Below are 72,089 nucleotides of genomic sequence, written 5' to 3'. Positions count from 1 at the left end.
ATGCATGCATTTTTAGTTCTATCAAGTTCATATTTATATACAAAAACAGCGTTTTACTATGGCATTGATGTTGAGGAAATCGTTTCCTCCAATAACCGGCAGTCAAGTCAGCGTCACAAATTAAATAATTAAAATTAGAAAACATTGGTAAAATATTATATTGTCATTTAAAGAATTATAGATTTACATCTTTTGAACGCAATCAACTTGCCAGATTTAAAAATAACCTTACTGGGAAATCACACTTTGCAATAATCTGAGCACTGTGCCCAGAAAAATACGCGTTGCGATACAGACTAGACGTCATGTTGGGGAGATCTAAAATCGAAAATACTATGTAAATAATCCATTACCTTTGATTCTCTTCATCAGATGTCACTTCCAGGTATCACAGGTCCATAACGAATGTAGTTTTGTTCAAAAAAGCTCATCATTTATGTCCAAAAATCTCCGTCTCGTTAGCACATGATGTAAGCCAGCCGGACTTCTCGTCATGAACGAGGGGGAAAAATATATTTCCGTTCGTTCAAACATGTCAAACGTTGTATAGCATAAATCATTAGGGCCTTTTTAACCAGAACATGAATAATATTCAAGGTGGACGAATGCATAGCCTTTTATAACGTATTGGAACGAGGGTACCCAACATGAAGTAGCGCGCCAGGTGTCTAATGGGACATCACCGTTCCATGGCTCTTGTTCGGTCAGATCTCCCTCCAGAAGACTCAAAACACTTTGTAAAGGCTGGTGACATCTAGTGGAAGCAATAGGAAGTGCCAAAATATTCCTAAACCCCTGTGTTTTTCAATGGGAGAGGTTTAAAGTCAATACAACACATCAGGTATCCACTTCCTGTCAGAAAATGTCTCAGGGTTTTGCCTGCCAAATGAGTTCTGTTATACTCACAGACACCATTCAAACAGTTTTGGAAACTTTAGAGTGTTTTCTATCCATATATAATAAGTATATGCATATTCTAGTTACTGGGTAGGATTAGTAACCAGATTAAATCGGGTACATTTTTTTATCCAGACGTGCAAATGCTGCCCCCTAGACCCAACAGGTTAACTGGTTGTACAGTACCGTTTCCGTTGAATTAACCTCTCTTGGGTAGGGGGCAGTATTTTCACGTCCGGATGAAAAACGTACCCAATTTAATCTGGTTACTACTCCTGCCCAGAAACGAGAATATGCATATAATTAGTAGATTTGGATAGAAAACACTCTAAAGTTTCTAAAACTGTTTGAATGGTGTCTGTGTGTATAACAGAACTCATATGGCAGGCCAAAACCTGAGAAGATTCCATGCAGGAAGTGCCCTGTCTGACAATTTGTTTTCCTTCTAATTGCATCTCTATCGAAAATACAGCATCTGTGCTGTAACGTGACACTTTCTAAGGCTTCCATTGGCTCTCTAAAGCAGCCAGAATGTCTGCTGTCTCTGGGCAAGGTTCAGGAGCTCTGTTTGTGAGTGGTCAGCCTGGGGACAGTGAGACTGAGATGCGCATTCACGAGACTTCTCCATTTTTTCCTTTCAGCCTTTGAATGAATACAACGTTGCCCGGTTGGAATATTATCACTATTTTACAAGAAAAGTAGCATAAAAATTTATTTTAAACAGCGTTTGACATGCTTCTAAGTACGGTAATGGAATATTTTGAATTTTTTCTCACGAAATGCACTTGCGGGTCACCGTTTGGATAGTTACCTGAACGCACAAACAAAACGGCGGTATTTGGATATAACTATGGATTATTTGGAACCAAAACAACATTTGTTGTTGAAGTAGAAGTCCTGGGAGTGCATTCTGATGAAGAACAGCAAAGGTAATCCAATTTTTCTAATAGTAATTCTGAGTTTACTGAGCCCCGATGTTGGCGGGTGTCTGAATAGCTTGCCTGTGATGGACGAGCCATGTACTCAGAATATAACAAAATGTGCTTTTGCCGAAAAGCTATTTTAAAATCTGACACCGCGATTGCATAAAGGAGTTCTGTATCTATAATTCTTAAAATAATTGTTATGTATTTTGTGAACGTTTATGCTGAGTAATTTAGTAAAATCACTGGAAGTTTTTGGTGTGTATGCTAGTTGCGAGTTCATATAGTTCAGAACTGTCACGTCCTGACCAATATTTAGGTATTATTTCTATTATATTTGGTCAGGACGTGGCAGAGGTATATTTGTTTTGTATTATGGGGTTTTGTGTGTGGTGTAGTGGGGTGTGTTAGTTTGGTATAGGTTCTAGGTTTGTTTTTCTATGTGTAGTTTTGGGTGCTGGACTCTCAATTGGAGGCAGGTGTTTCTAGTTGCCTCTGATTGGGAGTCCCATAAGTAGGTGTTTGTTTGGTTTTCGTGGGTAGTTGTTTTTGCACTGCGTGTTGTGTGCCTGCAAAACTGTTCCTGTCGTGTATATTGTTTTCCAGTGGATGCGTTACTCCTTTTTTGAATTAAAACATGAGCATCCATATTCCCGCTGCAGTTTGGTCTATTCAACACGGCTCTTTTTGTGACAAGAACATATGAGAAATGGTCAGAGAGATAAGCCAATCACCTTTAAGCCACGTCTGACACATGCCAATCCCCCAACCCCTGCCACCCTGACAGCACCCCTCAAAGCATTCAGAGACAAATCCGATTCATCTTCCAAATGTGCAAATGCAAAGCAGGTGATATCAGACTTCTTCAGTTTTCACCTGTGAGTTTTATGTCAGTTTAATGCCAATCAATGTGTGAGTCACTCAAGTGTGGACTAATGACTAACTCTTACAGTGTGTGAAGCAGATTTTAAATGACCACAAAAGCTTAGTCCTGATGTAGAATGTTAATTTCAGACAGTTTGCTACAGCATGACAATAATCCAATGTGAATTATCATGTGGATTATAATTAATGGACATTTTTCTAGTGGTTGTAACATTTTTCTTAAGGGAAAATCAAGTCTGAAATTTCGAAGTGGAAATTACAAACTTCAGAAGCCATTTTAAACCTCAAATACAGTACAGGTTGTACATGTCCTGTATTGCAGGGACGTCCTCCTGCAACAGGGTGATTACATTAACATCCTACCTCTGTAGTTCCTTTAATACAAAGTTTGTTTATTGACGAATAGAAGATTCACTATCAAACCTGGATTTATTTCCTAGTTTTGGGCTGTGCAGCATGGTTGTGCAAAGACATTCCAGTCAACTTGAGCTACGAAGTCTTCGGGAAAGCTAGCCCTGCTCACTTCATTTCCAAGTGTTAAGGCCCAAGTGTTAAGGCCCAAGTGTTAAAGCCCAAGTGTTAAGGCCCAAGTCGACCCCATTGCAATAACGGGAAGACGGATCATTAGCCGAACATATCGATGCCACGCCACAACTTCAATAACAAATGCCTACTTAATAATGAACAAATGCCTCTTCAGTAATCAGCTAATGGTTCTGGTTATAAATGATACATAAACGTAGGGGTGTATAGCTTTCTCCTTTATCCCTTCATTTAACTAATTCAATCTCTTTATTTTATAACACTGGTTTCCTTGCTATATGAAATAAATCGAGTGTTTATGTCATGCAGTGAGTTTTATTTTTCATGCCAGCTCAGAATCTGGATGTTGGGACATTGTCTACGATATCCATTAATGTCAGGAACTCAATGGTGGGACATATGTCCACGATATCGGTTCGCTGCAAGAATCTCAACGTTGCGACATTTGTCCACAATATGAAATCACTGACTGCAAGCAACTCTTATAAAAAAGGGTTCTTCAGCTGTCCCCATAGTAGAACCATTTTTGGTTCCAGGTTGAACTATTTTGGGTTCCATGTAGGAAAGGGATCTACATGGAACTCAGAAGGGCTTTAACTGGAAGCAAAAAGGGTTATTCAAAGGCGTCTCCTATGGGGACAATCGTAGAACCCTTTTAGGTTCTAGATAGCACTTTCCTTTCTAAAAGTGTAGTACATCACTGGTGGAAACTTGGCCATAGGCATGTGCCTCCTTAACAGTTTAGACATTGAGTGAGATCTTCCATCAGAGCAACCCAAATGCAGGCTTTCTATACCTGGTGGGAGGTGCCAATTCCAGCATTCTGATTGGTGCTTGCACACAACCACACCTGATGCTTCTCCACAGTGAGCAGGCTCACACCTGATTCTGTTTTCCTTGAGTAGCAGGAGGTATTGTGCCCCCAAGTAGAACATCAAGGTTGTGTTTCCCTGCTCAGATGTTGCATGCGTCAACCAATGGTTACGTGCCACGTCACCATCTGTGCCGTTGGGCACCAGATTGCTATAACGTGATGTGGTTAGCCAATATGTAAAATACCTAAGGCGTTGTAAGATCTGGCGGAATACATGACAATGTAATGCTGCATTCGTAACCAAGTGGGAAGTGGGAATGTACCACATACAACTAATAAAAAATCTACATTAACGACCCTCCAACTGGTAATTACTAGTGGGAAACTCGTCTATCATCCTGAGCTCCCACTACTCCCACATGCTGACCTCTGACATCACCTACAAACCAAATTACCTCCATAACAACATTTTTGGCAGTTTAATACAACAACAAATCATTATTTATTAAAAGTGATCTATTAATATGGTTATGGAACACTATAATTTGTTTACAAGCATGATAGCTGTACTTTTAGTTGATGTTTTACGCAGCTTGTTGCCATTAGCTAATCGGCGTTTCTCAATGAGTTCAAAGCACGTGAATGCATACAACTGGTATTTACGACTTAACAACTGGTAAATTCCCACCTCCCACTTACGAATGCAACATAACACCAAGCATAAGCAGCTGACACAAACAATGTCAATAGGAAGACCACGATGCTGGACCCTAGTAGACTAAGTCTTATTCTGAAAGGGGTCAGACGGTAGGAAATATTAAAGTCACAGTTCCTACTTTGATGAGGACGGGGGAAAGAGATGGAAATGGAAGATTGAATGATGGCTGTTCTGTTTTCCCCTCCGTCACCCCACGTTTCAGGACAACATGATGGAAATGGAAGATTGAATAATGGCTGCTACGTCACCCCACGTTTCAGGACAACATGATGGAAATGGAAGATGGAATAATGGCTGTTCTGTTGTCCCCTCCGTCACCCCACGTTTCAGGACAACATAATGGAAATGGAAGATGGAATAATGGCTGCTATGTCACCCCACGTTTCCACATCTGTTCCTTTGTAAGCGCGGAGTCACTGCGCTAAAAGGGAAATGACCTGTTAGTGGTGAGCTCCCACTGCTACGTCTTACTGGCCGTCATAGTGACCACCTAGCTGTGTCTGTCGGACCAACCTGCTGCACCAGACCAGCCACGACAATGACGGTATTCAGAAAGTAGGGTTTTAGGGCACAGCTTGACACTAATACAAAACGAAGAATGGAAGTAGAAAATGTAATGCAAATGTTCTTGGTGGGAAAGTAGGCCAACCACTTCCTCTAACTACTCAGGTTTTCTTGGAATTTGATAAGTGTTAGCCCTGTGCCTCTGGCTTGGTTATTATTGAGAACATTTGCTATTATAAAGAGACTTTACTGTGACCGTGGGACAGGATTCCTGTTATATAAGGACAAGACAAGACCGTGGGACAGGATTCCTGTTATATAAGGACAAGACAAGACCGTGGGACAGGATTCCTGTTATATAAGGACAAGACAAGACCGTGGGACAGGATTCCTGTTATATAAGGACAAGACAAGACCGTGGGACAGGATTCCTGTTATATAAGGACAAGACAAGACCGTGGGACAGGATTCCTGTTATATAAGGACAAGACAAGACCGTGGGACAGGATTCCTGTTATATAAGGACAAGACAAGACCGTGGGACAGGATTCCTGTTATATAAGGACAAGACAAGACCGTGGGACAGGATTCCTGTCTACGTGATACAAAAAAACTTGAATAAAAAACAAAGTAAAAAAGGTAAGGTTATGTTAACCTTTTATGGATAGGGGGCAGTATTTTCACGGCCGGATAAAAAACATACCCGATTTAATCTGTTTATTACTCCTGCCCAGAAACTAGAATATGCATATAATTGTTTGATTTGGATAGAAAACAACCTAAAGTTTCTAAAACTGTTTGAATGGTGTCTGTGAGTATAACAGAACTCAAATGGCAGGCCAAAACCTGAGAAGATTCTGTACAGGAAGTACCCTGTCTGACCATTTCTTGGCCTTCTTTGTCATCTCTATCCAAAACAAAGGATCTCTACTCACGATAAACGTTCACAAAAAGCATAACAATTATTTTAAGAATTATAGATACAGACCTCCTCTATGCACTCGATATGTCCGATTTTAAAATAGCTTTTTGGTGAAAGCACATTTTGCAATATTCTAAGTACATAGCCCAGGCATCACGGGCTCGCTATTTAGACACCCGGCAAGTTTAGCACTCACCATAATCATATTTACTATTATAAAAGTTTGATTACCTTTTGTTGTCTTCGTCAGAATACACACCCAGGACTGCTACTTCAATAACAAATGTTGGTTTGGTCCAAAATAATCCATCGTTATATCCGAATAGCGGCGTTTTGTTCGATGCGTTCCAGACACTATCAGAAATAGTAAAGAAGTGTCGCGCGCATGGCGCAATTCGTGACAATAAAATTCTAAGTATTCCATTACCGTACTTCGAAGCATGTCAACCGCTGTTTAAAATCAATTTTTACGACATTTTTCTCGTAGAAAAGCGATAATATTCTGACAGGGAATCTCCTTTTCGGCAAACAGAGGAAAAAAATCCCAAAGGCGGGGCGGTCGGGGTCAGGCGCATAAGCCAGTGTCCCTTGATCGGCCACTTGAGAAAGGCGATAATGTGTTTCAGCCTGGGGCTGGAATGACAACATTCTGTTTTTTTCCCGGGCTCTGAGCGCCTATGGACGACGTGGGAAGTGTCACGTTAGAGCAGAGATCCTTAGTAAATGATAGAGATGGAAAACAAGTTCAAGAAATGGTCAGACAGGCCACTTCCTGTAAAGGAATCTCTCAGGTTTTGACCTGCCATTTGAGTTCTGTTATACTCACAGACACCATTCAAACAGTTTTAGAAAATGTAGGGTGTTTTCTATCCATATGTAATAAGTATATGCATATTCTAGTTACTGGGTAGGAGTGGTAACCAGATTAAATCGGGTATGTTTTTTATCCAGCCGTGTCAATACTGCCCCCCTAGCCCTAACAGGTTAATCTGGTTATGCGGCAAGATTGACACATGGGCAGAGCCATGTGTCAACAGGGGGATAGTAGAGCAGGTTCGGAAACACTTTGTGGCCTATTGGATAACGAACTACTTAAAAAAACATTTTTTTATAATAGATAAGTATATTAAATGGGAAGAAGCAGTCCCAACTTACTGGGTGGACACAATTAGGGTAGTTGGTTTACTAGGATCTATCTCTTTAAATAATGGATTACATTTTAGTTGATCAGGTAAACCATATAGAATGCCAGAGTTAGGGAGGCCAGAACAGGTAGACATAGAAGTTGAAGATATACTAACAGAACACATGGTTAACCAAACCCGTATGTCCGAGACTTTGTGTCCAACAGGTGAATTACAGGAGAAGATGATTCACTCAATCCAACCAGGAGACTGGGTGTGGATCCAGTCCCTGAGGAGAAAAGAACTGGAAGCAGCCACGGTGGGAGGGCCCATACCAAGTGTTCCTGGTAATAGCCTTCGCGGTGAGAATAGCTGAAAGAGCTACCTGGGTTCATATCACACATTGCGGGAGGGTAAGACATACTGACACTGTCGAAAAATCAAAGAGTTAGGAGAAGAACCGAATACCAATAAGGTTCGGGGGTTACCTCTCTAACGAAGATTCCCTAACCCGCCCGATCCTCACTGTGTGCGTTCATAGAAGTGAAAGTGTGGGTTGGCCTCTAGCCAGTGATACATTCTCCAGGAGGGGGTGGGGCTTTACAGGGGTACTGGTCAGTCTGAGCTGTCTGATTGTGGGAGCCATATTCCTAATACACCATGAACCACTCGAGAAGTCAGAAAGTGGTAACTTGACCCATAGTGTAGAAGATGAGGAGTTTTTATAGCCTAGGTACAAAAGGTCACTCGATCTGGATAAAAAGGAAGTGAGAGTAGAGTTAGGGAAGGATGTCTCAATAGAGTTCTATGCAGACCAAATGGGGTCCCTAACCTCCTGGCAGTCTAGGACTCGGACTTCATGGGGAAGATATCTGTGTAGATCCCGGTGTAACTCATGGAATCAGGTCATAGCTCACACAGAGAGAGAAGGCTATGTCAATCCACACACCCAATATAGAAACAGATGGAGTATAGTGAAGGCCAGGGTTTTTGACTGCAATCCAGAGCAAGGGAAGTATTGCTTGAAGATAGGAATGACCATTAAAAGCATAAAGAAAGAGGATTTAGGGTTATGGTATGTTGGCCTTGACCAGACCATTGTCGACACTGCGGTACCATTCCGAGTAGTAGAGGTTAGGACAGGAGATAGTTCTACCGCCAGCCAGAATACCAGTAGTACCCCTGATAAAACGGACATTACCCGTGTAGTCATCCAGAGCCAAGGACCGGTGAGGATAGTTCAGACGAAAGATCTTAACCTCTATGGGCTAGGTGGGACGCTAGCGTGCCACCCGTGGTGCACTCCATCAACAGCAGGTGCATTTCAAGAGCGGCAAATTTGAATCCAAATAAATGTCAAAATTCAAATTTTTCAAACATACAACTATTTTACACCCTTTGAAAGATAAACATCTCCTTAATCTAACCACGTTTTACGATTTCAAAAAGGTTTTACGGCGAAAGCATAAATTTAGAGTATGTTAGGACAGTACATTTACAAGAGTTGTGTGTAATGTTTTGTCAAGTCAAAGACAGGGTCACCAAAACCATAAAACCAGCTAAAATGATGCACTAACCTTTTACAATCTCCATCAGATGACACTCCTAGGACATTATGTTAGACAATGCATGCATTTTTAGTTCTATCAAGTTCATATTTATATCCAAAAACAGCGTTTTACTATGGCATTGATGTTGAGGAAATCGTTTCCTCCAATAACCGGCAGTCAAGTCAGCGTCACAAATTAAATAATTAAAATTAGAAAACATTGGTAAAATATTATATTGTCATTTAAAGAATTATAGATTTACATCTCTTGAACGCAATCAACTTGCCAGATTTAAAAATAACCTTACTGGGAAATCACACTTTGCAAGAATCTGAGCACTGCGCCCAGAAAAATACGCGTTGCGATACAGACTAGACGTCATGTTGGGGAGATCTAAAATCGAAAATACTATGTAAATAATCCATTACCTTTGATTCTCTTCATCAGATGTCACTTCCAGGTATCACAGGTCCATAACGAATGTAGTTTTGTTCAAAAAAGCTCATCATTTATGTCCAAAAATCTCCGTCTTGTTAGCACATGATCTAAGCCAGCCGGACTTCTCGTCATGAACGAGGGGAAAAAATATATTTCCGTTCGTTCAAACATGTCAAACGTTGTATAGCATAAATCATTAGGGCCTTTTTAACCAGAACATGAATAATATTCAAGGTGGACGAATGCATACTCTTTTATAACGTATTGGAACGAGGGTACCCAACATGAACTCGCGCGCCAGGTGTCTAATGGGACATCATCGTTCCATGGCTCTTGTTCGGTCAGATCTCCCTCCAGAAGACTCAAAACACTTTGTAAAGGCTGGTGACATCTAGTGGAAGCAATAGGAAGTGCCAAAATATTCCTCAGCCCCTGTGTTTTTCAATGGGATAGGTTTAAAGTCAATACAACACATCAGGTATCCACTTCCTGTCAGAAAATGTCTCAGGGTTTTGCCTGCCAAATGAGTTCTGTTATACTCACAGACACCATTCAAACAGTTTTAGAAACTTTAGAGTGTTTTCTATCCATATATAATAAGTATATGCATATTCTAGTTACTGGGTAGGATTAGTAACCAGATTAAATCGGGTACATTTTTTTTATCCAGACGTGCAAATGCTGCCCCCTAGCCCTAACAGGTTAAGGAAGTGATTGAGGTGGAGACTTGGTTTGGGGATTCCAACCTATGGCTGGAATGGATTCAGTATACAGCTAGATCAGTAGCTAAAGAAGAAGGTTATGCCTGCGCAACAGCCAAACTTCAGTTGACAACCATCCCCTTTCTACTCGATGGAATTAATTTACCAAGGGGAATGGCCTGTATGGTAAAGCTGTTCATGAAGGCAAGGAAGCCAGACAGTTGCACTGATCTGCATTATCTGTATCCTATGTGCCCATTAGATCCAGACTTCCCCCTTTCACAGTCGCAGGAGGAGACTATTATTGTGTGGCTCGACACAACACACACGGATGGAACGTAGGGGAAGTAAGAACATGCAATAGGACAGAGAATGTTACAACTGACACGACAATGAGGGACCTGACTGGGTGGTTGAGTTCCGAGGACTTTAGTAAGATAAAAAGGCCGAGAGCGGATGTCTGGTGGTTGTGTGGAGGTATGAAGCTGTGGCCAAACCTGCCTGCAAATTGGACTGGTATTTGTGCATTGGTACAGTTAGGCATGCCCTTCACCCTTATACAACACAAAGACCTAGTGCCAGGTGAAAGAGAGGGGAGGAGTGCTCCGTCAGGGTCCTTTGATGATAGAATTTACATTGATAGCATTGGGGTTCCAAGGGGGGTGCCTGATGAGTTTAAAGCTAGGAATCAGATATGGGCTGGATTGGAATCAAGTCTTTTTTGGTGGTCGACTCTCAATAAAAATGTGAATTGGATAAATTACATTTATTATAACCAACAGCGTTTCATCAACTATACCAGAGAGGCAATTCCAGGGTTAGCTGAACAGACAGCTGCGACCACTTTGATGGTATTGCAGAATAGAATAGCTTTGGATATGCTTCTGGCTGAAAAGGGTGGTGTGTGTGTGATGTTCGGATCTGAATGCCGGTCTAAACAATTTAGCTCAGGAGTTAGCAGAAAATTCCGGGGTGGACACGGCACTCACGGGATGGTTTGATAGTACGTTCGGAAAATGGAAAAAGGTTGTAATCACTGTGTTGTGGGCTGCTTTCACCTGTATGACTGTGTTGATATTATGTGGTTGTTGTTTGGTCCCTTGTGCGAGAGGTCTCATTTCCAGGGCTCTGGAGAGATCGATGACGGAGCAGATGGTGAGATACAGACCGATTCCAAGTTCAGACCAGTGGGATGACAAATACCTACCGCCGAGCCTGGTGGAGGATTCATTCAATTAGGAGGAGCCCATGTTTAGGAAGACTGTTTCTCTAAATGAAGGTCATAGCAAAAATCCTAATCCTGACTGGACATAGGCTTAGAACAGTCATTGATAAGTATGTAATGAAAATACATGTATTCGTTTTCTTTGATCTAGTTTGATTTTGTGTGACATTTCTGAATCCAATAAAAATAGATGTGTTATAGTGTATGTGAAATATTTAGCCAATAGGGTGGATTGTAATGGGAATAATATGATTAAACCTCTTGACGGGCTCGTCCCGTATGCGGACGGACATCCAGCGAAAAAATCCTATCGCCATTAGCACAACGATTTTTTATTTTTTATTTTTTCAAATATAGGACTATGTTATATCATTTTATTGATACACCTCTCCTGAATCGAACCACGTTGTCCGATTTCAAAAAGGCTTTACAGCAAAAGCAAAACATTAGATTATGTTAGAGGAGTATATCGTAAAAGTAGCCACATAGCCATTTTCCGACCAACCACATGCATCACAAATAACCAAAAAACAGCTAAATGCAGCACTAACCTTTGACAATCTTCATCAGATGACACTCCTAGGACATCATGTTACACAATACATGCATTCTTTTGTTCGATAAAGTTCATATTTATATATAAAAACAGCATTTTACATCGGCGCGTAACGTTGACTAACTATTTTCCCTCAAATGCATCCGGTGAAACAGCGCTACAATTTACTAAATTACTATTCGAAAACATTTTTAAAATGTAATATTGTCATTCTAAGATTTATAGATGAATATCTCTTGAAAGCACCTGTAATGCCAGATTTAAAAATAACTTTACTGGGTAATCACACTTTGCGATAAAAGGGGATGCGATACTCAGAAAATAGGCTACCGTTACAGGTCAGCGCCATCTTGGAACAATCGCATATCAAATCTAGTCTTGTATACTATTGTCAATAATCCCTTACCTTTGATTATCTTCATCAGAAAGCACTTCTAGGAATTCCAGGTCCACAACAAATGTATTTTAGTTCGGAAAAGTTTATCCTTTATGTTCCAATAGCTTGTTCTTGTTAGCGCGTTCTGAAGGCTGCACCAAAAGTACCGTCGAAAAAAATGCATTTTTTTTTATTTAGGTTTGTTCAAACATGTCAAACGTTGTATAACATAAATCTTTAGGGCCTTTTTCAACCTGAGCTCCAATATGATTCAAGGGGGATGATTGCATTGTCTTTCAAAACGTTTTGAAAGGGGAGGGTAGCCAGGGGAGCCGGCGTCATAATGGTGATGGCCCTCTCCGTGTGACCACGTTCCACAGCGTGTCATTCAGTCAGTTTTCACAGTAGAAGGCTCAAATCACTTTGTAAAGACTGGGGACATCTAGTGGAAGCAATAGGAAGTGCTCAATGAACAATTGCTCACTGTGTGAATTACAGGCAAAGTGGTGAAGTTGAGTCCGCAATTCAGAAATCCACATCCTGTTACGATCGGTCTCGGGGTTTTGACTGCCATATGAGTTCTGTTATACTCACAGAAACCATTCAAACAGTTTTAGAAACTTTAGGGTGTTTTCTATCCACAAGTATTAATTATATGCATGTCCTAGCTTCTGAGTTTGAGTAGGAGGCCGTTTAAAATGGGCACACATTTTTTTCAAAAATCGCTGTAGCGCCCCCTATCCTAGGCGACCGTCAAGAGGTTAAAGGTTTGACTAAATGATTTCACCCTGAAAAGGTATAACCAAGTGATTATAAGATGAATGTACTAATGTGTGTGTGTCGGAAAAGTTGAAGCTTAATGATTTAGCAATGTAAGCAACCAGACAGCAGACAACTTGTGACCACTGTGAAACTGATAACAGGAAGAAGGTCTCCCCAACCAGGGAGGGGAGAAACCTTTAGGCTTGCAGTAGATTATGTAACATGGGGCAGGATATGATAAGCAATGTATGAGATGGAGAAGACTTGTAAATAAGCATTGACAGTGTTAAAGAAGAGGATGGGCATTTGTAAGGGGTATGACATATGGTATGACCAAATGTCAGGTATAAAAGGCTGTGTACATTGTATGATATTCAGAGCTCTCGTAAATAAACATTCTGACCAATTGTAGGCTGGCTCTCCGTCTGCTTCATTCAACCAGAATCTTACACCCTCTGGGGGGCAGACTGAGTAGTTTAATTGAAGTTCGGTTTATGAACATTGGGAACAGAATTCCCATGACAGAAGGTAGAAACTAGGGCCTGTAGGACCTGCCTTGTTGATAGTGTTGTTAAGAAGGTAGAGCAGGGATTTATTATGGACAGACTTCTCCCCATCTTAGCTACTGTCGTATCAATATGTTTTGACCATGGCAGTTTACAATCCAGGGTTACTCCAAGCAGTTTAGTCTCCTCAACTTGCTCAATTTCCACATTATTCATTACGAGGTGAACAGGTGAGCAGTACGCATCTATGAAATGAGAGCATGAACAGTGTGAGGACCGTTAAAACGTCTTAGGGCTAGGGGGCAGTTTTCGGAAGTTCGGAGAGTCTGGCGAGCCCAAAGTAAAATGCCTGTTACTCAGGCCCAGAAGCTATGCATATAATTGGTAGATTTGGATAGAAAACACTCTGACGTTTCCAAAATTGTTAAAATAATGTCTGTGAGTATAACAGAACAGAAATGGCAGGTGAAAACCCGAAGAAAATCCGACAATTTTATATTTTTTTTTAAATCACAGGCTCATATTTTGAAAAACCAATGAAAACTCCTATGTCCGTCACCCAGATTGCAATTCATAATAGCTTCCACTAGATGTCAACGGTATTTATTCAAGGTTTTGAGGCTTCTATTTTGAAAAATAAATAAATATTTACACTTTCAGTGAGCTGACTGCTTGGGTCACAGTGTTTTTGCGCGCGATGGAGAGGGTGCACACTTGCAAATTTGGCATTCCTATTGAACACAGTACTTTCCGTATTAAATATTATAGTTTATTTACATTTTAGACAACCTGAAGATGATATAGACACGTTATTTGACTTGTTTGGACGAAATACACTGGTAGCTTTTAGAACTTCTTTGTCTGCATGTTGAAGGAGTGGATTTCTGAAGTCATGGCTCCTGCTAAACAGACTATTTTGGGATATAAAGAAGGACTTTATCGAACAAAACGACCATTCATTGTGTAGCTGGGACCCTTGGGATTGCAAATGGAGGAAGATCTTCAAAGGTAAGTGATTTATTTTATCACTATTTGGGATTCTGTGACGCCTGTGCAAGTTTGGAAAATATGTTATTGTGGGGTGCTGTCCTCAGATAATCGAAAGCTATGCTTTCACCGTAAAGCCTTTTTGAAATCTGACAACGCAGTTCGATTGCCAAGATTTTAAGATTTTAAATGATGTATGACACTTGTATTTTCATGAATGTTTAATATGTTTCTATTTTGAATTTGGCGCTCTGCAATTTCACCGGATGTTGTCGTAGGTGTTTTGCTAGCGGTCCACGAGCCCTAAGAGTTATTAAAACCATGTGCCCTGATTTAGATAAAACTGGTTCCATCAGAGCCATTACAAAACCTTTTACAACTGATTCATCACTGTCATACCTGATAGGGTCCAGAGTTTTCCTGGTTAGGTCAACAGATAAGGACAAACTGTTTCCATCATAGCCCTTACAAAACCTTTTAACAACTGATTCATCACTGTCATACCTAATAGGGTCCAGAGTTTTCCTGGTTAGGTCAACAGATAAGGACAAACTCTGGGCCCCAGGGCAAAAAAATTGCCCCCCCCCACTCTGAGACCTATGGTTGCCACCAGTCTGCTTGCCGTTCTCAGTTATCGTCAGGTTCTGTATGTGGATGATCAGGGCTTTATTCAGAAAAAGTTTCTTGGGCTACTTTGATTTGCCAAGTGGGCGAGATGTGAATTCCGTGTTTATCTTCATGGACAAACTTGTTGTTCTAACCTACGATGGCTCAGCTTCAAGGGAACGTATCTGCTATCTGTATTTCCAGCTGAGTCCCCTCCTGTTCCATGATTTAACAAGCGATGACCACTCCACTACCATTGTCAACTACCTCCTCACATGAACTGGAAGCCACGTCTCATGTGGCCCACTCATCCACTGGCACATTGAATGTTTCCTCTCCAAGCACTGTGAGGAAACCCCTGTCAATTTTCTCTCATTACTTTATGTAGAGTCAATCACAAACACAATCACATTATTACACGTCTATGATTTTACTCCTTGATTGGACTAACTCATTCTTAGCTCTTTTGTCTCACTGTGTAGTGTTTTTGTGTGTTTGTCTTCCCAGTCAAATCCTGTCCTGCGCTGGTCAAGCCTCTGAACACCTCAACTCATGCCTCATACCCTCATTCAATCACTGCTGTGATCCCTTCCCAAAATGGTGTAAGTAGCCCTCTCATTTCCATTCCCCATAATATTGTACTATAAGTGTCTTTATTAAATACTTTAGGTTAAAATAATTACACTTTGACGATTTTTGAAACACATTTTGACGTCTCTGTGGGTCTCCCATCCTCCTCAACAACAGAAATGTCTAATAACGTCTAATACAATTCATAATTAATAATTCTGCAAGTTTTCTGTGTTCAGAAGCCTGATTCTACTCACTGTGGTAGTGTGGAAGTGTTGAGCTGTATTATTTGACCTGTGGTCCTGTTGTCCCCAGTTCCAGTGGTGAAGATAATGTCTTAATTGAGCTTCTTGTCTGTGACTGAGATACGTAATCTGCACATTTACTAAAACGTCAGCTCTCATCTCTCCCAATGTTCTCAATGTCAAACCATGAAGGCCGGGTAGTTTTTTTTCATGATTGCAACCCAGGTCGTTTTAGTCGGCTGGCCCTCGCTACATATTCGTCGCCAGACCCACTGGCTCCAGGACATCTACAAGTCTATGCTAGGTAAAGCTCCGCCTTATCTCAGCTCACTGGTCACGATAACAACACCCAACCGTAGCACGCGCTCCAGCAGGTACATCTCACTGGTCATCCCCAAAGCCAACACCTCCATTGGCCGCCTTTCCTTCCAGTTTTCTGCTGCCAGTGACTGGAACGAATTGCAAAAATCGCTGAAGCCGGAGACTTATTGCTCCCTCACTAACTTTAAACATCAGCTATCTGAGCAGCTAACCGATCGCTGCAGCTGTACACAGCCCATCTGTAAATAGCCCAAACAATCTACCTACCTCATCCCCATATTGTTTTTATTTACTTTTCTGCTCTTCTGCACAGCAGTATCACTACTTACACATCATCATCTGCTCATCTGTCACTCCAGTGTTAATCTGCTAAATTGTGATTACTTTGCTACTACGGCCTATTTATTGCCATACCTCCTCAAGCCATTTGCACACACTGTATAAAGACTTTCTTTTTTCTATTGTGTTGACTGTACGCTTGTTTATTCCATGTAACTCTGTGTTGTTGTTTCTGTCGCACTGCTTTGCTCTATCTTGGCCAGGTCGCAGTTGTAAATGAGAACTTGTTCTCAACTGGCCTACCTGGTTAAATAAAGGTGAAATAATAAAAATAAAAAGATCCTATATCATAATGAATCAGATTACATGGAGAGGGGGACCTGATCCTAGATCATAATGAATCAGATTACATGGAGAGGGGGGACCTGATCCTAGATCATAATGAATCAGATTACATGGAGAGGGGGGGACCTGATCCTAGATCATAATGAATCAGATTACATGGAGAGGGGGGGACCTGATCCTAGATCATAATGAATCAGATTACATGGAGAGGGGGGGGACCTGATCCTAGATCATAATGAATCAGATTACATGGAGAGGGGGGGACCTGATCCTAGATCATAATGAATCAGATTACATGGAGAGGGGGGACCTGATCCTAGATCATAATGAATCAGATTACATGGAGAGGGGGGACCTGATCCTAGATCATAATGAATCAGATTACATGGAGAGGAGGGACCTGATCCTAGATCATAATGAATCAGATTACATGGAGAGGGGGGACCTGATCCTATATCATAATGAATTATATTACATGGAGAGGGAGGACCTGATCCTATATCATAATGAATCAGATTACATGGACAAAGGGGACCTGATCCTATATCATAATGAATCAGATTACATGGAGAGGGGGGACCTGATCCTAGATCGTAATGAATCAGATTACATGGAGAAGGGGGGACCTGATCCTAGATCATAATGAATCAGATTACATGGAGAGGAGGACCTGATCCTAGATAATAATGAATCAGATTACATGGAGAGGGGGGACCTCATCCTGATTCAGCACTCCTCCTTTGAGACACTGCCTTTATGAATAAGGAATGCTGTTGTAAAGTCTAGTTACAGCAGGTGTTTACTGCCATCTAGTGGAAGATACCAATAAAACACTTTATTATCAGGGTGGGGAGTTGGCTGAGTGCAGGATCCATGGTGAGATGACAAAAGAGGAAAACACACTATACGGAGAGAAGTACAAATAAAGTATTTCTGAACAATAAAGGACAGAGTAAGATAATGAATACCTGGAATTACATACTATTACTAGTTAGTAGATCTCTTCTGTCATCATTATTTAACCATACACCGGTGACGTCAGAAGGGACGTGATTTCCTCATATGAAAGTGAAAGTAACTGTGGTTACAAAATGTAGCGCACATTTCTCAGCAACATTAGAAGCAGGATAAATGTGTTGATTTGAAGGACAGACTGACAGACTCTGGTAAGTCTTGGCTACATATAACTATTATAAAGTTAGGTCGTAGTCAGACATTCAATAGACAGAGTAACCTTGAGATATGATTATTTATAATGCTGACCAACCTGGGCCCGGTTTCTGCGATAGAATTTAGACTTAACGCTGGAAACGCATATTAAGTGGTAAACGATAATTAACAAAATACAGTGTTGAGTAAACGCTATTTTACAAATAAAAAGGTGTGTAAGTGCGTTTACGTGGGTTTACCCTCCACTACATCCCCGTTGATGTGGTGTGCAGCGTAGAGTGTATAGTCCTTTAGTCTCTATGGACCAGGTGGCCAGTTGGTGAGAAACTGTTCAGATGGGGTGGTTTAGACCACTGCACCACCCAGGAGGTGACTGAAAGTAAATATGTGATTTTGTACAGGATCCATTTTGAGATGACAGAGCAGAAAACACTATATGGACAATATTGTCTCTGAGTATTGAAACAGGTTATTTCGGGGATATTGTCTCTGTGTATTGAAACAGGTACGATCATGGATATTGCCTCTGAGTATTGAAACAGGTAAGATCAGGGATATTTTCTCTGAGTATTGAAACAGGTCAGTATTGTGGTGAAATGGAGGAAAGACTATGTAACTATTGTGACCTTAAAGAAATAGAGAATTAAACTGATTTAATCCTCTATTTCCTTTTCTACCATGATATACGCTTGCTCTTATTCCAGAAAGACCACCAGATATACCCTGGCAGTATGTGATGAGTGATGAGGAGAAATTGAAATGTTTTTTTGTCCATTGTGTATTTCCGTTTGTGGAATATTTAGATAAATCCTGGAATATAAGAAAAATGTTTACCTATAATTAAATTGTAAAAATATTTAGCTTCTGCGTGGTAAATGGTACATGTGTATATAGATTGTGTATAGACTTGTCTCCCATATGAATCTTCTATGTGGTAAATGGTATGTGTATATATAGATTGTGTATAGACTTGTCTCCCATATGAATCTTCTATGTGGTAAATGGTACATGTGTATATATAGATTGTGTATAGACTTGTCTCCCATATGAGTCTTCTATGTGGTAAATGGTATGTGTATATATAGATTGTGTATAGACTTGTCTCCCATATGAATCTTCTATGTGGTAAATGGTATGTGTATATATAGATTGTGTATAGACTTGTCTCCCATATGAGTCTTCTATGTGGTAAATGGTATGTGTATATAGATTGTGTATAGACTTGTCTCCCATATGAGTCTTCTATGTGGTAAATGGTATGTGTATATAGATTGTGTATAGACTTGTCTCCCATATGAGTCTTCTATGTGGTAAATGGTATGTGTATATATAGATTGTGTATAGACTTGTCTCCCATATGAATCTTCTCTTTGTGTCAGACTGGGTTCAAATTCCTTCTGTTTATTTTTTTCTGTATTTATTTATCTGTATATGTTATGTATGTATATATATACAGTATGTATATATGTATGTATGTGCATATATTTACATTTAAGTCATTTAGCAGACGCTCTTATCCAGAGCGACTTACAAATTGGTGCATTCACCTTATGATATCCAGTGGAACAACCACTTTACAATAGTGCATCTAAATCTTTTAAGGGGGGGGGTTAGAAGGATTACTTTATCCTATCCTAGGTATTCCTTAAAGAGGTGGGGTTTCAGGTGTCTCCGGAAGGTGGTGATTGACTCCGCTGTCCTGGCGTCGTGAGGGAGCTTGTTCCACCATTGGGGTGCCAGAGGTAGGGGGGCCAGAAGGCCAGAGGTGGATGAACGCAGTGCCCTTGTTTGGGTGTAGGGCCTGATCAGAGCCTGAAGGTATGGAGGTGCCGTTCCCTTCACAGCTCCGTAGGCAATCACCATGGTCTTGTAGCGGATGCGAGCTTCAACTGGAAGCCAGTGGAGAGAGCGGAGGAGCGGGGTGACGTGAGAGAACTTGGGAAGGTTGAACACCAGACGGGCTGCGGCGTTCTGGATGAGTTGTAGGGGTTTAATGGCACAGGCAGGGAGCCCAGCCAACAGCGAGTTGCAGTAATCCAGACGGGAGATGACAAGTGCCTGGATTAGGACCTGCGCCACTTCCTGTGTGAGGCAGGGTCGTACTCTGCGAATGTTGTAGAGCATGAACCTACAGGATCGGGTCACCGCCTTGATGTTAGTGGAGAACGACAGGGTGTTGTCCAGGATCACGCCAAGGTTCTTAGCACTCTGGGAGGAGGACACAAGGGAGTTGTCAACCGTGATGGCGAGATCATGGAACGGGCAGTCCTTCCCCGGGAGGAAGAGCAGCTCCGTCTTGCCGAGGTTCAGCTTGAGGTGGTGATCCGTCATCCACACTGATATGTCTGACAGACATGCAGAGATGCGATTCGCCGCCTGGTTATCAGAAGGGGGAAAGGAGAAGATTAATTGTGTGTCGTCTGCATAGCAATGATAGGAGAGACCATGTGAGGATATGACAGAGCCAAGTGACTTGGTGTATAGCGAGAATAGGAGAGGGCCTAGAACAGAGCCCTGGGGGACACCAGTGGTGAGAGCGCATGGTGCGGAGACAGATTCTCGCCACGCCACCTGGTAGGAGCGACCTGTCAGGTAGGACGCAATCCAAGCGTGGGCCGCGCCGGAGATGCCCAACTTGGAGAGGGTGGAGAGGAGGATCTGATGGTTCACAGTATCAAAGGCAGCAGATAGGTCTAGAAGGATGAGAGCAGAGGAGAGAGAGTTAGCTTTAGCAGTGCGGAGAGCCTCCGTGACACAGAGAAGAGCAGTCTCAGTTGAATGCCCAGTCTTGAAACCTGACTGATTAGGATCAAGAAGGTCATTCTGAGAGAGATAGCAGGAGAGCTGGCCAAGGACGGCACGTTCAAGAGTTTTGGAGAGAAAAGAAAGAACGGATACTGGTCTGTAGTTGTTGACATCGGAGGGATCGAGTGTAGGTTTTTTCAGAAGGGGTGCAACTCTCGCTCTCTTGAAGACGGAAGGGACGTAGCCAGCGGTCAAGGATGAGTTGATGAGCGAGGTGAGGAAGGGGAGAAGGTCTCCGGAAATGGTCTGGAGAAGAGAGGAGGGGATAGGGTCAAGTGGGCAGTTTGTTGGGCGGCCGGCCGTCACAAGACGCGAGATTTCATCTGGAGAGAGAGGGGAGAAAGAGGTCAAAGCACAGGGTAGGGCAGTGTGAGCAGGACCAGCGGTGTCGTTTGACTTAGCAAACGAGGATCGGATATCGTCAACCTTCTTTTCAAAGTGTACATTACTGTTGTTCCTGTATTTATCTGTATATGTTATGTATGTATATATATACAGTATGTATATATGTATGTATGTGTATATATACAGTGTGGGTATATATGTATATTATTTTACTGCTCTAGGGATATAATTATTGTTTGCATCACCTTATTTACTATTATGTATTGATTTTTACCTTATTTTTTTCACTATTCATGCGATGCTCAATGCAGAGAACACCGGAAGGAGAATTATCATTTAATTACCACAGTGAATTATTGTAATGTTTGTTTATGTGGCAATTAACCCCATAAGGGATGGGTTGCCAGTTGGCGATTTGACACGGAAATAAAATTTCATTCATTCATTTGTTCATTCATTTTTCATTCATATTATTTATTTAAAGTTTTTCTGTGTACCCCTAATATCACTTTCCACCCTGTTAGTTTACTGTAATTCCTAGAGCAACACATAGAACACCAGCTTGTTTGTACGAGTCACAGTTTACAATAGAGTGGTACCATAATAGTTTGTTGGCCAAACCATTCAGACTCTACACACGATTTTGTGAGAAGACACATTTTCGGGATGTCTCATGGTCTGACAAACACCACTCTAGCTCTGACAACTAGATCATAATGAATCAGATTACATGGAGAGGAGGGACCTGATCCTAGATCATAATGAATCAGATTACATGGAGAGGAGGGACCTGATCCTAGATCATAATGAATAAGATTACATGGAGAGAGGGACCTGATCCTAGATCATAATGAATCAGATTACATGGAGAGGGGGGACCTGATCCTAGATCATAATGAATCAGATTACATGGAGAGGGGGGACCTGATCCTAGATCATAATGAATCAGATTACATGGAGAGGGGGACCTGATCCTAGATCATAATGAATCAGATTACATGGAGAGGGGGGACCTGATCCTAGATCATAATGAATCAGATTACATGGAGAGGGGGGGACCTGATCTCAGATCATAATGAATCAGATTACATGGAGAGGAGGACCTGATCCAAGATTATAATGAATCAGATTACATGGAGAGGAGGACCTGATCCAAGATTATAATGAATCAGATTACATGGACTGGGGGACCTGATCCAAGATCATAATGAATCAGATTACATGGAGAGGGAGGACCTGATCCTAGATCAGCTCTGAGACACTTCCTTTATGAATTAGGGCCCAGGAGTCACCAGGGCCAACTGTAAATTGCTCTGGATAAGAGCGTCTGCTCAATGACTAAAATGTAAAATGAGTCACCAGGACAGGCATTGACAGGACGGTCACAGCCACACGTTCACTGGTGAGGTAGGACACAAGATAACTGATAGATAGGAACAACAGTAATGATACATGGTTAGATAGGACACAAGATAACTGTTAGATAGGAACAACAGTAATGATACATGGTTAGATAGGACACAAGATAACTGTTAGATAGGAACAACAGTAATGATACATGGTTAGATAGGACACAAGATAACTGTTAGATAGGAACAACAGTAATGATACATGGTTAGGTAGGACACAAGATAACTGATAGATAGGAACAACAGTAATGATACATGGTTAGGTAGGACACAAGATAACTGTTAGATAGGAACAACAGTAATGATACATGGTTAGGTAGGACACAAGATAACTGTTAGATAGGAACAACAGTAATGATACATGGTTAGGTAGGACACAAGATAACTGTTAGATAGGAACAACAGTAATGATACATGGTGAGGTAGGACACAAGATAACTGTTAGATAGGAACAACAGTAATGATACATGGTTAGGTAGGACACAAGATAACTGTTAGATAGGAACAACAGTAATGATACATGGTTAGGTAGGATACAAGATAACTGTTAGATAGGAACAACAGTAATGATACATGGTTAGGTAGGATACAAGATAACTGTTAGATAGGAACAACAGTAATGACACATGGTTAGGTAGGACACAAGATAACTGTTAGATAGGAACAACAGTAATGATACATGGTTAGGTAGGACACAAGATAACTGTTAGATAGGAACAACAGTAATGATACATGGTTAGGTAGGACACAATATAACTGTTAGATAGGAACAACAGTAATGATACATGGTTAGATAGGACACAAGATAACTGTTAGATAGGAACAACAGTAATGATACATGGTTAGGTAGGACACAAGATAACTGTTAGATAGGAACAACAGTAATGATACATGGTTAGGTAGGACACAAGATAACTGTTAGATAGGAACAACAGTAATGACACATGGTTAGGTAGGACACAAGATAACTGTTAGATAGGAACAACAGTAATGATACATGGTTAGGTAGGACACAAGATAACTGTTAGATAGGAACAACAGTAATGATACATGGTTAGGTAGGATACAAGATAACTGTTAGATAGGAACAACAGTAATGATACATGGTTAGATAGGACACAAGATAACTGTTAGATAGGAACAACAGTAATGATACATGGTTAGGTAGGACACAAGATAACTGTTAGATAGGAACAACAGTAATGATACATGGTTAGGTAGGACACAAGATAACTGTTAGATAGGAACAACAGTAATGATACATGGTTAGGTAGGACACAAGATAACTGTTAGATAGGAACAACAGTAATGATACATGGTTAGGTAGGACACAAGATAACTGTTAGATAGGAACAACAGTAATGATACATGGTTAGATAGGACACAAGATAACTGTTAGATAGGAACAACAGTAATGATACATGGTGAGGTAGGACACAAGATAACTGTTAGATAGGAACAACAGTAATGATACATGCCCTCAATGTGAAGTGACATTAAACCATAAATACAGAGCACAAGTACAACCCTTTTTATATAAACCTTTTAAGGTAGTAAAAAAATAAACATTGACTTAATATTTCAATAAAGAAGTCTTGAATTACCAATAAATCCCCTGCTAGCAATAGCTAGCGTGACATTACAGTGCACTGATTGACGGTGCTGGTTAACTCGCCATTAACATGGCTAGCTAAGCTAGCAGACACTTGATAAACTTGCAGAAATATGCTTTAAATACACAATAAATATATACATAGTCACATTCACTATTGACTTTGTGATATATGAACCAGTGTTCCAGATACACTATAGTGTTATACAGTTTTAAACAGTTTTTATGTCCAGCAGAAGGAGACGTCCTGTCAGAATATCTCTGACTGAACAGCAGGCAGACCAACTTTCCAAATAGGGGAGAAGCACTCAAAACCCTCTACTTGTTCTTTCAAGGAAAATAATACAAAAATGGTAAGTCTGAAGACCTCTCGTATTAACAACCTTACTACAATGGCAGAAAATATATTTTTATGAATTCGACATCACATAATGAAAGGAAACGTTATTAATATCACCCCTCTTTCTGAGGTGAATGGTTTCACCCACTACTCTCCCGGAACTGCGGTGTTCTCAGATATCCCGTTCACGAGTATCCCTGTAGCCATAAATAAACATAATATTCCTCATTTCAATTCATATGGGTTAAATTAAATAGTAACGTTAACTGAAATCTGGACACTGACTGTAGGTCTATAATCTAATATAATATTAACTAAAATCTGGACACTGACTGTAGGCCCATAATCTAATATAATATTAACTGAAATCTAGACACTGACTGTAGACCTATAATCTAATATAATATTAACTGAAGTCTGGACACTGACTGTAGGTCTATAATCTAATATAATATTAACTGAAGTCTGGACACTGACTGTAGGCCCATAATCTAATATAATATTAACTGAAATCTGGACACTGACTGTAGACCTATGATCTAATATAATATGAACTGAAATCTGGACACTGACTGTAGGCCTATAATCTAATATAATATTATCTGAAATCTGGACACTGACTGTAGGCCCATAATCTAATATAATATTAACTCCTGAAGAATTATGCATTTCTTGTATTTAAATGAAACAACAAATGTTAATTTAGTCTGGGGAACAGGAGTGGAGAAATAGGATTTATTTCAGTATCTCTTGAGATAATGTGAATGAGAGTGTGAGGTGTTATCTTTTACAATATGATGCAAGCAGACGGTATTTTCAACCTTATCGGAAATGTGTGTCATCTTTTTCTCAGCTTTTCATTTCCTTAAAACCGTTCAGACTGATGACATTTGGACATTTTGCACAGGACCAATCTTTCCACTGTTCTGGAGTTATTGAGTTTTCTCCCGGTCCCTAAACTAAACCCTTCAGACTGATGACATTTGGACATTTTGCACAGGACCAATCTTTCCACTGTTCTGGAGTTATTGCGTTTTCTCCCCGGTCCCTAAACTAAAGGTCAACTTTAGTGGATTACTAATGCATTCATTCTATCAATGTAAATTATTATTCTGGAGAGAACTACTTTATTTAGTCTTCTGGGGCAACAATTTATGACAGAAGAGAAGCTGCATGTATCAAACTATATTTGACAAACAAATGGCCTACCAAATGTTGAAAATTATAGGCAGAAATGTGTCTAAATTGTAGCCAGTAGGCTATACAGTCCAGTACAGAGTATCAAACCGCACAGGTAGCCTGTTTTTTGAGTTAGATTTTTTTTGACAATCAGATGAAAACATAATATGTGAAACTCCCTGAGGAGACAGCAGAAACAACAGTAAATTGGATAAGATGTGTACATGCATCAATTTAAAAACAGAATACTTCAGAGTATGTAGAATAATAACGGGATATTGGTGTGCATGTTAACGTGGTCACTGTTGTTGTAAAGTCTAGTTACAGCAGGTGTTTACTGCCATCTAGTGAAAGATACCAAGAATACAGACAGACACAAATGTCAATTTCACTAGCCTTGTTCAAGCATTGTACAAGTCCCTACACACGGAGTCTGGAGAACAGCCCAGCTAGTCGATTACCTATCAACTAAGGTTTCTACGCATGCTCAGTTCTTGGGTCTCTGGAGTGGAAATGTGAAATGAAAGTTCTGGAACTCCATCATGTGCTTCTGTTATGAGAAAAACTCCACAATGAAACTGACATTAAATGTGGAGAATTAAACATCTGTTGAACATCAAGTAGCCTATTAATCTGTATGCCTATCTAGGCTACTGTAGCCTATTAATCTTTATGCCTATCTAGGCTACTGTAGCCTATTAATCTGTATGCCTATCTAGGCTAATGTAGCCTATTAATCTTTATGCCTATCTAGGCTACTGTAGCCTATTAATCTGTATGCCTATCTAGGCGACTGTAGCCTATTAATCTGTATGCCTATCTAGGCTACTGTAGCCTATTAATCTGTATGCCTATCTAGGCTACTGTAGCCTATTAATCTTTATGCCTATCTAGGCTACTGTAGCCTATTAATCTTTATGCCTATCTAGGCTACTGTAGCCTATTAATCTTTATGCCTACCTAGGCTACTGTAACCTATTAAACTTTATGCCTACCTAGGCTACTGTAGCCTATTAATCTGTATGCCTATCTAGGCTACTGTAGCCTATTAATCTTTATGCCTATCTAGGCTAATGTAGCCTATTAATCTTTATGCCTATCTAGGCTACTGTAGCCTATTAATCTTTATGCCTATCTAGGCTACTGTAGCCTATTAATCGTTATGCCTATCTAGGCTACTGTAGCCTATTAATCTTTATGCCTATCTAGGCTACTGTAGCCTATTAATCTTTATGCCTATCTAGGCTACTGTAGCCTATTAATCTTTATGCCTACCTAGGCTATTGTAGCCTACCATTTAATACTATAAATATGTTGAAATGACAGGAGTCGTTGCAAATCATTTTGTGTCACTTGTGTAGCCTACCTGGAGCTGGTAAATGGATTTAATAAATAGCCTATAACTTCAGTTTATTGTTGTTGTAGCCTTGTGTTATTATGCAACTATTAATGTCCATGTTGAGTTAATTCAGTAGGAAGTTATTGTAACGCTTGGACGTTGTGGGTGTGGAGTCAGGCGCAGTAGGCAGAAAAATGTTTGGTACAATACTATTTAATAAGTACCACAAAAGAGAAAATGCCCAAAAACAACAGGGCGTAACAAAACCCAAAGTCCAAAACACGATCCACTACACAAACACAGTGAAACAAAACGTAACAAGCCCACACACAGAACAGGTGGGGAGGCGGCCTTAAATAACACCACTAATTACCTAAATGAACACAGGTGCAACTAATAAAGACATAACCAACAGAAAAACGAAAAGGGGATCGGTGGCAGCTAGTAGCCCGGGGACGACGACCGCCGAGCGCCACCCGAACAGGGAGAGGGGCCACCCTCGGTAGGAGTCGTGACAGTTATCAAGTGTGACCATGGTAAGATGTTAGAATGCATTAGATTGAAGGTGACAGTTCTATCTCAATGGCTGATCAGATGTTAGAATGCATTAGATTGAAGGTAACAGTTCTATCTCAATGGCTGATCAGATGTTAGAATGTATTAGATTGAAGGTAACAGTTCTATCTCAATGGCTGATCAGATGTTAGAATGTATTAGATTGAAGGTACCAGTTCTGTCTCAATGGCTGATCAGATGTTAGAATGCATTAGATTGAAGGTAACAGTTCTATCTCAATGGCTGATCAGATGTTAGAATGCATTAGATTGAAGGTAACAGTTCTATCTCAATGGCTGATCAGATGTTAGAATGCATTAGATTGAAGGTAACAGTTCTATCTCAATGGCTGATCAGATGTTAGAATGCATTAGATTGAAGGTAACAGTTCTATCTCAATGGCTGATCAGATGTTAGAATGCATTAGATTGAAGGTAACAGTTCTATCTCAATGGCTGATCAGATGTTAGAATGCATTAGATTGAAGGTAACAGTCAGATTAGGCTACAGGTAATAAAACACTGGCTGTTGTTGACAAGCATCGACCTGTTCAGTTTATAACCATAGTATTAATATTAGATTCATAGACCTGTTCAGTTCATAACCATAGTATTAATATTAGATAGACCTGTTCAGTTCATTACCATAGTATTAATATTAGATTCATAGACCTGTTCAGTTCATTACCATAGTATTAATATTAGATTCATAGACCTGTTCAGTTCATTACCATAGTATTAATATTAGATTCATAGACCTGTTCAGTTCATTACCATAGTATTAATATTAGATTCATAGACCTGTTCAGTTCATTACCATAGTATTAATATTAGATAGACCTCTTCAGTTCATTACCATAGTATTATACTACAGCTACTGAAGGTTAACACATAATTTTTTTTAAACCTTTATTTAACTTGGCAAGTCAGTTAATAACAAATTCTTATTTACAATAATGGCCTACCGGGGAACACAGTGGGTTAACTGCCTTGTTCAGGGGCAGAACGACAGATCTTTACCTTGTCAGCTCTGGGATTCAATCCTGCAACCTAACGGTTACTGCCCCAACACTCTAACCACTAGGCTACCTGCCGCTCCAACGCTCTAACCACTAGGCTACCTGCCGCCCCAACACTCTAACCACTAGGCTACCTGCCGCCCCAACGCTCTAACCACTAGGCTACCTGCCGCACCAACACTCTAACCACTAGGCTACCTGCCGCCCCAACGCTCTAACCACTAGGCTACCTGCCGCCCCAACGCTCTAACCACTAGGCTACCTGCCGCCCCAACGCTCTAACCACTAGGCTACCTGCCGCCCCAACGCTCTAACCACTAGGCTACCTGCCGCCCCAACACTCTAACCACTAGGCTACCTGCCGCTCCAACGCTCTAACCACTAGGCTACCTGCCGCCCCAACGCTCTAACCACTAGGCTACCTGCCGCCCCAACGCTCTAACCACTAGGCTACCTGCCGCCCCAACACTCTAACCACTAGGCTACCTGCCGCTCCAACACTCTAACCACTAGGCTACCTGCCGCTCCAACGCTCTAACCACTAGGCTACCTGCCGCCCCAATGCTCTAACCACTAGGCTACCTGCCACCCCAACACTCTAACCACTAGGCTACCTGCCGCCCCAACACTCTAACCACTAGGCTACCTGCCACCCCAACGCTCTAACCACTAGGCTACATGCCACCCCAACACTCTAACCACTAGGCTACCTGCCGCCCCAACACTCTAACCACTAGGCTACCTGCCACCCCAACGCTCTAACCACTAGGCTACCTGCCGCCCCAACACTCTAACCACTAGGCTACCTGCCGCCCCAACGCTCTAACCACTAGGCTACCTGCCGCCCCAACACTCTATCCACTAGGCTACCTGCCGCCCCAACGCTCTAACCACTGGGCTACCTGCCGCCCCAACGCTCTAACCACTGGGCTACCTGCCGCCCCAACGCTCTAACCACTAGGCTACCTGCCGCCCCAACGCTCTAACCACTGGGCTACCTGCCACCCCAATGCTCTAACCACTAGGCTACCTGCCGCCCCAACGCTCTAAACACTAGGCTACCTGCCGCCCCAATGCTCTAACCACTAGACTACCTGCCGCCACAACGTTCTAACCACTAGGCTACCTGCCACCCCAACGCTCTAACCACTAGACTACCTGCCACCCCAAAATAAGATGTAGGCCTATCAGGGGCTATTAGTTAGTTTTCAGGCATTGTGGGAGGGTTTTGAGTAGTCATTGGGCTAGAAAAAGTAATTGCATTAAATCACCTGACTGTTTGGATGTGTCTGTAAACGGTTTTATTTCTAAGAGATAATGAATAAAATAATTAGTTGTCACTGTGTTAACCACAACCAACATGCTGGATCTCTGTTTAGTTGTCACTGTGTTGACCACAACCAACATGCTGGATCTCTGTTTAGTTGTCACTGTGTTAACCACAACCAACATGCTGGATCTCTGTTTAGTTGTCACTGTGTTAACCACAACCAACATGTTGGATCTCTGTTTAGTTGTCACTGTGTTAACCACAACCAACATGTTGGATCTCTGTTTAGTTGTCACTGTGTTAGCCACAACCAACATGCTGGATCTCTGTTTAGGTGTCACTGTTGACCACAACCAACATGTTGGATCTCTGTTTCTCTGTTTAGGGCTCAGTGCTCTAAAATGAGTCTCTCTGGGGAGATAGAGGAGGTGGTCCCTGCCTCTAAAATGAGTCTCTCTGGGGAGAGAAAGGAGGGGGGGCCCGCCTCTAAAATGAGTGTCTCTGGGGGACATGACACCAAAACTAAGAGGTGAGCTGACAATATTGTTTAAGAATGTATGTTCTAAAATGCTTTTTATTCAGAAATGATTGCTAATGGGGACATTCTATAAAACTGTTCTAGATTTTAGATCTGTATGAAAATATGTTTTTTTCTAAAACGCTATATATCCACCTAGATATCTATATATCCACCTAGATATCTATATATCCACCTAGATATCTGTATATCCACATAGACATCTATATATCCACCTAGATATCTATATATCCACCTAGATATCTATATATCCACCTAGACATCTATATATCCACCTAGATATCTATATATGCACCTAGATATCTATATATCCACCTAGACATCTATATATCCACCTAGATATCTATATATCCACCTAGACATCTATATATTCACCTAGATATCTATATATCCACCTAGGCATCTATATATTCACCTAGATATCTATATATCCACCTAGATATCTATATATCCACCTAGACATCTATATATCCACCTAGATATCTATATATTCACCTAGATATCTATATATCCACCTAGATATCTATATATCCACCTAGATATCTATATATCCACCTAGACATCTATATATCCACCTAGACATCTATATATCTACCTAGATATCTATATATCCACCTAGATATCTATATATCCACCTAGACATCTATATATTCTATATATCCACCTAGACATCTTTATATCCACCTAGACATCTATATATCCACCTAGACATCTATATATCCACCTAGATATCTATATAACCACCTAGATATCTATATATCCACCTAGATATCTATTTATCCATTGTTTAGCAGGAATGGAATATTTGTATCCTGTATATCTGACTGTGATATGTGGTTGTCTCACCTAGATATCTAAAGATGAATTCACTTACAGATGCCATGTTAATTCGACCCAGTTTCTCACGTCGGGAAAATAACAGCAAATGTGCATTTTATGTGGAAATTACCCACTTTAAAAGTCTTTATAAAGCCTTGTAGTGGTTTAATCATTTCTTTAAACAATGAGATAATTTACCAACATTTCTGAAAAGTGATTTATAGCATTTTGTAATGAAACTCTTATGTTTCCCCATCTGAGCTCAGAGTAGATGAGAGATGTAATGTTTGTCTCTGTTGTGTTGAAGCCCAATCAAGCAGGAGAGACCAGCCTCCCCTGTACCCAGCTGTGTGTCCATGAAGAGTGACAAGTCTATGAATGAACCTAATCACTTTAGAGAGGGATACTTTTCTACTGAACAAAGGTAAGAAGAACTCATGGGTCATGGTCAGTGAGTTAAACAACACTGTCTCTAGTCATTTCTCCTCTCCCATTTTCACATTTCTTTTTGTTGTTTTCGTAATCCATAGGCTAATCCTTTTATCCATTTCTATAGTCCTAAAACAATATTAAACAAACACAACGTTCCCTCCCTGTGTGTGTGTGTGTGTGTATGTGTGTGTGTGTGTGTGTGTGTGTGTGTGTGTGTGTTTGTGTGTGTGTGTGTACTCCCTGCACGAGGAGATGTAATCTCATGTGTTGTCCACAGAAACCTACAGAAGGACTATAGTATGTTTAGTCCCCTGAGGTCTTAACCTATAGAAGGACTATAGTATGTTATAGATACTTCAGTCCCCAGAGGTCTTAACCTATAGAAGGACTATCGTATGTTTAGTCCCCTGAGGTCTTAACCTATAGAAGGACTATAGTATGTTATGGATACATCAGTCTCCAGAGGTCTTAACCTATAGAAGAACTATAGTATGTTATGGATACTTCAGTCCCCAGAGGTCTTAACCTATAGAAGGACTATAGTATGTTTAGTCCCAGAGGTCTTAACCTACAGAAGGACTATAGTATGTTTAGTCCCAGAGGTCTTAACCTATAGAAGGACTATAGTATGTTTAGTCCCAGAGGTCTTAACCTACAGAAGGACTATAGTATGTTTAGTCCCAGAGGTCTTAACCTATAGAAGGACTATAGTATGTTGTAGATACTTCAGTCCCCAGAGGTCTTAACCTACAGAAGGAATATAGTATGTTTAGTCCCAGAGGTCTTAACCTATAGAAGGACTATAGTATGTTTAGTCCCCAGAGGTCTTAACCTACAGAAGGACTATAGTATGTTTAGTCCCAGAGGTCTTAACCTATAGAAGGACTATAGTATGTTATAGATACTTCAGTCCCCAGAGGTCTTAACCTATAGAAGGACTATAGTATGTTTAGTCCCCAGAGGTCTTAACCTACAGAAGGACTGTAGTATGTTTAGTCCCAGAGGTCTTAACCTATAGAAGGACTATAGTATGTTATGGATACTTCAGTCCCCAGAGGTCTTAACCTATAGAAGGACTATAGTATGTTATAGATACTTCAGTCCACAGAGGTCTTAACCTATAGAAGGACTATAGTATGTTTAGTCCCAGAGGTCTTAACCTACAGAAGGACTATAGTATGTTATAGATACTTCAGTCCCCAGAGGTCTTAACCTATAGAAGGACTATAGTATGTTTAGTCCTAGAGGTCTTAACCTATAGAAGGACTATAGTATGTTTAGTCCCAGAGGTCTTAACCTATAGAAGGACTATAGTATGTTTAGTCTCCAGAGGTCTTAACCTACAGAAGGACAATAGTATGTTTAGTCCCAGAGGTCTTAACCTATAGAAGGACTATAGTATGTTTAGTCCCAGAGGTCTTAACCTATAGAAGGACTATAGTATGTTATAGATACTTCAGTCCCCAGAGGTCTTAACCTATAGAAGGACTATAGTATGTTTAGTCCCCAGAGGTCTTAACCTACAGAAGGACTATAGTATGTTTAGTCCCAGAGGTCTTAACCTAGAGGACTATAGTATGTTTAGTCCCAGAGGTCTTAACCTATAGAAGGACTATAGTATGTTTAGTCCCAGAGGTCTTAACCTATAGAAGGACTATAGTATGTTTAGTCCCAGAGGTCTTAACCTATTGAAGGACTATAGTATGTTTAGTCCCAGAGGTCTTAACCTATAGAAGGACTATAGTATGTTTAGTCCCAGAGGTCTTAACCTATAGAAGGACTATAGTATGTTATGGATACTTCAGTCCCCAGAGGTCTTAACCTACAGAAGGACTATAGTATGTTTAGTCCTCAGAGGTCTTCACCTAGAGGACTATAGTATGTTTAGTCCCAGAGGTCTTAACCTATAGAAGGACTATAGTATGTTTAGTCCCAGAGGTCTTAACCTTTAGAAGGACTATAGTATGTTTAGTCCCAGAGGTCTTAACCTATAGAAGGACTATAGTATGTTATAGATACTTCAGTCCCCAGAGGTCTTAACCTATAGAAGGACTATAGTATGTTTAGTCCCAGAGGTCTTAACCTATAGAAGGACTATAGTATGTTTAGTCCCAGAGGTCTTAACCTATAGAAGGACTATAGTATGTTTCGTCCCAGAGGTCTTAACCTATAGAAGGACTATAGTATGTTTAGTCCCAGAGGTCTTAACCTACAGAAGGACTATAGTATGTTATAGATACTTCAGTCCACAGAGGTCTTAACCTATAGAAGGACTATAGTATGTTATAGATACTTCAGTCCCCAGAGGTCTTAACCTATAGAAGGACTATAGTATGTTTAGTCCCAGAGGTCTTAACCTATAGAAGGACTATAGTATGTTATAGATACTTCAGTCCCCAGAGGTCTTAACCTATAGAAGGACTATCGTATGTTTAGTCCCAGAGGTCTTAACCTATTGAAGGACTATAGTATGTTTAGTCCCCAGAGGTCTTAACCTACAGAAGGACTATAGTATGTTTAGTCCCAGAGGTCTTAACCTACAGAAGGACTATAGTATGTTATAGATACTTCAGTCCCCAGAGGTCTTAACCTATAGAAGGACTATAGTATGTTTAGTCCCAGAGGTCTTAACCTATAGAAGGACTATAGTATGTTTCGTCCCAGAGGTCTTAACCTATAGAAGGACTATAGTATGTTTAGTCCCAGAGGTCTTAACCTATAGAAGGACTATAGTATGTTTCGTCCCAGAGGTCTTAACCTACAGAAGGACTATAGTATGTTATAGATACTTCAGTCCACAGAGGTCTTAACCTATAGAAGGACTATAGTATGTTTAGTCCCAGAGGTCTTAACCTACAGAAGGACTATAGTATGTTATAGATACTTCAGTCCACAGAGGTCTTAACCTATAGAAGGACTATAGTATGTTATAGATACTTCAGTCCCCAGAGGTCTTAACCTATAGAAGGACTATAGTATGTTTAGTCCCCAGAGGTCTTAACCTATAGAAGGACTATAGTATGTTTAGTCCCCAGAGGCCTTAACCTATAGAAGGACTATAGTATGTTTAGTCCCAGAGGTCTTAACCTATAGAAGGACTATAGTATGTTTAGTCCCCAGAGGTCTTAACCTACAGAAGGACTATAGTATGTTATAGATACTTCAGTCCCCAGAGGTCTTAACCTATAGAAGGACTATAGTATGTTTCGTCCCAGAGGTCTAAACCTATAGAAGGACTATAATATGTTATGGATACTTCAGTCCCCAGAGGTCTTAACCTATAGAAGGACTATAGTATGTTATAGATTCTTCAGTCCCCAGAGGTCTTAACCTATAGAAGGACTATAGTATGTTTAGTCCCAGAGGTCTTAACCTATAGAAGGACTATAGTATGTTATAGATACTTCAGTCCCCAGAGGTCTTAACCTATAGAAGGACTATAGTATGTTATGGATACTTCAGTCCCCAGAGGTCTTAACCTATAGAAGGACTATAGTATGTTTCGTCCCAGAGGTCTTAACCTACAGAAGGACTATAGTATGTTTTTGTTAAAGGTCATACTTTGGCTATTGGAGCCAAATGTACTTCTTGTTCGTTGACGGAAAAGGTTACTAGCTCACTATTGTCCAAACCAGTTGTGTTAGACCTGTTTATTATATAGTAATGGTTTTAAATCAGTTATATCTACGGCACTTGAAATATCCACCCCTCCGAACTTGTTTATTTTCCAATACCTAATATATTGGACATGTGTTACATGGCAATGTTTTACAATAATTATAGATACTGCAGTTGAGTTATGCTTGCCCTGTCTCCCAAATAGTTGTACAGGTTCCATTACTGTATTTGACCACTAGGAGGAGACATTGCCCACAGTAGCCCTCACCCTGAGGACCATTTACATTACATTTAAGTCATTTAGCAGAGGCTCTTATCCAGAGCGACTTACAAATTGGTGCATTCACCTTATGATATCCAGTGGAACAACCACTTTACAATAGTGCATCTAAATCTTTTAAGAGGGGTGGGGGGGTGGGGTTAGGAGGATTACTTTATCCTATCCTAGGTATTCCTTAAAGAGGTGGGGTTTCAGGTGTCTCCGGAAGGTGGTGATTGACTCCGCTGTCCTGGCGTCGTGAGGGAGCTTGTTCCACCATTGGGGTGCCAGAGAAGCGAACAGTTTTGACTGGGCTGAGCCGGAACTGTGCTTCCTCAGAGGTAGGGAGGCGAGCAGGCCAGAGGTGTATAGGCTACCACACCCTCTCTCATTAGCGCCACCAGCTGAAGAGAGTTTCTCCCTAATTGTCTTCCCCATGCCCTACATGAACTTGTCCATTCCCTTTGTGTGATTATTCTGAGGAAGGCCATTGAAAGCTGAAACATTAAATCTTTCTAAACTTTTTCTTTTCAACAATTGAATGTTTTTGGTTGCACCTCTATTCACGTTGGTTGAGCCAAATTAGACGGTAGCCTACATGTAGCAAAACAGAACTCAACTGATTGAACATGAAATGTATGTCAATATGTTTGAAAGAGGCTTATAGCTGCTGTTTAATGCAGTCATCTCAGGTTTTCATTTTAAGCATCATTTTATATGTCGCTTGTTTGTATAAATTGCAAAGACATTGACAACTTTGTTGTGAATTTATCGGTGGTCAGAGAGACTGATAAACCATGTGATTCTATGTTTAGTTGAGATCTTCTGTGTATAAAGTCACGCGGGAGGGTAAAAAAGCATCTAACGACTCACTCAGCTGTTCTACGAGTGGTCTGAGGCAGGTGTTAGATTACGAGCATTTTCCAAGTGCAACGTTATTAATGGTTTTGGGAAACAGCTCTTTTACGAATTCCATACGGGTGACTGTTATCAGCACCTCACAACCCCAAGCTGAACATCCCCCACAACCAGAGCCTGATCGTCAAGGGGGAACCATAAACCTGCCTCTCCAACTCTCCCTGACCTGAGTGTTTTAACTCCTGAGAGTCTAGGGGAACCATAAACCTGCCTCTCCAACTCTCCCTGACCTGAGTGTGTTAACTCCTGAGAGTCTAGGGGGGAACCATAAACCTGCCTCTCCATCTCTCCCTGACCTGAGTGTTTTAACTCCTGAGAGTCTAGGGGGGGAACCATAAACCTGCCTCTCCAACTCTCCCTGACCTGAGTGTGTTAACTCCTGAGAGTCTAGGGGGGGAACCATAAACCTGCCTCTCCATCTCTCCCTGACCTGAATGTGTTAACTCCTGAGAGTCTAGGGGGGAACCATAAACCTGCCTCTCCATCTCTCCCTGACCTGAATGTGTTAACTCCTGAGAGTCTAGGGGGGGAACCATAAACCTGCCTCTCCAACTCTCCCTGACCTGAGTGTGTTAACTCCTGAGAGTCTAGGGGGGAACCATAAACCTGCCTCTCCATCTCTCCCTGACCTGAATGTGTTAACTCCTGAGAGTCTAGGGGGGAACCATAAACCTGCCTCTCCAACTCTCCCTGACCTGAGTGTTTTAACTCCTGAGAGTCTAGGGGGAACCATAAACCTGCCTCTCCATCTCTCCCTGACCTGAGTGTCTTAACTCCTGAGAGTCTAGGGGGGAACCATAAACCTGCCTCTCCAACTCTCCCTGACCTGAGTGTTTTAACTCCTGAGAGTCTAGGGGGAACCATAAACCTGCCTCTCCATCGCTCCCTGACCTGAGTGTCTTAACTCCTGAGAGTCTAGGGGGGAACCATAAACCTGCCTCTCCAACTCTCCCTGACCTGAGTGTGTTAACTCCTGAGAGTCTAGAGGGAACCATAAACCTGCCTCTCCTACTCTCCCTGACTTGAGTGTGTTAACTCCTGAGAGTCTAGGGGGGAACCATAAACCTGCCTCTCCAACTCTCCCTGACCTGAGTGTGTTAACCTGTTAGGGCTAGGGGGCAGTATTGACACGGCTGGATAAAAAACGTACCCGATTTAATCTGGTTACTACTCCTGCCCAGTAACTAGAATATGCATATCATTATTGGTTTTGGATAGAAAACACCCTAAAGTTTCTAAAACTGTTTGAATGGTGTCTGTGAGTATAACAGAACTCAAATGGCAGGTCAAAACCTGAGAAGATTCTGTACAGGAAGTACCCTGTCTGACAATTTCTTGAACTTCTTTGCCATCTCTATCAATTACAAAGGATCTCTGCTATAACGTAACACTTCCTACGGCTCACATGGTCTCTCAGAAGGCGGCAAAAAGCTGAATCGTGGCTTTGCAGGCTCTGGCTGAAACAAAGTAGCGCGTTTGGGTAGTGGCTGGTTACAGTACTGTGAGACTCAGGCTCGTGCCCGCGTCGACCGAAAGCTTTCTTTTCCTTTGTCTGTTTACCTAAAAGGATATTCCCGGTCGGAATATTATCGCTTTTTTACGAGAAAAATTGCCTAAAAATGGATTTTAAACAGCGGTTGACATGCTTCGAAGTACGGTAATGGAATATTTAGATTTTTTTTGTCACGAATTGCGCCATGCTCGTAACCCTGATTTACCATTTCGGATAGTTTCTGGAACGCACGAACAAAACGCCACTATTCGGATATAACGATGGATTATTTGGGACCAAACCAACATTTGTTATTGAAGTAGCATTCCTGGGAGTGCATTCTGACGAAGACAACAAAAGGTAATCAAACTTTTGTAATAGTAAATCTGATTTTGGTGAAGGCTAAACTTGGTGGGTGTCTAAATAGCTAGCCCGTGATGGCTGGGCTATGTACTTAGAATATTGCAAAATGTGCTTTCACCCAAAAGCTATTTTAAAATCGGACATATCGAGTGCATAGAGGAGTTCTGTATCTATAATTCTTAAAATAATTGTTATGCTTTTTGTGAACGTTTATCGTGAGTAATTTAGTAAATTGTTATTAATTCCCCGGAAGTTTGCGGGGGGTATGCTAGTTCTGAACGTCACATGCCAATGTAAAAAGCTGGTTTTTGATATAAATATGAACTTGATTGAACAAAACATGCATGTATTGTATAACATAATGTCCTAGGGTTGTCATCTGATGAAGATCATCAAAGGTTAGTGCTGCATTTAGCTGTGGTTTGGGTTTTTGTGACATTATATGCTAGCTTGAAAAATGGGTGTCTGATTATTTCTGGCTGGGTACTCTGCCAACATAATCTAATGTTTTGCTTTCGTTGTAAAGCCTTTTTGAAATCGGACAGTGTGGTTAGATTAACGAGAGTCTTGTCTTTAAATAGCTGTAAAATAGTCATATGTTTGAGAAATTGAAGTAATAGCATTTCTAAGGTATTTGAAAATCGCGCCACTGGATTAGACTGGCTGTTGCGTAGGTGGGACGAATTCGTCCCGCCTAGCCCAGAGAGGTTAACTCCTGAGAGTCTAGGGGGAACCATAAACCTGCCTCTACAACTCTCCCTGACCTGAGTGTGTTAACTCCTGAGAGTCTAGGGGAACCATAAACCTGCCTCTCCAACTCTCCCTGACCTGAGTGTGTTAACTCCTGAGAGTCTAGGGGGGAACCATAAACCTGCCTCTCCAACTCTCCCTGACCTGAGTGTGTTAACTCCTGAGAGTCTAGGGGGAACCATAAACCTGCCTCTCCAACTCTCCCTGACCTGAGTGTGTTAACTCCTGAGAGTCTAGGGGGAACCATAAACCTGCCTCTCCAACTCTCCCTGACCTGAGTGTGTTAACTCCTGAGAGTCTAGGGGGGAACCATAAACCTGCCTCTCCAACTCTCCCTGACCTGAGTGTGTTAACTCCTGAGAGTCTAGGGGGGAACCATAAACCTGCCTCTCCAACTCTCCCTGACCTGAGTGTGTTAACTCCCGAGTGTCACGGATTTCGTCGTGTTGAGGTCCTGACCAACCTACAATAACAATGAACCCTTCTACTGGCCAGGACGTGACAGTACCACCCCCTAAAGGTGCTAACCCCGGAAGCACCTCAAGAAGAACAAAAACCCAAACAACAACAAAAAAAATCCCCCTAAACTAAAGGGAGGGAAGGGAGGGTGGCTGCCGTCACCGACGGCACTGTGCTACACCCCCCCTCCCCAACCCACCTATATCCGGAGGTGGCTCCGGTTCTGGCCGTTCCAGGCAGTCGGGCCACTCGGGCTGGGCCGGAGGGCAGTCGGGCCACTCTGGCAGACCCGGAGGGCAGTCGGGCCACTCTGGCAGACCCGGAGGGCAGTCGGGCCACTCTGGCAGACCCGGAGGGCAGTCGGGGCACTCGGGCAGATCCGGGCAGTCTGGCCGCTCGGCCAGATCCGGGCAGTCTGGCCGCTCTGGCGACTCCGGACTGACGGGCAGCTCTGGCGACTCCGGACTGACGGGCAGCTCTGGCGACTCCGGACTGACGGGCAGCTCTGGCGACTCCGGACTGACGGGCAGCTCTGGCGACTCCGGACTGACGGGCAGCTCTGGCGACTCCGGACTGACGGGCAGCTCTGGCGACTCCTGACTGACGGGCAGCTCTGGCGACTCTTGACTGACGGGCAGCTCTGGCGACTCTTGACTGAAGGGCAGCTCTGGCAACTTTAGACTGGCGAGGCTGGGTTTACGCACTAGATGCCTTGTGCGTGGGGCTGGTACTGGACGTGCCAGCCTGGAGACACGCACCTCCATGCTAGTGCGGGGAGCTTGCCTGGGGCTCCATTCTTGCCCCGCAAAACTGCCCTTGTGACCCCCCCAAAAAATTATTGGGGCTGCCTCTCGAGTTTACTAAACTCTTCCATAGCCCTGGAAACGCTCCTTCTTATCTCTGCCCGCGTCCATCCTTCCTCCTCGATCCTCTGCTGCTTGGTCCTGGTTTGGTGGGAGATTCTGTCACGGATTTCGTTGTGTTGAGGAAAGGAGGACCAACATGCAGCGGGTATGTGGATACTCATTCTTTTAATTGGAAAAAAACGAAAGGCATCCACAGGAAAAAACAAAAACAATAAACAATACTCACAACGGCAACAGTGTGGCAGGCTCAAACAAACGCAGTGCACACAAACAATCTCCCACAAAAGACACATACAAACACACCCTAAACCTGCCTCTAAAACTCTCCCTGACCTGAGTGTGTTAACTCCTGAGAGTCTAGGGGTGAACCATAAACCTGCCTCTCCAACTCTACCTGACCTGAGTGTGTTAACTCCTGAGAGTCTAGGGGAACCATAAACCTGCCTCTCCAACTCTCCCTGACCTGAGTGTGTTAACTCCTGAGAGTCTAGGGGGGAACCATAAACCTGCCTCTCCAACTCTCCCTGACCTGAGTGTGTTAACTCCTGAGAGTCTAGGGGGGGAACCATAAACCTGCCTCTCCAACTCTCCCTGACCTGAGTGTTTTAACTCCTGAGAGTCTAGGGGGGAACCATAAACCTGCCTCTCCATCTCTCCCTGACCTGAGTGTGTTAACTCCTGAGAGACTAGGGGGGAACCATAAACCTGCCAGAACATCTGCTAAATGACAAAAGTGTCAAATGTAAATGTTTTACAAACAGATCACATATACATTTCTTGAATATTTTTTTAAATATATATATATTGATGTCACAAATGTATCATTTGTACATATCTTTATTAAAAATGTAGTACTATGTTATATTTGACTGTGTATAATCTAGCAGTACTACTGATTTCACTGAGAGTGAGGCAGATATATACTATTACTGTGTTAAACCTAGCAGTACTACTGATTTCTCTGAGAGTGAGGCAGATATATATTATTACTGTGTTAAACCTAGCAGTACTACTGATTTCTCTGAGAGGCAGATATATATTATTACTGTTTTAAACCCAGCAGTACTACTGATTTCTCTGAGAGTGAGGCAGATATATATTATTACTGTGTTAAACTTAGCAGTACTACTGATTTCTCTGAGAGGCAGATATATATTATTACTGTATTAAACCTAGCAGTACTACTGATTTCTCTGAGAGTGAGGCAGATATATAGCATTTAGCAAAAAACATTATTTGTCTCTCTGAAATGAAACCATCAAGTGATAGATTTTAAACAAATACATGTCTGTCATTGAACAACCCCATGCCATGATTAGATAGTGAAAAACACAACAATCTCTTTCATAATTTCTTTAAACAATAAAGGCAAATTACAAACGTTTCTGTAAAGTGAAATGTAGCGTTTTGGAATAAAACTCTTCTTATGTTTCCCATCTGAGATCAGAGTAGATGAGAGATGTAATGTTTGTCTCTGTTGTGTTGAAGACCAATCAAGCAGGAGAGACCAGCCTCCCCTGTACCCAGCTGTGTGTCCATGAAGAGTGAGCAGTCTATGGCGCCTCCTATATCCTTTAGAGAGGGAGACTTTTCTACTGAACAAAGGTAAGAAGAACTCATGGGTCATGGTCAGTGTGTTAAACAACACTGTCTCTAGTCATTTCTCCTACTTTAGTCCATTTTCATAGTCCTAAAACAGTGTGTGTGTGTGTGTGTGTGTACTGTAATCTCATGTTTTGTCCACAGAAACCAACAGGAGAGATCAGAGTCAGAGATTCTCAGTGGTCAGTCTTCCCAGAGTCATCAAACAGACCTGGACTCTATATTCAGTGTATGTGATCCTGTTATGAACATTTGATTTTGTTTACCTCAAGTAAAGTTGATCTGTCAATTATTCATTAATGTGTTAATGAGAAAGCATTTCTTCTCTTGCTTAACTTATTTACATGATTTATTTCAGATGCTTGAAGAGAAAATGATGACATTTGTGAAGAACGAGCTGAAGATGTTCAAGAGGATTCTTAGTCCAGAACTCCCAGAAGGCTTTGAGAGTCAGAAGCAGGATAAGGAAGTGGTGGACGCTGAAGATGAGAAGCAGGAGAGCAGTGCCAGAGAGGGGGCTCTGAAGATCACACTGCACGTCCTGAGGAAAATGAACCAGAAGGAGCTTGCTGACACACTGGAGAAATGTAAGATCTGTCTGCCTCATGTTGAATGCTGTTTTATAACATTTAAAAGCTGTAGCTAAAGTACAGCTAAAGTAGCTGTGTAACTCAATGATATTGTAGCAGCCTTAACACAACACCTTGTGACCTCATCAAGTAGCAGCAGGGATGTGTTGTGGTGATTCATTTAGAGAGACAGAGAGAGACAACATTAATAATACCATCAATAATACCAATAATAATATAATCAGTCACACCAGTCTGGAATGCATTATGAAAACATTTACACATTTATACAGTCAGTTAAGAGAATAAATGATTATAATTTAAAATGTTATAACAGTCCTACAATACTGTAGTTATTAAAACAGACGTAATATTAATATCCTCTGTGTTATTTCTAGATTCAGATGAGCTTGCTGTGATTTGCCAACGTGAACTCAAATCTAATCTAAAGAAGAAGTTTCAATGTGTATTTGAGGGGATCGCTAAACAAGGAAACCCAACACTTCTCAATAAGATCTACACAGAGCTCTACATCACAGAGGGTGGAACAGGAGAGGTCAATAATGAACATGAGCTGAGACAGATTGAGACAACAACCAGGAAACAAGCAAGACCAGAGACTGCAATCAAATGTAACGACATCTTCAAACCCTTAACTGGACAAGACAAACTCATCAGAACTGTGCTGACAAAGGGAGTCGCTGGCATTGGAAAAACAGTCTCTGTGCAGAAGTTCATTCTGGACTGGGCTGAAGGAAAAGCAAATCAGGATGTCCAATTTGTATTTTCATTCCCTTTCCGGGAGCTGAATTTGATGAAAGGGGAAAATACTTTCATTGAACTTCTCAATAACTTCTCAATGGAAACCAAACAATCAACAATCTCCAACTTCGACAAGTACAAAGTTCTGTTCATCTTTGATGGTCTGGATGAGTGCCGACTGCCCCTAGACTTCCAGAAGAACAAGATCTGTTGGGACGTCACAGAGTCAACCTCAGTGGATGTTCTGCTGACAAATCTCATCAAGGGAAATCTGCTTCCCTCTGCTCTCCTCTGGATAACTACCCGACCTGCAGCAGCCAATAAGATCCCTTCAGGGTGTGTTGACCAGGTGACAGAGGTACGAGGGTTCAAAGACCCACAGAAGGAGGAGTACTTCAGGAAGAGATTCAGTGATGAGGACCTGGCCAGCAGAATCATCTCACACATAAAGAGATCAAGGAGCCTCCACATCATGTGCCACATTCCAGTCTTCTGTTGGATTTCTGCAACAGTCCTCGAACACATGCTGAAACATAAGAGAGAAGAGATGCCCAAGACTCTGACTGAGATGTACACACACCTTGTGGTGTTTCATACCAAACAGAAGAATGAAAAGTATCTTGGGATAGAAGAGACAGGTCCACACTGGAATAAAGAGAGCATTCTGTCACTGGGAAAACTGGCTTTTCAACAGCTTGTGAATGGCAATCTGATTTTCTATGAAGAAGACCTGAAGGAGGCTGGCATTGATGTCAGTGAAGCCTCAGTGTACTCAGGATTGTGCACACAGATCTTTAAAGAGGAATGTGGGCTGTACCAGGACAAGGTGTACTGCTTTGTTCATCTGAGCATTCAGGAGTTTCTGGCTGCTGTATATGTGTTCCTCTCATTCATCAACAACAATGAGAATCTAATGAACAAACTGAAAACAAAAGACAACCCTGAAGTTACTTTCTACAAGAGTGCTGTGGATAAAGCCTTACAAAGTGAGACGGGAAACCTGGACCTTTTCCTCCGCTTCCTTCTGGGCCTCTCACTGGAGTCCAATCAGAAGCACTTACGAGGTCTACTGACAAAGACAAGAAGCAGCTCACAGAGCCATGAAGAGACAGTCAAGTACATCAAGGAGAAGATCAGGGAGAATCCCTCTCCAGAGAGGAGCATCAATCTGTTCCACTGTCTGAATGAAATGAATGACCATTCTCTAGTGGAGGAAATCCAAAGCTACCTGAGCTCAGGAAGTCTCTCAAAACCCAACCTGTCACCTGCACAGTGGTCAGCTCTGGTCTTTGTGTTGCTGACTTCAGAAAAGGAGCTGGATGTGTTTGACCTGAAGAAATACTCCAGATCAGAGGAAGGTCTTCTGAGGCTGCTGCCAGTGGTCAAAGCCTCCAGAGCTGCTCTGTGAGTACATAAAATGACATACAAGAACTAATCATCAGGAAGCAATATCCAGTTTAGAGAAAAATATGTAGTGTAATATGTATATAATATTATATTGAATAACATATTGAATAAATGCATTGATTTTCACATTAGTATAACATTATGACCATACAAATCTATATGTTGTTTGAGAGAATAAACCAAATGCATCGTCCATTGTCCTTCTACACTACTCATTCAATTAACAGTATGTTTGTGAAGTCATGATGATCTCTTTGTCAGGCTGTCAGGCTGTGGAGTCACAGAGGAAGGCTGTGCTTCTCTGGTCTCAGCTCTGGAGTCAAACCCCTCACACCTGAGAGAGCTAGACCTGAGTAACAATGACCTGAAGGATTCAGGAGTGAAGCTGCTCTCTGTTGGACTGGGGAATCTCCACTGTAAACTGGAGACTCTGAGGTCAGTATTCCTGTAGGTAGTCAAAAAGTGATAACTGTTCACCAGATCCACATGTGTTTACCAGAAACACATAGTCCACACCATATGTGTTTGGACAGTGAAGCTTATAGTTTTAAATGTGGTGCTATGCTCCAGCATTTTGGATTTGAGATAGAATTTTTCATATCAGGTGACAGTACAGAATGTCACCTTTTATTTGAGGGTATTTTCATACATAGCTGTGTTACTGTTAAGAAAGGACAGCACTTTATGTATTTAGTTCTCCCATTTGAAAAAGTTGTACATATTCGGACAAATTTGCTTATATTGTTTTAAAGTTGTCATAAGTTTAGTATTTAGTCCCATGTTCCATGCCTGCAGTGATTACATCAAGCTTGTGACTCTACAAACTTGTTGAATGCATTTGCAGTTTGTTTTGGTTGTGTTTTGGATGATGTTTTTCCTAATAGAAACTGAATGGTGAATAACGTCCTGTCATTTTGGAGTCACTTCGCTTGTATTGTCAGTAAGAATAGAAGATGTTTCTGAACACTTCTACATTAATGTGGATGCTACCATGATTATGAATAATCATGAATGAATCGTTAATGATGATGAATGAGAAATTTACAGAGGCACAAAGATCAGACCCCCTTTGTTATTGGTGTTATTCTGTATACTTCTGGCCCTTCTTTGGACACTGTATTAACTAACTAACCAGACGAGCTTCAATGCCATACAGCTCTCCTTCCGTGGCCTCCAACTGCTCTTAAATACAAGTAAAACTAAATGCATGCTCTTCAACCGATCGCTGCCTGCACCTGCCCGCCTGTCCAGCATCACTACTCTGGACGGTTCTGACTAAGAATATGTGGACAACTACAAATACCTAGGTGTCTGGTTAGACTGTAAACTCTCCTTCCAGACTCACATCAAACTTCTCCAATCCAAAGTTAAATCTAGAATTGGCTTCCTATTTCGCAACAAAGCATCCTTCACTCATGCTGCCAAACATACCCTCGTAAAACTGACCATCCTACCGATCCTCGACTTCGGCGATGTCATTTACAAAATAGCCTCCAATACCCTACTCAATAAATTGGATGCAGTCTATCACAGTGCCATCCGTTTTGTCACCAAAGCCCCATATACAGTGGGGGAAAAAAGTATTTGATCCCCTGCTGATTTTGTACGTTTGCCCACTGACAAAGAAAGGATCAGTCTATAATTTTAATGGTTTATTTGAACAGTGAGAGACAGAATAACAACAAAAACATCCAGAAAAACTCATGTCAGAAATGTTATAAATTGATTTGCATTTTAATGAGGGAAATAGGTATTTGACCCCCTCTCAATCAGAAAGATTTCTGGCTCCCAGGTGTCTTTTATACAGGTAACGAGCTGAGATTAGGAGCACACTCTTAAAGGGAGTGCTCCTAACCGCAACTTGTTACCTGTAAAAAAGACACCTGTCCACAGAAGCAATCAATCAATCAGATTCCAAACTCTCCACCATGGCCAAGACCAAAGAGCTCTCCAAGGATGTCAGGGACAAGATTGTAGACCTACACAAGGCTGGAATGGGCTACACGACCATCGCCAAGCAGCTTGGTGAGGAGGTGACAACATTTGGTGCGATTATTCGCAAATGGAAGAAACACAAAAGAACTGTCAATATCTCTCGGCCTGGGGCTCCATGCAAGATCTCACCTCGTGGAGTTGCAATGATCACGAGAACGGTGAGGAATCAGCCCAGAACTACACGGGAAGATCTTGTCAATGATCTCAAGGCATCTGGGACCATAGTCACTAAGAAAACAATTGGTAACACACTACACCGTGAAGGACTGAAATCCTGCAGCGCCCGCAAGGTCCCCCTGTTCAAGAATACATTTACATGCCCGTCTGAAGTTTGCCAATGAACATCTGAATGACTCAGAGGACAACTGGTGAAAGTGTTGTGGTCAGATGAGACCAAAATGGAGCTCTTTGACATCAACTCAACTCGCCGTGTTTTAGAGGAGGAGGAATGCTGCCTATGACCCCAAGAACACCATCTCCACCGTCAAACATGGAGGTGGAAACATTATGCTTTGGGGGGTGTTTTTCTGCTAAGGGGACAGGACAACTTCACTGCATCAATGGGACGAAGGACGGGGCCTTGTACGTCAAATCTTGGGTGAGAACCTCCTTCCCTCAGCCAGGGCATTGAAAATGGGTTGTGGATGGGTATTCCAGCATGACAATGACCCAAAACAAACGGCCATGGCAACAAAGGAATGGCTCAAGAAGAAGCACATTAAGGTCCTGGAGTGGCCTAGCCAGTCTCCAGACCTTAATCCCATAGAAAATCTGTGGAGGGAGATGAAGGTTCAAGTTACCAAACGTCAGCCTCTCAACCTTAATGACTTGGAGAAAATCTGCAAAGAGGAGTGGGACAAAATCCCTCCTGAGATGTGTGCAAACCTGGTGGCCAACTACAAGAAACGTCTGACCTCTGTGATTGCCAACAAAGGTTTTGCCACCAAGTACTAAGTCATGTTTTGCAGAGTGGTCAAATACTTATTTCCCTCATTAAAATGCAAATAATTGTATAACATTTTTGACATGTGTTTTTCTGGATTTTTTTGCTGTTATTCTGTCTCTCACTGTTCAAATAAACCTACCATTAAAATTATAGACGGATAATTTCTTTGTAAGTGGGCATACGTACAAAATCAGCAGGGGATCAAATACTTTTTTCCCCCACTGTACTACCCACCACTGCGACCTGTACCCTCTCGTTGTCTAGCCCTCGCTTCATACTCGTCGCCAAACCCACTGGCTCCAGGTCATCTACAAGACCCTGCTAGGTAAAGTCCCCCCTTATCTCCGCTCACTGGTCACCATAGCAGCACCCACCTGTAGCACGCGCTCCAGCAGGTATATCTCCCTGGTCACCTCCAAAGCCAATTCCTCCTTCAGCCGCCTCTTCTTCCAGTTCTCTGCTGCCAATGACTGGAATGAACTACAAATATCTCTAAAACTGGAAACACTTATCTCCCTCACTAGCTTTAAGCACCAGCTGTCAGAGCAGCTCACAGATTACTGCACCTGTACATAGCCCATCTATAATTTAGCCCAACTACTTCTTCCCCTACTGTATTTATATATTTAGCTCCTTTGCACCCCATTATTTCTACTTTGCACTTTCTTCCACTGCATATCTACCATTCCAGTGTTTTACTTGCTATATTGTATTTACTTTGCCACCATGGCCTTTTTTTGCCTTTACCTCCCTTATTTCACTTAATTTGCTCACATTGTATATAGACTTATTTTTCTACTGTATTATTGACTGTATGTTTGTGTAATACCCTTGTTTGAACCAAGTATTGAGTTTATTTGTTATAATTAATTGGTATTATATTTAAAAGATGATTGAATTGCTCCTAAACTGTAATGTTGTTAATGCATTATGCTTTTTGAAGAAATATTTATTTAATGTATAAGTGAATAGTTTGTTTTACTTTGAAGTTTACGTTTTGACCAATAAGGTCGCTTGTTAAGTTGTGGCCAATGGGAGTTGACCTGGTTAACTGGAGGGAAAAAGACGTTGATGAAAGGATGGACGTTTTACCTCAGGACGGTTGGTGAAGAAAAATTATAAAAGAAGACGACAGAACTACAACAAAACCCATAGCTACTAAGACATGAAGGGAAATACATGTTTTATTTAATAAAAGAGTTGTTATAATTTAGTTAAAACTTAGTAACGACTGAAGCTACCGTCTCGTCGTGGAGGTATTAGCCAGCTAGAGGTTAGCCTAGCATCGTGTGACACCGGGAGAGAATTGCTTGGGAAGTTTAACGAGTTCGTGTTGCCATGGGGATATCGGTTACTAAGGAGTACTGTCTGCATGGGTAGCTGTGCTGCCTTGGACTTGGTGAGGAAACCTGCATGGAACTGACATACTTCGCTGAGGGAATATCTACCAAGTAGTGAGTAACCACAATGTGAGGTGCTTATAAATAAATACATTGGTAATGGTGAGGGGTTAGCATGTTCTGTTGTAGCATCTGTTATTGATAATGGTGAGAGGTTAGCATGTTTTGTTGTAGCCTCTGTTATTGGTAATGGTGAGAGGTTAGCATGTTTTGTTGTAGCCTCTGTTATTGGTAATGGTGAGAGGTTAGCATGTTTTGTTGTAGCCTCTGTTATAGGTAATGGTGAGAGGTTAGCATGTTCTGTTGTAGCCTCTGTTATTGGTAATGGTCAGAGATTAGCATGTTTTGTTGTAGCCTCTGTTATTGGTAATGGTGAGAGGTTAGCATGTTTTGTTGTAGCCTCTGTTATAGGTAATGGTGAGAGGTTAGCATGTTTTGTTGTAGCCTCTGTTATTGGTAATGGTGAGAGTTTAGCATGTTTTGTTGTAGCCTCTGTTATTGGTAATGGTGAGAGGTTAGCATGTTTTGTTGTAGCCTCTGTTATTGGTAATGGTGAGAGGTTAGCATGTTTTATTGTATCCTCTGTTATTGGTAATGGTGAGAGGTTAGCATGTTTTGTTGTAGTCTCTGTTATTGGTAATGGTGAGAGTTTAGCATGTTTTGTTGTAGCCTCTGTTATTGGTAATGGTGAGGGGTTAGCATGTTTTGTTGTAGCCTCTGTTACTGGTAATGGTGAGAGGTTAGCATGTTTTGTTGTGGCCTCTGTAACTTTCTCACTCATTCTGATTCATGATTTATTCATGATTTTTCTTAATCATGGCATCATCAGAATTTAATTTTTAATCGTCAATCACATACAGTTGAAGTCGGAAGTGTACATACACTTAGGTTGGAGTCATTAAAATGTGTTTTTGAACCTCTCCACAAATTTCTTGTTAACAAACTATATAGTTTTGGCAAGTCGGTTAGGACATCTACTTTGTGCATGACACAAGTCATTTTTGAAACAATTGTTTACAGACAGATTATTTCACTTATAATTCACTGTATCACAATTCCAGTGGGTCAGAAGTTTACATACACTAAGTTGACTGTGCCTTTAAACAGCTTGGAAAATTCCAGAAAATTATGTCATGGCTTTAGAAGCATCTGATAGACTAATTGACATAATTTGGATGTATTTCAAGGCCTACCTTCAAACTCAGTGCCTCTTTGCTTGACATCATGGGAAAATGAAAAGGAATCAGCCAAAATCTCAGAAAAAAAATTGTAGACCTCCACAAGTCTGCTTCATCCTTGGGAGCAATTTCCAAACGCCTGAAGGTAACACGTTCAATCAATAGTACGCAAGTCTAAACACCATGGGACCACACAGCCATCATACCATCCCAACTGTGAAGCACGGCGGTGGCAGCATCATGTTGTGGGGGTGCTTTGCTGCAGGAGGGACTGGTGCACTTCACAAAATAGATGGAATCATGAGGCAGGAAAATTGTGGATATATTGAAGCAACATCTCAAGACATCAGTCAGGAAGTTAACGCTTGGTCACAAATGGGTCTTCCAAATGGACAATGACCCCAAGCATACTTCCAAAGTTGTGGCAAAATGGATTAAGGACAACAAAGTCAAGGTATTGAAGTGGCCATCACAAAAGCCTGACCTCAATCCTATAGAAAATGTGTGGCCAGAATTAAAAAGCGTGTGCGAGCAAGGAGGCCTACAAACCTGACTCCAGTTACACCAGCTCTGTCAGGAGGAATGGGACAAAATTCACCCAACTTATTGTGGGAAGCTTGTAGAAGGCTACCCGAAACGTTTAACCCAAGTTAAACCATTTAAAGGCAATGCTACCAAATACTAATTGAGTGTATGTAAACTTCTGACCCACTGGGAATGTGATGAAAGAAATAAAAGCTGAAATAAATCATTCTCTCTACTATTATTCTGACATTTCACATTCTTAAAATAAAGTGGTGATCCTAACTGACCTAAGACAGGGGACTTTTACTAGGATTAAATGTCAGGAATTGTAAAAATTGAGTTTAAATGCATTTGGCTAAGGTATATGTAAACTTCTGACTTCAACTGTATGTATTAAAATATCCTCAAATAAAAGGTGACATTATATACTGTCACCTCATATGAAACATTTGATGTGAAATCCAAAATGTTGGAGTTTAGAGCCACATTTAAAATGTTATCTTCACTGTCAAAATAGATATGTGTGGACTGTATACTCAATACAATCTAAATCTGATACCTCACTGTCTGTCTTTTGACTGATACTGCTTTTAAACTGGTCTGGTCAGTCTACTCAAATATTTGTATTATACATGTTTCTATCTGCAGGCAAAACTTTGATAATTTGTCATTTCTATTATGATACATTAATTTCTGAATAGATATGGCAGGTTTCATGACACTGATATATCTAAATATGTTGAAAAAATATATTGCCACTATTTTCACCACCAAAGAATATCAGTGTGGTTTTAATATGATTTGACTCTTTGCAGGCTGTCAGGCTGTCTAGTCACAGAGGAAGGCTGTGCTTCTCTGGTCTCAGCTCTGAGGTCAAACCCCTCACACCTGAGAGAGCTGGACCTGAGCTACAATCACCCAGGAGACTCAGGAGTCAGACTGCTCTCTGCTGGACTGGAGGATCCACACTGCAGACTGGAGAAACTCAAGTATGTAGAGGGTTTATGTCAATGTTCATATCAGACATGTTTGACTTTTCAGGCTAGTTAAGACAAACATTCTTACCACCACTTGGACAAAGGTGTGTGTGTGTGTGTGTGTGTGTGTGTGTGTGTGTGTGTGTGTGTGTGTGTGTGTGTGTGTGTGTGTGTGTGTGTGTTCAGGTGTATCCCTCAATGACTGTCTGTTCTTCTGCTTACCGCTACAGTGTGGAACATGGTGGAGAGAACAGAATGAAACCTGGACTTAGAAAATGTGAGTGTTGACTGCTGTGAAGAATATGACTAAGAATAAGTCTTAATTCAAGTTAAGTCAAAGACCACCATCATTACTGACTTGGTCATATTAAATATCATCTGTAGTTCTACAGAAGCACAAATCAGGGTCACCAACATTTACAAAGAGTTGATATGACTGTGTGTGTGTGTGTGTGTGTGTGTGTGTGTGTGTAATTAATGTGAATAAGTGTGTATTATATTACCATACAGTATAACATATGATCATTCAACAAGTCTCAAGTTACCTTAACTTCTCCTTTTGATACCTAGAAACATCTACATTAAATGAATTGGTGAAAAGTGAGTTAACATTCTAATGTGAATGATGATTATTTCTAATATTGTGTCTGGTTTCATCCATCAGATGTCTGTGATCTCACACTGGACCTAAACACAGTAAACAGACACCTCTCTCTGTCTGAGGAGAACAGAAAGGTGACATGTAGGAGAGAGGAGCAGCCGTATCCTGATCACCCAGAGAGATTTGAGGTCTGGGGACAGGTGCTGTGTAGAGAGGGTCTGACTGGGCGCTGTTACTGGGAGGTAGAGTGGAGTGGGATAATGGGGGCTGCTATAGGAGTGACATTTAAAGTAATCAGCAGGAGAGGAAGAGGTCTTGACTGTTGTCTTGGATACAATGACAAGTCCTGGAGTCTGGACTTCTCTGACAACAGATACTCTGCCTGGCATAATAATAATCCCACTACCATAGACGTCCCCTCCTCCAGCCCCCACAGAGTAGGAGTGTATCTGGACTGGTCAGCCGGCACTCTGTCCTTCTATAGAGCCTCCTCTGACACACTGACCCACCTGATCACATTCACCTCCACATTCACTGAGCCCCTCTATCCAGGGTTTAGGGTTCATTATGAATCCTCAGTGTCCCTGAAATAATAACTGGACACACACACACACACACACACACACACAAACTGGACACACGCACACACTGGACACACGCACACACTGGACACAGACACACACACACACTGGACACAAACTGGAAAAACACACACACACACACACACACACACTGGACACACACACACACACACCAACACACTGGACACACACGCACACACTGGACACACACACTGGACACACACATAAACACACACTGAACACACACACACTCAACACACACACACACACTGGATATACACACACTCAACACACACACACACACACTGGAAACAAATTGGACACACACTGGAAACAAATTGGACACACACACTGGACACAAAATGGACACACTCACACACTGGACACAAAATGGACACACTCACACACTGGACACAAAATGGACACACACATTTTGGACACACACACTCACATACACACTGGACACACACACACACTGGACACAAACTGGACACACACATAAACACACACTCAACACACACACACACTGAACACACACACACACACTGAACACACACACACACACTGGGCACACACACACACACACTGAACACACACACACACACTGAACACACACACACACACACACACTGAACACACACACACACACTGAACACACACACACACACTGAACACACACACACACACTGGGCACACACACACACACTGAACACACACACACACACTGAACACACACACACACACACTGGACACACACACACACACTCTGGACATACACACACACACTTGACACAGACACTGGACACACACACACACACACTGGACACACACACACTGGACACACTCTGAACACACACACACACACACACACACACACACACACTGAAACGCACACACACACACTCATTGGACACACACACACACACACACACACAAACTGGACACACGCACACACTGGACACAGACACACACACACACTGGACACACACACACACTGGACACACAAACACACACACACACTGAACACACACACACAATGGGCACATACTCACACACTGAACACACACACACGAGACACACTCTGAACACACACACACACACACACACACACACACACACACACTGAAACACACACACACTCCCTGGACACACACACGGACACACTGAACACACACATACACACTGGACACACACACACTGGACACAGACACACACACTAGGCACACACACACACGCTGGCCACCCACACAAACTGGACAAACACACATACACACAAACACTGGGCAAACACACTGGACACACACACACACACACACACACACACACACACACACACACACACACACACACACACACACACACACACACACATGGACAAACACACACACTGGAAACACACACACACACATTGGACACACACACTCACTGGACACACACACACACACACACACACACTCACTGGACACACACACACACACTGGACACACACACATGACAGGCTTGTAATATTTTTTGATCTTTTACCACTTTGCATTTATGATATATTTTACTGTTTGTGTTTGTACCACAGGAGGTTGGTGGGACCTTATTTAGGGAGGACAGGCTTGTAATGGCTGGAGTGGAATAAGTGGAATGGTATCAAACACGTGGTTTCCATGTGTTCCATTTCATTCACTCTGTTCCAGACATTATTATGAGCCGTCCTCCCCTCAGCAGCCTCCTCTGGTATGTACTGTCCTGTATGTGAGAGAGATCCAACAAGGAATTACAGTGTATGTATTACTTTTAATACCTGCAAATGGCAAATAAACTACTGGAACTCCTTATGAATGTCTGCAGCCGACAAGAGGTGAAAATATTACCGGAATATTCTGCAAAATGTTGATGAAGACGTCACTCAATCCACCCAAAACAACATGCAGTCTTTCCACAAGACTCCCATGAAGTTATAGTGTGACGTTATGAGTCGACGTTAAAGTAACATTCTCACAACATACTGCACTTGTTTTATCCTGTTTTAGATGTATCCTCTGTTTAAACATTTAAACTCTTACAATAACACCGTTAAAATACCAATGTGATCATTTCTTGTCTTTTATGTTGGAAAAACAAATTGTACAATTATATGTGGACATACGCTCCATAGTTGTACAAGTATACATGGTTATATTGTACTTTTCATAATAAAACATACTTGAAACAAGAAAAAGCATGTTAATTGTGGAAACAATTTAATTATTGATTTTACATTGCTTCTCCCTGTCTCATGTTGTAATGGCTGTCGTGGTGAATGGATGACAAAACGCAGATGGGAATGCTCATTCTTCTATTTAATTAGAATAAAATGAACACGGAAAACAAGAAAGCCTGTCTGTCGGTTTGTCATTTTTTGGACTTACATACAGCAGTGCAAAATCAACAACCCACAAACCCCAGGTGAAAACACACTCCTAATATATGACTCCCAATCAGGAACAACGACATACAGCTGTTCCTGATCGGGAGCCACACAGACTAACAAAGAAACAGAACAACTAGATAAACCATAGAAAACCAACTGTCACAAAATCCATCGTGCTGTTGAAAGGAGGACCAAGGCGCAGCGGGAATATGGATGCTCATATTTTAATTTTTAAAAAGGAGTAAAGCATCCACTGAAAAAACAATAAACACAACAGGGACAGTCTTACAGGCATACAAAAACGCAGTGCAAGAACAACCACCCACAACCCCAAAGAAAAACACACACACCTATATAGGACTTCCAATCAAAGGCAACTCAACACACCTGCCTTCAATTGGAAGTCCCAATCAACAATACAAACATTCCCATACACAAAACTGCCACGTCCTGACCCCAAAACTAAAACAATAGCTCCATCTGCTGGTCAGGACGTGACAGTACCCCCCCCTAAAGGTGCAGACCCCGGAATGCACCTACCAACAGAAAACACCAACAAAAAACCCATAAACAATAACCCCTAAACAATAAGGGAGGGAAGGGGGGTGGCTGCTGTCACCGACGGCACTGTGCTACACCCTCCCTCCCCAACCCACCTATCCTGGAGGTGGCTCAGGTGCAGGACGTGGACCTCGCTCCACCTTCGGCGTCGCCCACTTTGGTGGCGCCGATAGCTGCACCGGGCAGACGGGCCACTCGGGCTGACCCTGGCAGACCGACCACTCGGGCTGGGTCGGAAGACATGCGGGCCACTCGGGCTGGGCCGGAGACAGGAGGACCACTCGGGCTGGGCCGGAGGACAGGAGGGCCACTCGGGCTGGGCCGGAGGGCAGGAGGGCCACTCGGGCTGGGCCGGGGGCCACTCGGGCCACTCGGGCTGGGCCGGGGGGCAGGAGGGCCAGTCGGGCTGGGCCGGAGGACAGGAGGGCCACTCGGGCTGGGCCGGAGGACAGGAGGGCCACTCGGGCTGGGCCGGAGGGCAGGCAGGGCACCCTGGCAGATCCGGGCAGGCGGGCACCTCTGGCAGAACCGGGCAGTCGGGCCACTCTGGCAGAACCGGGCAGTCGGGCCACTCTGGCAGAACCGGGCAGTCGGGCCACTCTGGCAGAACCGGGCAGTCGGGCCACTCTGGCAGAACCGGGCAGTCTGGCAGAACCGGGCAGTCTGGCCACTCTGGCAGTTCCGGGCAGTCTGGCCACTCTGGCAGAACCGGGCAGTCTGGCCACTCTGGCAGAACCGGGCAGTCTGGCCACTCTAGCAGAACCGGGCAGTCTGGCCACCCTGGCAGAACCGGGCAGTCGGGCCACTCTGGCAGTTCCGGGCAGTCGGGCCACTCTGGCAGCTTCTGACTAGCGGGCGGCTCTGGCGGCTCCTGACTAGCGGGCGGCTCTGGTGACTCCTGACTGGCGGGCAGCTCTGGTGACGTACGACTGGCGGGCAGCTCTGGTGACGTACGACTGGCGGGCAGCTCTGGCGACGTACGACTGGCGGGCAGCTCTGGCGACGTACGACTGGCGGGCAGCTCTGGTGACTGTTGACTGGCGGGCAGCTCTGGCGACTGTTGACTGGCGGGCAGCTCTGGTGACTGTTGACTTGCGGGCAGCTCTGGCGACTTACGCCTGGCGAGACTGGGCTGACGCACTAGACTCCTGATGCGTGGGGCTGGTACTGGACGTGCCAGCCTGGAGACACGCACCTCCATGCTAGTGCGTCTAGCGGGAAACACCGGACCGAAAGGGCGCACTGGTGGTCTTGAGTGCAGGGTTGGCTTCACCCCTTCCGCTCGATGCTCACCTTGCCCTGGCACCTGCGGGCGCTGGTACCGGGCGGACTGGGCTGTGCGTCCGTATAGGCGAGATGGTGCGTACCTCAGCGTAACATGGCGCCCTCCACCTCATACGCACCTCCCTGTAGTCACGGGTAGCTGGCTTACGGCTCTTCCCTGGCCTGGCCAAACTACTCGTGTGCCCCCCCAAAAAAAAAATCTTGGGGCTGCCTCTCAGGTTCCCTTAGCTCCCTTAACTTGTCCTCCCAGAATTGTCTTTCGTCCTGCCAGGTCCATTCCTCCATTTTTTTCTCCAGTGGCTTCCTCCTCTTCTGCTGCTTGGTCCTTTGGTGGGTGGTTCTGTCACAAAATCCTTCGTGCTGTTGAAAGGAGGACCAAGGCGCAGCGGGAATATGGATGCTCATATTTTAATTTTTAAAAAGGAGTAAAGCATCCACTGAAAAAACAATAAACACAACAGGGACAGTCTTACAGGCATACAAAAACGCAGTGCAAGAACAACCACCAATAACCCCAAAGAAAAACACACACACCTATATAGGACTTCCAATCAACGGCAACTCAACACACCTGCCTTCAATTGGAAGTCCCAATCAACAATACAAACATTCTCATACAAAAAACTGCCACGTCCTGACCCCAAAACTAAAACAATAGCTCCATCTGCTGGTCAGGACGTGACACCAACACTAGAACAAAACTTAAACCCCAGACTACATAAATCAAACACCCCTTAAATAACACACACAACCCGAACCATATGAAACAAATACCCCTCTGCCACGTCCTGACCAAATATAATACAATTACTCCCTCTGCTGGTCAGGACATGACAGTACTCCCCCCCTAAAGGTGCAGACCCCAGAATGCACCTAAAAAGAAAAACCAAAATCCCCCCAAAACAAGAACAAAAACAAAACCCAAATACCCCCTAAACAAAAAGGGAGGGAAGGGAGGGTGGCTGCCGTCAACGACGGCACTAGTGCTACACCCCCCCTCCCCAACCCACCTATACTGGAGGTGGCTTAGGTTCGGGACGTGGACTCCGCTCCACCCTAGGCTTCGCCCACTTAGGTGGCTCTGGACTGGCGGGCGGCTCTGGCGGCTCTGGACTGGCGGGCGGCTCCGGACTGGCGGGCGGCTCTGGACTGGCGGGCAGCTCCGGACTGGCGGGCGGCTCTGGACTGGCGGGCGGCTCTGGCGGCTCCGGACTGGCGGACGGCTCTTGAAATGTCCAAAAAAGGTATTTAAATGGGCCTACCAGACATCTTCTTGAGAGAAGATAAGGTCAGGGACTCCTGACTTACTCTCCGTCATGTTGAAATAGGTTCTCCTGTCTTACTTTCTGTCATGTTGAGATGGGTTTCCCTGTCTTACTTTCTGTCATGTTGAGATGGGTTAGTTCTTCTTGAGAGAACTAACCCAAAATTAGTCGAACTAACCCAAAATTAGTCGAAAGGCTAAGGGATTCTCTTCCTGAGAAGAAGCTGACAGCCTTCAAACAGAGCAAAAAAAGTGGTCCCAAACAATATGTCAAAATGAATAAAAAAATGATACAGCTGTCTTTAATAAGATCAAACTGAACTAACTGCTATCTTGAAATGTTGAAAAAGTGTTTTTAAATAGCTCAGTCTTATCACTCAATATGAGTCAAAATCTGTCCCAGGAGGTGTTGGAGGGTGGGTTGGGTTGGTCCCAGGAGGTGTAGGAGGGTGGGTTGGGTTGGTCCCAGGAGGGGATGGAGGGTGGGTTGGGGTGGTCCCAGGAGGGGATGGAGGGTGGGTTGGGGTGGTCCCAGGAGGGGTTGGAGGGTGGGTTGGGGTGGTCCCAGGAGAGGATGGAGGGTGGGTTGGGGTGGTCCCAGGAGGGGATGGAGGGTGGGTTGGGGTGGTCCCAGGAGGGGTAGGAGGGTGGATTGGGGTGGTCCCAGGAGGGGTAGGAGGGTGGATTGGGGTGGTCCCAGGAGGGGATGGAGGGTGGGTTGGGGTGGTCCCAGGAGGGGTTGATGCAGCTCAGGTGAGTGATTTTATATGTGGTTAATTATAATTGTATTTACCTGCAATACCTGGTTTACATAATATACTGATATATTATATTTTAACAGTATTGTGTCTCTAGCTGTATAACCATTCCTGCTGCTATTAGTTCTTGTCTGTGTTCCTTTATAATAAATAAAAAAGTTGATCACAAAAAAAGGAAAAGTGCGCAGAGTTTCAACTGAAAATCAGAGACGGGAAAATCAAGTCACATGCTTCCACTGTGGCAAGGTGGGACATCAGGCTTCTTCTACATGCTGGTGTAAGGACATGGATTGTCCAGCCTGTGGTATAAAGGGATGTCAGGATTCTACATGCTGGTGTAAGGACATGGATTGTCCAGCCTGTGGTATAAAGGGATGTCAGGATTCTACATGCTGGTGTAAGGACATGGATTGTCCAGCCTGTGGTATAAAGGGATGTCAGGATTCTACATGCTGGTGTAAGGACATGGATTGTCCAGCCTGTGGTATAAAGGGATGTCAGGATTCTACATGCTGGTGTAAGGACATGGATTGTCCAGCCTGTGGTATAAAGGGATGTCAGGATTCTACATGCTGGTGTAAGGACATGGATTGTCCAGCCTGTGGTATAAAGGGATGTCAGGATTCTACATGCTGGTGTAAGGACATGGATTGTCCAGCCTGTGGTATAAAGGGATGTCAGGATTCTACATGCTGGTGTAAGGACATGGATTGTCCAGCCTCTGTTAAAAAGGACCACATCGAACAAGTCTCCAGAAACAAAAAGAGAACAGAGAAAGCATCATACTGAAAACAAGAAACAGACATTCCAAGGAAAGACAAATAGACATGTTCACACTGCTGAGTAAGAGAACACTGAGGGGAGTGACTCATCAGACCAGGAAGTCACACTGAAAATACAGACTTTTTCCTGGCGGGCTGCACGGCTACTATGTCTCCCGGTATGGAGATTGACACAGGAGCAGCTGTATCTCTTGTGTCAGAAAAAAGACACTGAAACACCTTCCACTTCAACCAGCGCACCTCGTGTTAAAGACTTACACAGGTGAATCTGTCACCTTGAGAGACATCACTGAAGTCACAGTTCAGGTAAACAGACCAACTGAAAAGCTGCTATGTTGTGAAGGGAGACTATACATCACTACTGGGATGTTCATAGTTGGAGAAAATCACACTGGACTGGCCATCAGTGCAGACAATGACACGTGGAAACACAGACCTACCTGCCATCTTAAAGAAACAGATGGATTAAATAGACAGCAGGGTTGTATCAACGACATCACAGGGAAGCTTGGCATTAAGCCAGACAGCAAACCAAAGGTTCTGAAAGCAGGACCTGTAGCTTCTGCTATCAGACCAAAAGTCTAGGCTGACTTGGAGGCTTTAGTCAAGAACAAAGTACTGGAGCCGGTCAGCATGAGTGAATGGTCAACACCCATCTACCAGTCCTTAATTAACACTAGAACCACCTGGTCTATCAGCCTATCAGAACACCCATCTACCAGTCCTTAACACTAGAACCACCTGGTCTATCAGAACACCCATCTACCAGTCCTTAATTAACACTAGAACCACCTGGTCTATCAGCCTATCAGAACACCCATCTACCAGTCATTAACACTAGAACCACCTGGTCTTTCAGCCTGTCAGAACACCCATCTACCAGTCCTTAATTAACACTAGAACCACCTGGTCTATCAGCCTATCAGAACACCCATCTACCAGTCCTTAACACTAGAACCACCTGGTCTTTCAGCCTATCAGAACACCCATCTACCAGTCATTAATTAACACTAGAACCACCTGGTCTATCAGCCTATCAGAACACCCATCTACCAGTCCTTAACACTAGAACCACCTGGTCTTTCAGCCTATCAGAACACCCATCTACCAGTCCTTAACACTAGAACCACCTGGTCTATCAGCCTATCAGAACACCCATCTACCAGTCCTTAACACTAGAACCACCTGGTCTATCAGAACACCCATCTACCAGTCCTTAATTAACACTAGAACCACCTGGTCTATCAGCCTATCAGAACACCCATCTACCAGTCCTTAACACTAGAACCACCTGGTCTTTCAGCCTATCAGAACACCCATCTACCAGTCATTAATTAACACTAGAACCACCTGGTCTATCAGCCTATCAGAACACCCATCTACCAGTCCTTAACACTAGAACCACCTGGTCTTTCAGCCTATCAGAACACCCATCTACCAGTCCTTAACACTAGAACCACCTGGTCTATCAGCCTATCAGAACACCCATCTACCAGTCCTTAACACTAGAACCACCTGGTCTATCAGAACACCCATCTACCAGTCCTTAATTAACACTAGAACCACCTGGTCTATCAGCCTATCAGAACACCCATCTACCAGTCCTTAACACTAGAACCACCTGGTCTTTCAGCCTATCAGAACACCCATCTACCAGTCATTAATTAACACTAGAACCACCTGGTCTATCAGCCTATCAGAACACCCATCTACCAGTCCTTAACACTAGAACCACCTGGTCTTTCAGCCTATCAGAACACCCATCTACCAGTCCTTAACACTAGAACCACCTGGTCTATCAGCCTATCAGAACACCCATCTACCAGTCATTAACACTAGAACCACCTGGTCTATCAGCCTATCAGAACACCCATCTACCAGTCCTTAACACTAGAACCACCTGGTCTATCAGCCTATCAGAACACCCATCTACCAGTCCTTAACACTAGAACCACCTGGTCTATCAGCCTATCAGAACACCCATCTACCAGTCCTTAACACTAGAACCACCTGGTCTATCAGCCTATCAGAACACCCATCTACCAGTCCTTAACACTAGAACCACCTGGTCTTTCAGCCTATCAGAACACCCATCTACCAGTCCTTATCACTAGAACCACCTGGTCTATCAGCCTATCAGAACACCCATCTACCAGTCATTAATTAACACCAGAACCACCTGGTCTATCAGCCTATCAGAACACCCATCTACCAGTCCTTAACACTAGAACAACCTGGTCTATCACCCTATCAGAACACCCATCTACCAGTCCTTAACACTAGAACCACCTGGTCTATCAGCCTATCAGAACACCCATCTACCAGTCCTTAACACTAGAACCACCTGGTCTTTCAGCCTATCAGAACACCCATCTACCAGTCCTTAATTAACACTAGAACCACCTGGTCTATCAGCCTATCAGAACACCCATCTACCAGTCCTTAACACTAGAACCACCTGGTCTATCAGCCTATCAGAACACCCATCTACCAGTCATTAATTAACACTAGAACCACCTGGACTATCAGCCTATCAGAACACCCATCTACCAGTCCTTAACACTAGAACCACCTGGTCTATCAGCCTACCAGAACACCCATCTACCAGTCATTAATTAACACTAGAACCACCTGGACTATCAGCCTATCAGAACACCCATCTACCAGTCCTTAACACTAGAACCACCTGGTCTATCAGCCTATCAGAACACCCATCTACCAGTCCTTAACACTAGAACCACCTGGTCTATCAGAACACCCATCTACCAGTCCTTAACACTAGAACCATCTGGTCTATCAGCCTATCAGAACACCCATCTACCAGTCCTTAACACTAGAACCACCTGGTCTATCAGCCTATCAGAACACCCATCTACCAGTCCTTAACACTAGAACCACCTGGTCTTTCAGCCTATCAGAACACCCATCTACCAGTCATTAATTAACACTAGAACCACCTGGTCTTTCAGCCTATCAGAACACCCATCTACCAGTCCTTATCACTAGAACCACCTGGTCTTTCAGCCTATCAGAACACCCATCTACCAGTCCTTAATTAACACTAGAACCACCTGGTCTATCAGCCTATCAGAACACCCATCTACCAGTCCTTAACACTAGAACCACCTGGTCTTTCAGCCTATCAGAACACCCATCTACCAGTCCTTAATTAACACTAGAACCACCTGGTCTTTCAGCCTATCAGAACACCCATCTACCAGTCCTTAACACTAGAACCACCTGGACTATCAGCCTATCAGAACACCCATCTACCAGTCATTAATTAACACCAGAACCACCTGGTCTTTCAGCCTATCAGAACACCCATCTACCAGTCCTTAACACTAGAACCACCTGGTCTATCAGAACACCCATCTACCAGTCATTAATTAACACCAGAACCACCTGGTCTTTCAGCCTATCAGAACACCCATCTACCAGTCCTTAACACTAGAACCACCTGGTCTATCAGCCTATCAGAACACCCATCTACCAGTCCTTAACACTAGAACCACCTGGTCTATCAGCCTATCAGAACACCCATCTACCAGTCCTTAACACTAGAACCACCTGGTCTTTCAGCCTATCAGAACACCCATCTACCAGTCCTTAACACTAGAACCACCTGGTCTATCAGCCTATCAGAACACCCATCTACCAGTCCTTAACACTAGAACCACCTGGTCTATCAGCCTATCAGAACACCCATCTACCAGTCCTTAACACTAGAACCACCTGGTCTATCAGCCTATCAGAACACCCATCTACCAGTCCTTAACACTAGAACCACCTGGTCTTTCAGCCTATCAGAACACCCATCTACCAGTCCTTAACACTAGAACCACCTGGTCTATCAGCCTATCAGAACGCCCATCTACCAGTCCTTAACACTAGAACCACCTGGTCTATCAGCCTATCAGAACGCCCATCTACCAGTCCTTAACACTAGAACCACCTGGTCTTTCAGCCTATCAGAACACCCATCTACCAGTCCTTAACACTAGAACCACCTGGTCTATCAGCCTATCAGAACGCCCATCTACCAGTCCTTAACACTAGAACCACCTGGTCTTTCAGCACATAAGTCCCCGCTAGAGAAAGTTGCCAGGCGTCCACTTTATCATATGCATCAGATGAATATCAACCAGCAAGGTGCAGAAATAAACACTTGATAAATAGTGTATAAACTATTGTTAAGGATTAATTACATGAAGAAATATTAGTGGAAATATAGCAATAACATAACAACAATTGTTCATTCTACTAAGTAGAAAATAAATCGTCCTACAGCCCATTTCCGTTTCCCTTACAATATAAACGTTACAGTGTAATCCATTTGATCAACTTTATTTGTAGATTCAATTAGTAATAGAGTTATAGTACTTAATAAAGTCCAGTTACAGCTTCTTTTGACAAGTTAGAAACAATAAAATATATAATAATAATAAAACCAGCCAGGTGAAATGTATTCTGTGTTCCTAAACAAAAGCACCACTGCATGAACAATTATTATTAACAATTACGATTAATTTCATAAATAAATATTTGTGGAAATATATTGATGACAAGACTGTGGTGCTTGGAGCTGTGGTGCTTGGGGAAGAGTGAGAGCAGGACCTGCTGCCTGCTTGGAGCTGTGGTGCTTGGGGAAGAGGGAGAGCAGGACCTGCTGCCTGCTTGGAGCTGTGGTGCTTGGGGAAGAGTGAGAGCAGGACCTGCTTCCTGCTTGGAGCTGTGGTGCTTGGGGAAGAGGGAGAGCAGGACCTGCTGCCTGCTTGGAGCTGTGGTGCTTGGGGAAGAGGGAGAGCAGGACCTACTGCCTGCTTGGAGCTCTGGTGCTTGGGGAAGAGGGAGAGCAGGACCTGCTTCCTGCTTGGAGCTGTGGTGCTTGGGGAAGAGGGAGAGCAGGACCTGCTGCCTGCTTGGAGCTGTGGTGCTTGGGGAAGAGAGAGAGCAGGACCTGCTGCCTGCTTGGAGCTGTGGTGCTTGGGGAAGAGGGAGAGCAGGACCTGCTTCCTGCTTGGTGACTGTAGCTTCTTTCTCCCCCGAGGGAGATGTGGTGCCTGGGGGAAAAGGGAGAACAGGACCTGCTGCCTGCTTGGTGACTGTAGCTTCTTTCTCCCCCGAGGGAGATGTGGTGCCTGGGGGAAAAGGGAGAGCAGGACCTGCTTCCTGCTTGGTGACTGTAGCTTCTTTCTCCCCCGAGGGAGATGTGGTGCCTGGGGGAAAAGGGAGAACAGGACCTGCTTCCTGCTTGGTGACTGTAGCTTCTTTCTCTGCGTTCATGTGGTTCTCACAAAGCTCACATGCCAGATCCATCATGAAATCTCTCCTGCTGACTGTCTTGACAAGGCATTGCTTGTACAACACGTGTTGATAGCAGCCATGTCGAGCACATTGTAGAACACTGCAACAGTCCAGCGGCAAGTACCGTATTAGTACCATTTACAGAGTCTTGCCATCTAATGTGAAAGTAACATAATAGAAGGGGATAGTAGTTGGTGTCTGTATATGGTAGAGATACTGTATATACTATAATGACCTGGCTAGGCTAGTCAACTTTGTGTGTTCACTGTTCATAGCAGGCTAGTCTTCTTTGCAATCAACTTGTCTGACAGGGAATTGATGTGAAGAAGCTGTCCATGGTCACATTTCTGCATTTGCCCATGTAAGGCTCCACGTGACTCAAAACCACAGTCTCAGACAGTCTCAGACAGTCACCCGCTGGCCTGGTTTCATCTTTCCCCAGACATGGAAAGACATTGAGCAAGTTGGTTTCTACATCTGTGGCTAACCAGAACTGAAGTCACATGCACCACGATCAGTTTCTATCTGGTTTCTATTGGCCGTTCATCCATTGACGACAGAATAGCTGATTTTAATTTGATTGTGTTACTAGTTTTTGCTTAGTCGCCAGATCAATGCTGCTGCTGGAGTGGTCATGTGATTAAAACATGGACAACACGGATATTGTTGAAGAAAAATTGAACTTTGGAAATAAAGCTGCACCTCATGAATGTTGAGAGTTATTTGATAAAGGTAAGTGTCAAGGAAACTGCAGAATCTGCTCTTTCAGATACAGTACTATATAGAAATCACAATGTTTAACCTGCAGAATCTGCTCTTTCAGATACAGTACTATATAGAAATCACAATGTTTTACCTGCAGAATCTGCTCTTTCAGATACAGTACTATATAGAAACACAATGTTTAACCTGCAGAATCTGCTCTTTCAGATACAGTACTATATAGAAATCACAATGTTTTACCTGCAGAATCTGCTCTTTCAGATACAGTACTATATAGAAATCACAATGTTTAACCTGCAGAATCTGCTCTCAGATACAGTACTATATAGAAATCACAATGTTTAACCTGCAGAATCTGCTCTTTCAGATACAGTACTATATAGAAATCACAATGTTTAACCTGCAGAATCTGCTCTCTCAGATACAGTACTATATAGAAACAATGTTTAACCTGCAGAATCTGCTCTTTCAGATACAGTATTATATAGAAATCACAATGTTTAACCTGCAGAATCTGCTCTTTCAGATACAGTACTATATAGAAACACAATGTTTAACCTGCAGAATCTGCTCTTTCAGATACAGTACTATATAGAAATCACAATGTTTAACCTGCAGAATCTGCTCTTTCAGATACAGTACTATATAGAAATCACAATGTTTAACCTGCAGAATCTGCTCTTTCAGATACAGTATTATATAGAAATCACAATGTTTAACCTGCATGTGACTCTGAAGGAGGATTTGATAAAGAGATGCTCCTTTCACTGCATCTGTCAATTACAAGATGCTCACACCTCTTCATGTTCAATATGACAACTGATAGGCCTAATATTGTCACTCATCAGATTATTGTAAACGTAACCTTGTCTACAGGATAACTATTTTCATGTGTGAAATTAGTTTTGGTATAGTTTAGGAGTAGTGTCGATGGGCCGGCTGATCAGGATAACTCTTATCATGTGTGAAATTAGTTTTGGTATAGTTTAGGAGTAGTGTCGATGGGCCGGCTGATCAGGATAACTCTTATCATGTGTGAAATTAGTTTTGGTACAGTTTAGGAGTAGTGTCGATGGGCCAGCTGATCAGGATAACTCTTATCATGTGTGAAATTAGTTTTGGTACAGTTTAGGAGTAGTGTCGATGGGCCAGCTGATCAGGATAACTCTTATCATGTGTGAAATTAGTTTTGGTACAGTTTAGGAGTAGTGTCGATGGGCCAGCTGATCAGGATAACTCTTATCATGTGTGAAATTAGTTTTGGTATAGTTTAGGAGTAGTGTCGATGGGCCAGCTGATCAGGATAACTCTTATCATGTGTGAAATTAGTTTTTTTTTATAGTTTAGGAGTAGTGTCGATGGGCCAGCTGATCAGGATAACTCTTATCATGTGTGAAATTAGTTTTGGTACAGTTTAGGAGTAGTGTCGATGGGCCAGCTGATCAGGATAACTCTTATCATGTGTGAAATTAGTTTTGGTATAGTTTAGGAGTAGTGTCGATGGGCCAGCTGATCAGGATAACTCTTATCATGTGTGAAATTAGTTTTGGTACAGTTTAGGAGTAGTGTCGATGGGCCAGCTGATCAGGATAACTCTTATCATGTGTGAAATTAGTTTTGGTATAGTTTAGGAGTAGTGTCGATGGGCCAGCTGATCAGGATAACTCTTATCATGTGTGAAATTAGTTTTGGTATAGTTTAGGAGTAGTGTCGATGGGCCAGCTGATCAGGATAACTCTTATCATGTGTGAAATTAGTTTTGGTACAGTTTAGGAGTAGTGTCGATGGACCAGCTGTGAAGGTTGACTGTTATCATTTGTTTCCCGCTCATCAACTTGGACAGAGTCCAGGACATGTTTTACATCACTCTAAAGGCCTACTGTAACTCATAGCATGTGTTCATTTCCTTACAATACATGTGATTAGTGTTAGAGTTACAGTCAATAAAACAGACCCACAACAGTTTATTTGTGGAAAGTAAAACATAAAAGAGAATATTATTAACCCACAAGGGGTGTGGTCAAATGATTTGCTGCTGATAAATAGGCATAACACAAACTCATCATTACACTATTGTCTTTCTACATTAAATCAACCCCTTCATCCTTCTTATCATTCAGTTAGGCCTCATTAGTGGACGGCAGGTAGTCTAGTGGTTAGAGTGTAGAGGCGGCAGGTAGCCTAGTGGTTAGAGTGTAGAGGCGGCAGGTAGCCTAGTGGTTAGAGTGTAGAGGCGGCAGGTAGCCTAGTGGTTAGAGTTTAGAGGCGGCAGGTAGCCTAGTGGTTAGAGTGGAGGGGGGGCAGGTAGCCTAGTGGTTAGAGTGGAGGGGGGCAGGGAGCCTAGTGGTTAGAGTGGAGGGGCGGCAGGTAGCCTAGTGGTTAGAGTGGAGGGGGGCAGGTAGCCTAGTGGTTAGAGTGGAGGGGAGGCAGGTAGCCTAGTGGTTAGAGTGGAGGGGGGGCAGGGAGCCTAGTGGTTAGAGTGGAGGGGTGGCAGGTAGCCTAGTGGTTAGAGTGGAGGGGCGGCAGGTAGCCTAGTGGTTAGAGTGGAGGGGCGGCAGGTAGCCTAGTGGTTAGAGTGGAGGGGTGGCAGGTAGCCTAGTGGTTAGAGTGGAGGGGAGGCAGGTAGGCTAGTGGTTAGAGTGTAGAGGCGGCAGGTAGCCTAGTGGTTAGAGTGGAGGGGCGGCAGGTAGCCTAGTGGTTAGAGTGGAGGGACGGCAGGAAGCCTAGTGGTTAGAGTGGAGGGACGGCAGGAAGCCTAGTGGTTAGAGTGTAGAGGCGGCAGGTAGCCTAGTGGTTAGAGTGTAGAGGCGGCAGGTAGCCTAGTGGTTAGAGTGGAGAGGCGGCAGGTAGCCTAGTGGTTAGAGTGTGGAGGCGGCAGGTAGCCTAGTGGTTAGAGTGGAGGGACGGCAGGTAGCCTAGTGGTTAGAGTGGAGGGGCGGCAGGTAGCCTAGTGGTTAGAGTGTAGAGGTGGCAGGTAGTCTAGTGGTTAGAGTGTAGAGGCGACAGGTAGTCTAGTGGTTAGAGTGTAGAGGCGGCAGGTAGCCAACTGGTTAGAGTGTTGAGCCAGTACTTGAAAGGTTGCTGGATCGAATCCCTGAGCTGAGAAGGTAAAAATCTGTCGTTCTGCCCCTGAACAAGGCAGTTAACCCACTGTTCGTAGGCCGTCATTGAAAATAATAATTTTTTCTCAACTGATTTGCCTAGTTAAATAAAGGTAAAAACTGATATTATCATATAGGACTGATTCTAGTGTTAAAAGTCAGGGAGCAGGTCTGATTCTACTGTCTGATTTTATTTTATTTTTACGGCTGCATTATACCTTTTAAAAGTATTTTGTTTAAATATAATTTGCCTCCACAACAACATGAATACCTGCATACTTTCACATACAAACCAGAGGAGGCTGGTGGAGGAGCAATATGAGGACAGGCTCAGTGTAAAGACTGGAATGGAATAAATGGAATTCATTTATTTATTTCATTTCAGCCATAAAAATGAACCCGTCCTCCTATAACACTTCCCACCAGCCTTTCCTCTGAAATGTCTCTGTTCTGTTAAAAGAGAAGTTGAGAATACCACATGTTGTTTCTGTTGTATCTAAATGTATCTACATTAAACCACATGTTTTGTTCTTAAGACTGATGGGGATGAGTGGGGTGTAAAGGATTTTGCAACACTACTGTAGTTAGCCCAACCTTGTGACTAAGTTAACATCCTGTTTGCAATACTTGGGGGGATTTCAATGTTATCTTTCAGCCTTCCCGAAACCAAAGACAAACTCTGTACAGGATCTGAACTGTATAACCTTTTGCATGAGAACTTTCCTGACATGTAGGGAATTTAAAACTTGTAGTGTATTTGAGATGAATATAAAAAGGATTTTGAAGTTTGTAATATAGACTACTTCCTCTGCAAGAGCATCAGAAAATATTTGATTTCCTGTGTTGTGTTGATTTGAAGGAAAGACAGACAGACTCTGGTAAGTCTAGGCTAATTATTATGTTTTTAAATATCCTTTATATAAACATTCAATAGAGAGAGTAGGCTTGAGATATGATCCTTTATATTGCTGATGACCTGATGGTCTCTGTAGGAAATGTTTAGATAATATCCTTTATATTGCTGATGACCTGATGGTCTCTGTAGGAAATGTTTAGATAATATCCTTTATATTGATGATGACCTGATGGTCTCTGTAGGAAATGTTTAGATAATATCCTTTATATTGATGATGACCTGATGGTCTCTGTAGGAAATGTTTAGATAATATCCTTTATATTGATGACGACCTGATGGTCTCTGTAGGAAATGTTTAGATAATATCCTTTATATTGATGATGACCTGATGGTCTCTGTAGGAAATGTTTAGATAATATCCTTTATATTGATGATGACCTGATGGTCTCTGTAGGAAATGTTTAGATAATATCCTTTATATTGATGATGACCTGATGGTCTCTGTAGGAAATGTTTAGATAATATCCTTTATATTGATGATGACCTGATGGTCTCTGTAGGAAATGTTTAGATAATATCCTTTATATTGATGATGACCTGATGGTCTCTGTAGGAAATGTTTAGATAATATCCTTTATATTGATGATGACCTGATGGTCTCTGTAGGTAATGTTTAGATAATATCCTTTATATTGATGATGACCTGATGGTCTCTGTAGGAAATGTTTAGATAATATCCTTTATATTGATGATGACCTGATGGTCTCTGTAGGAAATGTTTAGATAATATCCTTTATATTGATGATGACCTGATGGTCTCTGTAGGAAATGTTTAGATAATATCCTTTATATTGATGATGACCTGATGGTCTCTGTAGGAAATGTTTAGATAATATCCTTTATATTGATGATGACCTGATGGTCTCTGTAGGTAATGTTTAGATAATATCCTTTATATTGATGATGACCTGATGGTCTCTGTAGGAAATGTTTAGATAATATCCTTTATATTGATGATGACCTGATGGTCTCTGTAGGAAATGTTTAGATAATATCCTTTATATTGATGATGACCTGATGGTCTCTGTAGGTAATGTTTAGATAATATCCTTTATATTGATGATGACCTGATGGTCTCTGTAGGAAATGTTTAGATAATATCCTTTATATTGATGATGACCTGATGGTCTCTGTAGGTAATGTTTAGATAATATCCTTTATATTGATGATGACCTGATGGTCTCTGTAGGAAATGTTTAGATAATATCCTTTATATTGATGATGACCTGATGGTCTCTGTAGGAAATGTTTAGATAATATCCTTTATATTGATGATGACCTGATGGTCTCTGTAGGAAATGTTTAGATAATATCCTTTATATTGATGATGACCTGATGGTCTCTGTAGGAAATGTTTAGATAATATCCTTTATATTGATGATGACCTGATGGTCTCTGTAGGAAATGTTTAGATAATATCCTTTATATTGATGATGACCTGATGGTCTCTGTAGGTAATGTTTAGATAATATCCTTTATATTGATGATGACCTGATGGTCTCTGTAGGTAATGTTTAGATAATATCCTTTATATTGATGATGACCTGATGGTCTCTGTAGGAAATGTTTAGATAATATCCTTTATATTGATGATGACCTGATGGTCTCTGTAGGAAATGTTTAGATAATATCCTTTATATTGATGATGACCTGATGGTCTCTGTAGGAAATGTTTTTAAATATCCTTTATATTGATGATGACCTGATGGTCTCTGTAGGAAATGTTTAGATAATATCCTTTATATTGATGATGACCTGATGGTCTCTGTAGGAAATGTTTAGATAATATCCTTTATATTGATGATGACCTGATGGTCTCTGTAGGAAATGTTTAGATAATATCCTTTATATTGATGATGACCTGATGGTCTCTGTAGGAAATGTTTAGATAATATCCTTTATATTGATGATGACCTGATGGTCTCTGTAGGAAATGTTTAGATAATATCCTTTATATTGATGATGACCTGATGGTCTCTGTAGGTAATGTTTAGATAATATCCTTTATATTGATGATGACCTGATGGTCTCTGTAGGAAATGTTTAGATAATATCCTTTATATTGATGATGACCTGATGGTCTCTGTAGGAAATGT

The 72,089-nt window shown here is 42.5% G+C and overlaps 1 protein-coding gene and 1 long non-coding RNA gene across 2 annotated transcripts; both read left to right on the top strand.

Annotated features, from left to right (window-relative positions):
• Positions 1–30,313: 30,313 nt before the first annotated feature.
• Positions 30,314–41,910, top strand: LOC123739082 (uncharacterized). Its single transcript, XR_006767616.1, has 3 exons — positions 30,314–30,368; positions 31,504–31,620; positions 41,842–41,910. It is a non-coding gene; the product is annotated as an uncharacterized lncRNA (long non-coding RNA).
• A 10,018-nt stretch (positions 41,911–51,928) lies between these two features.
• Positions 51,929–52,936, top strand: LOC123739081 (stonustoxin subunit beta-like). The gene is made up of 2 exons (XM_045713645.1): positions 51,929–51,991; positions 52,379–52,936. The coding sequence occupies exons 1-2, from the start codon at positions 51,970–51,972 to the stop codon at positions 52,906–52,908; spliced, it is 552 nt and encodes a 183-aa protein (XP_045569601.1). The 5' UTR covers positions 51,929–51,969; the 3' UTR covers positions 52,909–52,936.
• Positions 52,937–72,089: the final 19,153 nt, after the last annotated feature.

The sequence above is a fragment of the Salmo salar genome, unplaced genomic scaffold, assembly GCF_905237065.1.
Source record: "Salmo salar unplaced genomic scaffold, Ssal_v3.1, whole genome shotgun sequence".
In the NCBI taxonomy this organism is placed as follows: Eukaryota; Metazoa; Chordata; class Actinopteri; order Salmoniformes; family Salmonidae; genus Salmo; species Salmo salar.
Note: the sequence above shows the minus strand (reverse complement) of the source record. Positions and strands in the feature narration are given on the sequence as shown.

What these genes read in the sequence shown, in the direction of transcription:
- LOC123739081 (XM_045713645.1), top strand. Translation starts at nt 51,970, where the DNA reads ATGAAACCTGGACTTAGAAAAT. An exon ending in GAAACCTGGACTTAGAAAAT is followed by an intron (nt 51,992 to 52,378) that starts GTGAGTGTTGAC and finishes TTCATCCATCAG; the next exon opens with ATGTCTGTGATCTCACACTG.